This window comes from Capra hircus, chromosome 24, assembly GCF_001704415.2.
Source record: "Capra hircus breed San Clemente chromosome 24, ASM170441v1, whole genome shotgun sequence".
In the NCBI taxonomy this organism is placed as follows: Eukaryota; Metazoa; Chordata; class Mammalia; order Artiodactyla; family Bovidae; genus Capra; species Capra hircus.
In genome coordinates this window covers 41,953,278-42,021,615 of record NC_030831.1, presented here as the reverse complement: position 1 = coordinate 42,021,615, position 68,338 = coordinate 41,953,278, and the positions used below count along the sequence as shown (strand labels likewise).

Genomic DNA, 68,338 nt, shown 5'->3' with positions numbered 1-68,338 from the left:
TCCTGCACTTGTCATTACAGATGAGCCTCTGGTTCCTCCTCTCATTATAACTGGATGTTTGTGCTCTGGGAACGTGTGTGGACAGATTCACGGAGACGAACAAAAAAGTAAACACACAGGTAATGTGTGACACAGGTAATAAGGGCAGAGCCACAGAGTAAAAAGTGATGGGGGTGGTGGGCAGGCGTTAGGGGAACACGTCTGTGAGTCAGTGTAAGAGTAGAGACGGAAGGAGGTAGGGCCTCTTGATGTCAGCCTAGTTCTGAGATGCATGTTCTCTGCTATTAGGCTATAAAGAGATACTGTCCCTTCCCCCACATTTCAGTTCCGTAAATTAATTAGAATTCTACACTAGATCAAACTAGTCAGTCCTAAACGAAATCAACCCTGAATATTCATTGGAAGGACTGATGCTGAAACTGAATCTCCAATACATTGGCCACCTGATTCAAAGAACTGACTCATTAGAAAAGAACCTGATGCTGGGAAAGATGGAAGGCAGGAGGAGAAGGGGATGACAGAGGATGAGGTGGTTGGATGGCATCACCAACTCAATGGACATGAGTTTGAGCAAGCTCTGGGAGATGGTGAATCAGACTCGACTGAGCAACTGAACAACAGCTATACTAGTAGCTGCGTTTTTTTTTTTTAAGCAGTGGCAAGAATAACAGTCCGTTTTGGGGTGAAGAACCTGGATTTAGGGTCAGCTAGAGCATCAGCCAGCTCCTCCCGTGGCACTGGGCCATGTCCTCACCGTCGGGTCCTAAGCTGGATTCCAGGGGCCTCCACACAGCGGGCAGGGGAGGACGCCTGAGTGATGGTCAAGGCTTCTCGGCGTGGGCCACCTCCGGCAGAGCTCAAGAGAAGGTGAGGTTGGCCTGTCAGCTCCTGATCGCAGCTTTCTCTAGTCACCCTTAGGGGTGAACGGAGCGGCAGGTGGAGCCTCTGAGGATGGGAGGACACCGGCCCCCAGGGGCAGTGAAACCCAGCGGACTCAGACACTGACGCCTCCGTGCTTCTTCCAGGTCCCCCAGAGGCTAAAAGAGACCACAATCTGGTAAGTACCTAAAATGAACAGGATTTGTGCTGGTGGCATTTAGTGTTGGGCGGCTCCTCGCGGGAGTAATTCCGTGCTGCTGCGGGACTCTGAGTGACCTGAGTGAACAGGAAACTTTTTCCAGATTGGAGCCTCCTGCTTGGCCAGTGTCCTTGAATGTCGCCCCTCCTGCAGCCCCTTTGTCGCCTGCCTCCCTCCAGCCGGGCCTGCTCCCAGGTCCCCCGTGTCCCCAGTGGGGAGTCCCCCTTGAGCCTCTCCCAAGTACCTGAGTGTCCCTCCCTAACAAAACCCACCACCCAAGGCCACCAGCCCTCTGTGACTCCTAGAGGCTTGGGGGTTGCCTTTGTGCCTGTGAGCTTTCCCTTGAAGCCCCCAAGGCCCTTGTGGTGCCAGAACCCTGCAGTCTTTCTGCAACTCTCTGGAACCGTGAATTGGTGAGGGCTGAGTCCACAGCCGGCCTGATGATGCAGCCCACAGGGTCCCTCCCACCTCTGTGCGGCACTGGGTGGGCCTGCTCCTGGCAACCCGTCCCCAGCGGGTGGGCACTAGGACCCTGGGGGTGGCGAGGGGCAGTGTGTTGGAGGTAGGGAGCAGCCAATATGAAACTGACCCCAACAGGAAAAGCGCTGTGTCTCAGGCACCGGCTGCCAGCACTGCCATCTCTGAGGCTCCAGGAGATGGAAGCAGTGGGCAGCGGGAGGAAAAAGCAGAGGCGCCCAGGAGCCCAGAGTTAAGCCCCTGCCTCCAGAATGGTGGGAGTCCTCCAGCCCAGAGCAGGTGAGCCTGGGAGCAGACGTAGGGGAGCAGGCCTTTGAGGCTCCCCACCTTCGCCTTTGTGAATGCGTCGAGCCCCGCGGGGCGATGACCTGCCAGGGTCGGAGCTGGACGTGGGGTAGATGACTGTGGGGAGGGCAGTCCAGCTCTCGCCCTCCACCAGCAACTCCAAACTGGGGGTTTTGTGACCGCTTGAAAGTGAGGGTTTTGAGCCGGTGGAGATTTGACTTTGAGGACATTTTGACTATTTATAAAGAGTTCCTACTGTGACCCATTTTTGTTAAAGGCCTCTTCTGCTGTGAACCCTACAGTCAGTACTCTGCAATGTTTACGTAGGGGACTAACCGACTAGTTTTAGTCCGATCTTACGAAAGTTATTTTCCTTTTAAATTTTTTTCCTAGAAAACCTAAGTGATCAGATTTTAGTCCCTGGAATGTTTTATAGCACTATTATAGCTTGATTTCTGCTGAATCTTTTTGAGGACACATTTTGCTGGTTTAAATTTGACAAAATCAGACACAGTTTTAGCCTAACCACGTGACTCTTTCACCTTCGTCAGCTGTGTTTCATGTTCAGGAGTCAGCGGTGGTGGTTGATTGGCTGCAGACGTCTCCTGGGGGGACTGGTGTCTTCAGATGCTCCATGGCGCAGGCCATCAGCCACCCCTGCACTGGGCGACCGCTCATCCCAGGGTGTTCCAGCAAGAGCGGGTGGGCAAAGGGTGATATGAGGACGGCCTCACAGCGAGCAGTGCCAGGCCCGGCTGTGGCTCAGACAGAACAGATAGAGACAGTGGAGAGTACGTGCCTGTGCACGTGCAGGTGTGTGTGTGTATAAGTGTGTGGGTGTGTACATGCTCATGGTGAGGCTGCCACCTGTCTTTGATGGTCCTTCATTTGGAGATTTTTCTGGACTCTTAGTGTGTTTTGGCTTTCAAGTATCTTGAGTAGGTGATTTAGGACAGTGCTGCTCAAATATCGCTGTGCATTCAGTCACCCTGGAGCCCATGAAAATACAGCCAGTGACCCAGCAGGTCTAGGTGAGGCCTGAGGCCAGTGCTCCTACCAGAGCAGGGGGACCCTGTGGCTGTGGGGTCCTGCCTTGCCCAGATTAACACTCTTTCCATAACTTTCTTATCTTAAGCCTCATCAAAAACGACTGTTCCACACTCAGTATTTGCATTTTATTTCCTCAGTTGCAAGTCAGTGCTTTGAGACGCTCTGGGTGTCACGCCCACAGGCGACAGGTGGTCACAGCCTCAGCAGCTGCGATGGCAGTGCAGAGCTGAGCTGCACGTGGGTGAGCCCAGAGCCTGGGGTTCCCAGGGCTGCCCTCCTGCAGGCCCGGTGGGCACAGTGGGTGAGAGCAGAGGGGAAGGATGTCTCCTATTAAAGCAGCTTCTCTGGTGCCTGAATATAGCCCCCAGGTGGCAGCGTCAGCCCTGGTGCGCCTGCTCAGTGGGTGTCCCCACACTTTTACACGCAAGGCCAAGAGCCAAACCCGGTCAGTTGTAATCCGTTCTGCTCCTCCAGGCCCACCTGCTCGAGCCGTCAGCAGGCCGTGCATGTTCTGCAGTCACCACCCTGGGTCCCCTCACCTCCCCCCACCCGTCTCCCCCAAGTATCACCAGCTCTGACCTGCACACCGCTAGGGACCTATTTACCCTTTTGTATCAGGGTCATCAGCCCAGTTGATACTTGAGATGCTAAGGCAGCGCTAAGTTGCTTTCGTCTTGTCCTACTCTTTGCGACCATCCCCTGCCAGGCTCCCCTCTGCGTGGAATTCTCTAGGCAAGGATGCTGGGGTGGGCTGCCATTCCCTCCTCTAGAGCATCCTCCCAGCCCAGGGATCAAACCTGTCTCTTAATGTCTCCTGCATTGGCAGGCGGGCTCTTCACCATCAGTGCCATCTGGGCCCTTAAGGCAGGGCACACCAGACTGAAAATAAACAGAAAAGGAGAGGAAAGCCAGTATAGACAGCTTTTGAGGTCACTGCTTTAGGCAAAAAGTCTCAGGGAAAAAAAAAAAAAAAAAGATGCCCAATGAAGTGTGGAACAATCTTACATTCAACTACTAATCACGGTTGACCTGAAATTCCACTGTAACAGGGCGTCTGTGTACATGGCTGCCTCCTGGTAACGCCAACTGATGTCAACAGACAACTGGGAGCCACACCTCTGCTTGGGGCCTCTGTCCCCAGGGGGGTGGACTGGGTGTGCTGTGGGCGCCCCGCCACCGGCCAAGCTAATGTTTCATCCAGAGAACGCGCAGGCCCTTCCTCACTGCCGCCCCTGGTGTGAAGCCCCCAGCATCGAGTTAACCTTGCAGCAGTAGAGGACACACTTTTTTATCCCCACATGAGAAGCAGTGGAGTTTGGGGTGGGCCCTCCTTTGGAATGCTGCCAATACCCCCTCCACCCTGCAACCCCCAGAGGGCAGCCCTTGATTTCTCCAGTTGCAGCCGGGATGTGCAGTGCTGCCTGCAGCTGTGAGGCCTGGGACACTCGGCTCAGAAGAGCACCACGCTTGTCCGTTCCCCCCACGCCCAGCTGTTCGATCTTGTTGGAGGTTGGGGCCCAGGTTGTCGGTTGGTGCCAGCTCATCCCCTCAGACTAAGGGGATGTGCAGTATCGGCAGCTACACCCAGGGGCTCTGAGCCTCGGTCTTGACTCGGGCCCCAGATGGAGAGAGGTTTGTGCACAGCCCTGGCCTGAATTAACTACAGCTTCAGCTCTCCCAGAAATGAATCTTAAACCAGTCAATCAGGAAGCGCCTGACAATGCCCGACATCTCCTAAAGGCCTCATTTCACTGTGCTCAGCAAATTTTTTTTTCTTTAACAAATTGAAGGTTTGTAGCAACCTTGAGTCAAGCAAGTCTATCCAATAGCAACTTTTAAAGATTAAGGCATGTACGTTGTTTTATGCAAAATGCTATTGCACACTTAACAGACTACAGTGTAATATAAACGTAACTTTCATAAGCACTGGGAAACCAAAGCCTTCCTGTGACATGTTTCATTGCAATATTCTCCTTACTGGGGTGGCCTGGAACCAAACCTACCACGTCTCCGGGTCTGCTGGGATGACCTCACAATAACCCACCCAGCTTTAGCCCAAGGTGACTTCCTGTTCCTGCTCCTTGGAACTCCTTTTAGCTGCTAGAGTATGTGCTGCCTGATTCAAGTCACTTTTATTCAAATCAACTTGTAATGTTTTTCTAGGCCCCAATTCTTGATTAAGTTGCAGCATCAGACGTGGGGCCCAGAGGAGCCCCCGATGGTCCAGCGAGCAGCACGCTGCCAAGCGCAGGTACTCACTGGGCCCCACAGCTTCGTTATCCTGAGCCATCAGACTCTATCTGAACATCTCTTCTTCTGGTCTGGGTCCTGGAAATCGGCTGTGTCAGACTAGGTCGAACTGAGAAACGGGACTGGGCCCAGATTTGACTGGGTCTGACTTGTGAGCCAGCCACATCTGTGGTTAAACCAGGTCTGATTTCGGCTCAGCTGGGTCCTTGAGGCCTCACGTCTGAGGATGAACAAGCAGGTAATGGTACAAAGGTGATCCCGAATCAGTGTCTATAGAAGAGAGCTTTTAACCTAGAGGAGTTTCTGTCTCCTTCCTCCATAGCGTCCATTGACCAGGAAGACACCCCCGGACACAACTCGTCCCAGGGCCTGCAGAGGGAAGCCTGGGGAAACTGGAGAAGCCGGTAGAGGGCGAGAAGCCTGCCAAAGCCAGCTCTGCTAGCGTCCGCCATGGTGCCCGGTGGCGAGGGAGGGGAAATGTTCTGTTGCCACCTGCTTTCCAGATCCAGACCGGCAGGCAGAGTCCTTGTGAGAACTGAGTGGAGACTGTGCTATGTGTGCTTTCAGGCACCCACTGGTTGTTGGCCTTTTCTCTCCCGGGGACAGATGTTACCTTCTTACTGGTCTCATTTTGTGTCCTGAGAACTAGGCTTAGTTGCCATCAGGTTGGAGATGAGGCAGAACTGAGGGCCGCACCCCCTTTGCTGCTAGGGTCCTACTGACTCGCCAGCTCTCAGGGGAATCATCTAAAGAGCTCCTCCTGTGGGCCCTTTAGGGGTGGCTCTGGATTTTGGGGGCATCGGTTGCACCCTCTTTGGGGACACCCCTTGCATTCATGGGGCTGTTCACTGTCAGGAATACTGACCAAACCTGGACAAGATATGTGAAAGTGTTTTTTTTCTAGGTAGCTCTATGGTCAGAAGTTGGCCAAATTAGAAGCTGATATTCAGAGCCTAATATGAACTTTCTTTAAGCCTTCTCTCCAAAGCTGGAATGAAACTGTATACCCACAGAGAAAGAAAAACATTCTGAAGCCTTTAGAATGTTTTAGGAAGTCCTTCTGCAAAGACACACAGCTCTAAACCTAGGACAAGGGACCTTTTGACTTTCATCTTGACTGACTTCGCTGATATGAAGAAGCAAAAGGAAGATGATGTAGTCGGGAGGGTGGGCAGCACGCTGGTACCATGACTCATCTCTTGGAAGAATTTAACAACAGCACTTGTCTCATAAACCGTCTTTCCAAGAACAGTAATGCGGCTCTAGAAACAAACCAAACCTCCACCTGTGCTTTTTCTCCAGTCCTCAAACCTCCCTGTTCACCCCAGAAGGATTCAGTTCAGTTCAGTTGCTCAGTTGTGTCCGACTCTTTGAGACCCCATGAATCGCAGCACGCCAGGCTTCCCTGTCTATCACCAACTCCCGGAGATCACTCAGACTCACATCCAACGAGTCAATGATGCCATCCAGCCATCTCATCCTCTGTCGTCCCCTTCTCCTCCTGCCCCCAATCCCTCCCAGCATCAGAGTCTTTTCCAATGAGTCAACTCTTCTCATGAGGTGGCCAAAGTACTGGAGTTTCAGCTTTAGCATCATTCCTTCCAAAGAACACCCAGGACTGATCTCCTTTAGAATGGACTGGTTGGATCTCTTTGCAGTCCAAGGGACTCTCAAGAGTCTTCTCCAACACCACAGTTCAAAAGCATCAATTCTTCGGCACTCAGCTTTCTTCACAGTCCAACTCTTGCATCCATACATGACCACTGGGAAAACCATAGCCTTGACTAGACGGACCTTTGTTGGCAAAGTAATGTCTCTGCTTTTCAATATGCTATCTAGGTTGGTCATAACTTTTCTTCCAAGAAGTAAGCATCTTTTAATTTTATGGCTGCAGTCGCCATCTGCAGTGATTTTGGAGCCCCCAAAAATAAAGTCTGACACTGTTTCTACTGTTTCCCCATCTATTTCCCATGAAGTGATGGGACCAGATGCCATGATCTTCGTTTTCTGAATGTTGAGCTTTAAGCCAACATTTTCACTCTCCTCTCTCACTTTCATCAAGAGGCTTTTTAGTTCCTCTTCCCTTTCTGCCATAAAGGTGGTGTCATCTGAATATCTGAGGTTATTGATATTTCTCCCGGCAATCTTGATTCCAGCTTGTGCTTCTTCCAGCCCAGCGTTTCTCATGATGTACTCTGCATAGAAGTTAAATAAGCAGGGTGACAATATACAGCCTTGACATACTCCTTTTCCTATTTGGAACCAGTCTGTTGTTCCATGTCCAGTTCTAACTGTTGTTTCCTGACCTGCATACAGGTTTCTCAAGAGGCAGGTCAGGTGGTCTGGTATTCCCATCTCTTTCAGAATTTTCCAGTTTATTATGACCCACACAGTCAAAGGCTTTGGCATAGTCAGTAAAGCAGAAATAGATATTTTTCTGGAACTCTCTTGCTTTTTTGATGATCCAGCAGATGTTGGCAATTTGATCTCTGGTTCCTCTGCCTTTTCTAAATCCAGGTTCAACATCAGGAAGTTCACGGTTCATGTATCGCTGAAGCCTGGCTTGGAGAATTTTAAGCATTACCTTACTAGCGTGTGAGATGAGTGCAATTGTACGGTAGTTTGAGCATTCTTTGGCATTGCCTTTCTTTGGGATTGGAATGAAAACTGACCTTTTCCAGTCCTGTGGCCACTGCTGAGTTTTCCAAATTTGCTGGCATATTGAGTGCAGCACTTTCACAGCATCATCTTTCAGGATTTGAAATAGCTCAACTGGAATTCCATCACCTCCACTAGCTTTGTTTGTAGTGATGCTTTCTAAGGCCCACTTAACTTCAAATTCCAGGATGTCTGGCTCTAGGTGAGTGATCATACCATCATGATTATCTTGGTCGTGAAGATCTTATTTGCACAGTTCTTCTGTGTATTCTTGCCACCTCTTCTTAATATCTTCTGCTTCTGTTAGGTCCATACCGTTTCTGTCCTTTATCGAGCCCATCTTTGCATGAAATGTTCCCTTGGTATCTCTAATTTTCTTGAAGAGATCTCGAGTCTTTCCCATTCTGTTGTTTTCCTCTATTTCTTTGCATTGATCGCTGAGGAAGGCTTTCTTATCTCTCCTTGCTATTCTTTGGAACTCTGCATTCAGAGGTTATATCTTTCCTTTTCTCCTTTGCTTTTCGCTTCTCTTCTTTTCACAGCTATTTGTAAGGCCTCCCCAGACAGCCATTTTGCTTTTTTGCATTTCTTTTCCATGGGGATGGTCTTGATCCCTGCCTCCTGTACAATGTCATGAACCTCATTGCATAGTTCCTCAGGCACTCTATCAGATCTAGGCCCTTAAATCTATTTCTCACTTCTACTGTATAATCATAAGGGATTTGATTTAGGTCATACATGAATGGTCTAGCAGTTTTCCCTACTTTCTTCAATTTAAGTCTGAATTTGGCAACAAGGAGTTCATGATCTGAGCCACAATCAGCTCCTGGTTTTTTTTGTTGTTATTGACTGTTTAGAGCTTCTCCATCTTTGGCTGCAAAGAATATAATCAATCTGATTTCGGTGTTGACCATCTGGTGATGTCCATGTGTAGAGTCTTCTCTTGTGTTGTTGGAAGAGGGTATTTGCTATGACCAGTGTGTTCTCTTGGCAAGATTCTATTAGCCTTTGCCCTGCTTCATTCTGCATTCCAAGGCCAAATTTGCCTGTTATTCCAGGCGTTTCTTGACTTCCTACTTTGCATTCCAGTCCCCTATAATGAAAAGGACATCTTTTTGGGGTGTTAGTTCTAAAAGGTCTTGTAGGTCTTCATAGAACCGTTCAACATCAGCTGCTTCAGCGTTACTGGTTGGGGCATAGACTTGGACATTGGATAGTTTGCCTTGGAAACGAAATCATTCTGTCGTTTTTGAGATTGCATCCAAGTACTGCATTTCAGACTCTTGTTGACCATGATGGCTACTCCATTTTTTCTGAGGGATTCCTGCCCACAGTAGTAGATATAATGGTCACCCATTCCAGTCCATTTTAGTTTGCTGATTCCTAGAATGTCGATGTTCACTCTTGCCATCTCCTGTTTGACTACTTCCAATTTGCCTTGATTCATGGACCTGACATTCCAGGTTCCTATGCAGTATTGCTCTTTACAGCATCAGACCTTGGTTCTATCACCAGTCACATCCACAACTGGGTATTGTTTTTGCTTTGGCTCCATCCCTTCATTTTTTCTGGAGTTGTTTCTCCACTGATCTCCAGTAGCATATTGGGCACCTACTGACCTGGGGAGTTCCTCTTTCAGTATCCTATCATTTTGCCTTTTCATACTGTTCAGAAAGCTTGCAGACATCAAAAAGACAGGGATTTAGGGAGCGGAAGTCCTTCCCCGGTGGGACTTGCATTCTTTCTCTGTGCCTCTGGGCTGTAAGTGCTCTCCCTGTTTTCTCTAAGCAGTTCTCATCAGAGGAGAGGATTCTGAAGACTAGGGCTGTGTTACACTCTACTGTATAGCAGTGATTCAGTTATATATTCGTCTTTTAAATATTCTTTTCCACTGTGGTTTACCACATTGAATACAGGTCCCTGTGTTGTACACAGGACCTTGTTTATCTATCCTGTATGTAATATTTGCACCTGCTAATCCCAGCCTCCCAGTTGCTCCCTCCCCCTTGGAAACCACGTCTGTTCTCTGTTTCATAGATAAATTTATTTGTGTCATATTTTAGATTATAAGCGGTAACGTATTTGTCTTTTTCTTACTATAATAATCTCTAATTGCATCCACGTTGCTGCAAATGGCATTATTTTGTGTTTTAATGGGCTTCTCTCATAGCTCGGTAAAGAATCTGCCTGCAATGCGGGAGACCCCGGTTCGAGATCTGCTGGAGAAGGGATAGGTCTACCCACTCCAGTATTCTTGAGCTTTCCTTGTGGCTCAGGTGGTAAAGAATCCACCTGCAATGCGGGAGACCTGGGTTTGATCCCTGAGTTGGGAAGATCCCCTGAAGAAGGGAAAGGTTACCCACTCCAGTATTCTGGCCTGGAGAATTCCATGGACTCCATAGTCCATGGGGTTGCAAAGAGTTGGACACGACTGAGCGACTTCCACTTTTCATGGCTGAATAATCTTCTATTGTATATGTGTACCACATCTTTATCCATTCTTCTTGATGGGCATTTGGCTTGTCACCATGTCTTGGCTATTGTAAATAGTGCTGCTATGAACATAGAGGTGTATATATCTTTTTGAATCATAGTTTTGTCTGGATATATGCCAAGAGTGGACTGCTAGATCGTATGGTAATTATATTTTTAGTTTTTTAAGGAACCACCATACTGTTTTCCACTGTGCCTGGACCAGTTTATATTCCTACCAACAGTGTAGGAGGGTTCCCTTCTCTCCACACCTTCTCCAGCATTTTTAGACTTGTTAATGATGGCCATTCTGACTGCTGTGAGGTCGTACCTCATTGTAGTTTTGATTTCCGTTTCTCTAATAGTTAGCAATGATAAGCTATCTCCTCATGTGCCTAGGGGCCATCTGTGTTGCTTCTTTGGAGAAGTGTTTTTTAGATCTACCCATTGTTGGATAGGATTATTTGTGTTTTTTGGTTGAATTGTATGAGCTGATTATACACTTTTGGAAGTTGTGTTGACAACATCATTTGCAAATATTTTCTCCCATTTTGCAAGTTGTGTTTTCATTTTGTTTATTGGTTTCCTTTGCTGTGCAGAAGCTTATAAATTTGATTAAGTCCCATTTGTCTATTTTTGTTTTTATTTCTATTCCCTTGGAAGACTGACCTAAGAAAACATTGGTATGATTTATGTCACAGAATGTTTTCTCTCTGTTCTCTTCTAGAAATGCTAGTGTGTTTAAAATCATGGCTAAAATTTTAAAACAGACACTACAAGGTATCTCCTTATGTCTATCTTTATGTATGTCTACCTCCAAATGGTACTGCCGGAGTTAATTTGTAAAGAGCTCTATTTGATTAGGTTATATAGACAGGTGTGACATAAATCATATATTCTCAGAAATATGGAAATTAACCTTAATGTTTTTCAGGTTCATATGATCTAGGATAATATTCAGTAAATAAAAGCTAGTTTAAGTCTGTCGGTTTAAGTAAAACAGGCATGTCATTAAAGTTATTGACATAAAATATAATATTTTTATTCTACCTAGGTTTACTAAAAAATAAGCTGTTATCTGTTACAGAATTTGTCAGCAAGAAAGATAACTTAAGATGATTAGCTGTTTAACATCTTGTGAGATTTTCATGACTGAACATAACTGTTGAGAACAAGTGAATTAAATAGAGGTAAGATAAACGTTTATAAATCAACTTTCCAAACAACAGCTTTATACTTTACCGGTATGTCTACTTAAAAATAGTTTTCAAAATCTTTTTGGTAACTTGAAACCTTAAACTTATACTGAGAGAAGTTAAGTGATGGACATTCATTATCTAGATCATTTCCAAATAAAAGAAAAATTCTGACACGTTAATTACTGAACAAATTTTTATCCACTTTTGGTTTTAAAGATATTTGGGTCTCTCTGTAAACAAGTTTTGTGCCCCACTGGAAAATTTAACAAGGATAAATGTGCTTCTAGAAATTATAAAATTATTATTAATTTGCCAGTCCACAGAATGCTAAGTGCTAAGGTAGTGTTCACCAAAAATTAAGGATTCTAAGGGTTAAGAACTCTAATCACTAAGTCAGTGATAGTAACTACTCAGTATGAAAAGTAGATAAGGAAAGTAAAATGACAGTCCCAGGATAAGAAAGAGGAGAAAATCTGGGACAGAGCCTGGATGGACAGCACAGGATGCAGAATGTCTGTGGAAAAGGAAGTGTGTATGCGGTCAAGCAGGCTAAGATTGAAATGGATTAAAGCTTTTCTAAAAAATTAGTTTTATCATTAAAATACACTGGTGCAAAATTAAGAATTTGATTTTTCCCTCTGTTAAAAGGATAAAAAGTTCTCTTCGATTATTGTTCTGCTCTTTATATTATAAAGAAAGAGTTTGTGTTTACCTTTTAAGTAATCTGTGTGGACAGCAAAAATGTTCTGTTACAAGAATAACTGACTCTCTTTCACGTTATTTTTATCAGGTCTTCACTTAACAAAACCCAGTCTTCTAAACATTAAGAGCACTGACTTTTAAGGTAAACTTCTGTATTTCCCTTTAATATGTTACTGTCACCTTGCTTAAATAGATAATTAAGTATCACTGTATCAATGATCTGTGATCCTACTGAATTAAATGTTCAATCCTTTTGACATTTTCTCATCAAATTACTAAATAGAGGGACTTCCCTGGCGATCCAGTGGTTAAGACTTCATGCTTCCACTCCAAGGGGCGCAGGTTCCATCCCTGGTTGGGGAACTAAGATCCCTCATGCTGCAACAAAGAAATTTAAAAACAAAGAAAAAAAACTACTCAGAATCTTTTTACCTCAAAGTAAACTTGGGCTGGATGGCATCACTGACTCAATGGATGTGAATCTGAGTGAACTCCGGGAGGTGGTGATGGACAGGGAGGCCTGGCGTGCTGCGATTCATGGGGTCGCAAAGAGTCAGACACGACTGAGCGACTGAACTGAACTGAAACTCAGGTTTTCCAGGAGCCCTCTAGGAAATCAAAAGATTTGCCTCTCATCTTGTAAATGAGATGTTAAATACTTGGGAAGAATTGTCAAATAAGAAATGATAATGATAAACCTTAGGTTATATTTGTAGGGACATATGTTCCTAATATGTATTCCAGAAATTGTCTGAAGTTTCTAGAAATGTATCAGTACTTTAGGATAATCATTGGACAGTGAAAGTATTGTATGCCACAGAAATAACTGCATTTCCTTATCAAATGAAACCTCATCTGCTCTTTAATCACGGGCATTTTTAAGTCTTTTGTCCTTTACAGACAGTGACTGTTTCACACGTATGCTTTTGGAAAGAGCAGATTTATGGAAAGCATCCTACAAAAGGCTCTTGATCACTAACACCACTGCCAAGTTACAAGGTGTGGAACCTTGGCTGTGTATTTCACAACTGAAGAAGGCCCCACCAGATATCTGGTCCTGTGCAAATGCTGGAGATCACAAATCAAACCAACCAGGAAGAGAAGCGGCTGACATCATGGTAAGATGCCCCCTCCCAAGAGGACTGAGAACATTTCTCTCCACTCCTCCTTCCCTCTCTGACGCTCCTTTTCCCAACTGCTACCCCAGGAAGGCCTCTCTGGGTCTTCTCCTCACCTTCTGTGAACCTTCCTCCAGCCTGGAAAGAGAATGCTATTGTCTCAGGCTATCACACAACAGGGTCTGACACGCATCTGAAGATCCTGTAGTTCTGTCCATCACAAACTCTGCCCTGATGCCCAGAGCGACAGTTGCTCCGGAGCAAACTCAGCCTTCTCTCTATCATATCAAGACCCTGGGTCTATTTCTCCACCTCTGGTTGGCAACTCCGAAGCTGAGAGAATACTGCATCTAGGTGCTGGGCAGAGAAAGGGGCACCAGCACAAAACCACCCATGCAGCCTGCAGATCCTGGCATTTCCCCTCCTGAGCCTCAGACTAAGCCACAGTTAGCAGAAGGTATTCGTGATTCAAAAATCCCTTCCCTTGGCAGCTCTCCACTGCCCTGACTAGAAGGTGCAAGAGGCTGTGGTCACAGACCACTCCTAAACTCTTCCAGACACTGCAGATGCTGCAGATAAAGCAAGAGCTGCCCAACAAAACCCCAACTGGCCAGAGTTGTTCTTGACTCCAGAAAACTGTGCGATTACCTTTAGCTGAGCACTGAGGTGTCCGCTCTGGCCAACACTGCTTGCTGCGTCTGGATAACAGCCCTGGAGAAGCGGAAACTCAGCTCCCTGAGGTCACTGAACAAGCTGCTGGACTGCAGAAAGTAGTGTCTTCAGCAGGCTCTTTCCTGACTTACATGACTTTGGTGTAGGTCTCAGGGCCCCAGACACTCACTGGTGATGATCCTGCTGGGAAAGCCTTAATGTGTGTTTGTAGCACTCACCAGCAAGCAGACCAAGATCTCCCTAAGACTGGAGCAACAACAGAAAAGGAGCAGAAAGAACCACCAACTTAAAGGCTGCGAACCAAGGTCAGGACCTGTGAATGCCACAAATTCAGCAAATCTGTGCGAGTTCCAGTGCGGCAGCTGAGAGGAGCCCCAGTGCCTTAAATCTCAATCAGGATTCTCAGGCTGAGAGTCTGATTAAAAGGTAAGTTAGCAGGCCCAAAACAGAGTCGCCTAAGGGAAGCCTGGCTCTCACCAAACTTGAGACCATCAGTGTCGGCTCCCCCAGAACCCGAGCCTGAAACCATCAGCCTGGAATCACGTGACCTGCACCAAAGAGGTGACCCACTGGACAGACAGACCCCTGCCATCACCTACAAGACAGTAACCTGGCCAAACCCACCTTCCTGCCCAACTGGGCCAGCTGACCGGGCATCACTCACACAAGCCACTTCTCAGCACAAGACAGCTGCTCAGCACCAGCGGGGGTGGGGAGGGGACACAAAGTGAGTTAGCACAAAACGTCCTGCTCACAAGCAGACCTTGAAGGCACATCAGACCAGCTTCAGTGCACTCAGGTATTTCAAAGGAAGAACGGGCACAGAAAACAAGAAGCTTTTTTTCTCCCTCAAATGGCTGTTGAATTTATTTGCTTAATCAATAATGGTCCTGGCAAAAATTAGTTTACCAACGCTGAGACAACTGTAATGAAATACTGATTTTAAAAATTCATGACACCATGATAGAAATTAAGAGTTTACACAAACAAAAAAGAAACCTTCAGTATTGCCAGCAAATATGAAATAAATGTAACATGACCGACAGGACAGCAAGAAGGCTTTTATACATTTATATTTGACACCTGACCATATTTTCAGTCACCATAATATCTTCTCTCCAGGTTTAAAAAAATAGTATGCTGATTTCTATAACAAAGCTTTTTTTTCGTACAAAAATCAAATAATGGCCAACAAGTCACAACAGTGCAATAGGTAGAGAATAAAAAACCGCAGTTAACCAGGTGCTGAAATAAATACTAACCAGGAGAAGAGGATGTGCCCTCAGGGGGTGTTTCCATCACCGGGACATGTGGGTTTGTCTTCACAGCCCAGAGCCTCTCGGAGCCACTTACTTGGACCCAGCGGCACTGGACCCCGGTGCCTGTGAGCCAGACGCCACGGGTAACCAAGGTCGTGGGGGGAGGGGGTGGTCAGGACCACGGCTGACTCCCGAGGAAGTCCGATTCCTAGTACTCAGCCTGGCCCACCAGGCGTCCAGCAGCAGTTCACCGAGCCTGTGTAGACACCGACTGCAATCTTGTGTGAGCGCGCGGCTACCCATCGATATGGCTTATGCAGGCAAAGACACGCTTACATTCGGGCCCGAGCAAGCCAACCACGGCGCTCTGTCCTAATGGAAGGTCGAAGAAACATGCTGTGTGGACGCCCTGGTTCTCCCATGACCCAGGCCACCGGGGTGACTCGGGCGGGGCTGAGAGGGGAGGGTGGGGGGGCCGGCCGGTCAGGAAGGAGGCCCCCAGGACCCGCACCGCGGAGGTGTGAAGGCACGGGCGAGTGGCGGCAGCGAGATCCTGGGGACGTGGCGGGCAGGGCGGCCCCGTGTGGCTCCCCCATGAACGAGAGAAAAATCCTGATTCTGCCGTAATAAAAAAGCAAAGAAAGACGATTTTTGGTTTAAAAAGAAGCCACTCAAGGGTTAAAATAGTTATTTTAAGTTAACAAAGGAAATGACTCTTCCAAGAAGCCGACCGTCTGGGACTCCGGTGGCCAGCCGTCTCTGGAGGCCCGCGCGCCCTGGCCGGCTCTCAGATGGGCGTCTCCTTCCGCTCCCTGCCTGGCGACGGCCGCGCCTGCTCCTTGGTGGGCGGGGGCGGCTCTCGGGCGCCGGGCTCGGGCTCGGCCAGGGGTTCGGGGCGCGCGCGCTGCAGCTGGAGCAGGCGAAGCTGCACCCGCAGCTCGATGATGGCCTCGCGCTCCTCGTGTATGGCCTGGTTCAGGTGGTTGTTCTTGATCTGCAGGGACAGACGCAGCAGCCGGTCAAGGAGGAGTTGCGACCCCAAAAACACGCTGAGCCACTGCCCACCGCCAGCAGGCCTGCCTCCCTCTGGGCAGGGCCCCTCCCCCTCTGTGAACCCAGGGGGCTCCCTCCGTCCCGCAGGTGTTTTCCTGCTCAGCACTAACACGATCTGTAAACTGGGGCAGAGCGAGCTGCTGCCCGAGGCCTGTCTCCCGGACCCCCAAATGGCTCTGAGGCCAGCAACCCCGGGTGGGGCGTCCCGGGTAGGATTCTCTGTTGTGTTGGAGCCCCTGCCGGAAGGAGCGACAGCAGCCCAGGCCCACAGGCCCCGTGTGAGGTGAGGAGCGAGTCCGATAAGCACGACGTGGACCCCAGCGCTCCCGAGGGCAGCGGCCCGGCGCATGCGCACCTCCAGTTCCTCGTTCTGCCGCTGCAGGTCCTGCAGGATGAGCTGCAGTTCGTCCTCGTCCTCGCTCTCGCTCTCACTGTCCGACGAGTACTCCTCGGTCTCACTGCGGCCATGCTGCTGGCGGCTGTGCGGGGACAGGACAGGGCGGGGAGCGCGTGACCCACCCGCACAGACAGGCTGGTGGTCTGCTTCCAGGCTGCCCAGCTTTCTAGCGGGTCCACTCGGGACAAAGCCCACCTCAGAGGTAATACAGACGGTATGGAAGGGGGCGCTCTGCCTGGCCCCGTCACAGGAAGGGCTGAGGCTGGACTGTCCTGCTCTCCCCAGAGTCCAAGTTGAGCCCTGACCCCTGCCCTCACCTCTGGATCTCCGCGATCTCTGCCCGGAGGCGCTCGATCTCTTCCTTCTCCGAGGCAATCTGTCGGCGCAAGAACTGCTCCATGGCTAGGAGCTCCTCCTGCTCAGTCAGGATCTCATTCTCCTAAAGCAGTGACACTGGTGAGCACCTCTGAAAGTCTAAGAAAGGTCGCTCTTCTGGGGTCTCCTCTGTCACCCTGAACTGTTTACGCCCATACACACAACACTGGGGCTTCTCTGGTAGTAAAGAATCTGCCTGCAATGCAGGAGACCCGGGTTGCATCCCTAGAGAAGGAAATGGCAACCCACTACAGTATTCTTGCCTGGGAAATCCCATGGACAGAGGAGCCTGGCAGGCTACAGTCCATGGGATTGTAAGAGTTGGGAGTTGGACAGGACTGAGCAACTAACACTTCACACTTCATACACACACGTTAACACACACATTATAGGAAAGCTTGTAATGCACACCCCTAAAATACCCAGTTTCCCTAATTTCATGAAAAGCTTTGAGCAAAGGTAGACTAACTTGCTTGGGAGGAATGACTAGATTTTCCTCAAGACATAAAACGGTACTTAGGAATCCTTGTTATGCAAAGGATCCACAAGAGGCCAGCCAGCAGGCACACAGCAGAGTACTAGGGACTGTTTCTACCCCCGCCTTTCGAACACCTTCTCACAGAGAGTCTGTCTGAGGGCCACAGGGGCCTTCAACAGTGTCACCAGGCAAGAAAGGCCCCGGCAACGTGCAGCTTGTCAGTATCATTGAAAGCAGAGCTGGTGATGGAAAAGTGTTCACAGAAGAAATCTTTCCTCCTCAACACAAGCCACTGTCCTCATCCCATGTCCCCAGGGATAATATTTAAACAGTAAATATACATTTAACAGAATATGCATTTCTAAAACTGATGTCTGTCCAGGATCTAGCTAGCCCCTCCAAACCAAAGAAAAGAACCACAGCAGACAAAACTTAGGAGGAAACAGAGATGGAAAGCTATAGAAATGAGCTGGAAGCAGCCAAGGCCTACATTTCTTTCCAAACTAACAGGTGGCGGGAGGATAAGAACCTGTGATCAAACGTGAAAGGCGCTGCGGTCAAGTTCACTTTAAAGTCCAATGGCCCAGTCTCCAGTGTGCATAAGAAACCCACAGAAGTCTTCAGTGTGCATAAGAAACCTCTCTCAGAGCTGTGCTCCTCACAGTCCCCAGTGTTTCTAAACAGAGATGTTCATCCTTTTTATGAAAGCTAATGTTCCAAGAAACACCAGGATGAAAACTCTGAAATAAAGATGCATCTGGGACCTCACTCTCTCTTCAGGGGAGGAGAGTTACACATCCCTGACAGGCATGACAGAAAAGGAAGTGACAGAAAAGGACTGAAACGTGTAGGACTTTAGTTATCTCTGGGATACAAGGATGGTTCAACACAAATCAATGAATGTGATACAGCACACTAACAACATGAAGGATAAAAATCGTATCTCAAAAGATTCAAAGAAGCACTTGAAACAATTCAACATCCTTTCACAATAAAAACTCAACAAAGTGACTACAGAAGGAATACCTTAACATGATACAGCTGATATGACAGGCCTACTACAGATAACCTGGTACCCCAGTGAAAGGCTGCAAGTACTTCTTCTTAGATCAGAGAGAGGACAAGAGGCCCAGTCTCACCACTTCTGGTTATGCAGTACCGAAGTACCAGCCGGAGCAAAGGAGCAGGAACAAAGGTGTCCAAATTGTAAAGAAGTAAAATTGTCTGTTTACAGACAACATGATCTTATACACAGAAAACCATAGAGTCCATCAAATAACTGTTAGAAGTAATACATTTAGGAAAGTTGCAGGATACAAAATCAACATACAAAAATCAGTTGCATTTCTACACACTACTATCCAAAAAAGAAATTAAGAAAACAAATCCATTAAACAAAGAGGTAAAATATCTATATACTGAAAACTATAAACTACTGATGAAAGAAAATGAAGACACTAAAGATAAAATGAAAGGTAACTCATGTTCATAGATTAGAAGAAATAGTATTGTTAAAATTTCCATACTACCAAAGTGATCTATACATTCACTGGAATCTCTATCAAAATTCCAATGGGGTTTTGAGGTTTCCCACAGAAACAGAAAAAATAATCCTAAAATTCATTCAGAACCACAAAAGATTGTAAGAACCAAAGCAAACATCTTTTTTTTTTTTTTTTTTGCCAAAGCAATCTTAAACAAAAGAACAAAGTTGGAGGCATCACCCCACAACCGAAACAGTCCAGTACTGGCATAAAAACATACATATAGACCAATGGAGCAGAACAGAGTCCAGAAATAAATCCACACATTCACAGTCAACTGATCTTTGACAACGACGCTAATAAACAATGGAAAAGGAACAGTCTCTTTAACACATGATGTTGAGAAACTGGTTTTCCACAGGCAAAAACGTGAAACTGAACCCTTACCTTCTCTCACTACACACACATCAGTCACCTCAAAATGGACTAAAGACTTATAAGACCTGAAATCATAAAATTATTAGAAGAAAACACAGGGAGAGTTTCTTAAGACTGGTCTGAGCAAGAATTTTAGATATGACCTAAAAAGCACAGATATACAGCAGACAAAGGGGACTGCATCAAACTAAAAAGCTTCCACACAGCAAAGAAAATGGAGTGAAGAGACAGCCTACGGAAGGAAAGAAAATACTGCAAAGCTTACATCAGATGAGGGGTTAGTATATACAAGAAGAAGTCGGACAACTCTATAGCAAGAAAACAACCCAATTAAAAAATGGGCAAAATTGACATTTCTCAAAAGAAGACATTGAAATGGCCTACAGATCACTGTCACTCATCATCAGGGAAACACAAATGAAAACCACCATGAAATATCACCTCACACCTGTCAGAATGGCTTTTATCAAAAACACAAGAGGTAACAAGTGTTGGTGAGGATGTGGAGAAAAGGAACCCTTGTGCACTGTTAGTGGGAATGTAAACTGGTACAGCAACTGTGGAAGACAACACGGAGGTTCCTCAAAAATACAAAGCAGAGCTATCACAGTTCTGGCAACCCAGCTTCTGAATGTGTAACTGTAAACAGGACACTGAAGAGAGATGTTCCCTGCAGCATCATTCACATCAGTCAGTATATGAAAACAGCCCGATGGCTGATGGAGGAATGGGTAACAATGTGACAAGCACATACTCGTAATACATAAGTATACACATGCCCACATAAATACACAAACACAGAAAACATAAACACACACATATATGTAACGAATATATTCTGACATAAGGAGGAAATCCCGGCATTTAATAGCACAGATGAACCTGGCAGACATGATGATAAGTGAAATAAGCCAGACAGAAAAAGACAAATACCATACGATTTCACTGATTATTTGTGGAATCAAAGAAAAAGTTGAACTCACAGCAGTGGAGAATACAACAGTGGTTACCAGGCCTTGGAGGGTGAGTAAAATAGGGAGGTATTGGTAAAAAAAAAAAAATACAGCTGCATTTGCGTTGAAGGCCTGTCTAGAGAGGCAATGCTGATGACGACACTGTACTAAATGGTGGATTATGCCACGAGAGTATCTTTCAGGTGTTCTCATCACAGAAGGTAACTGAGAGGGTAACTGACTGTAGCAATCATTTCACTGGGTGGAGGTGCATCAAATCATGTTTATACCTTAAATATATATTTTTCTTTTTTTTTTAATATCTTGCAAAATACAGGAGTTACACTTACCTGGGCAAGAAGAATATTTATGACTTCCTCGTTTTCATTCATTTCTTCTTTGGAAACATCCTCTTTTGAAAGACTGGCTATTTCTTGTGCAATCTTGGTTTCACATTCCTATCCAACAAGAGAAATGAAAGCACTGGTCAGCCCACTGTAACACATTCAACAAACTCACACTGTCCTCGTTCCTGAAATTTCCTCCCCAGCTTCTAGAACTGAAAAACTAAGAGTGACACAGCCAGCAGAACCTCCAGACGGGGGCATCTGCTAACTGGGCCTTGACAGTAATGTGTGGATCTCACGCTATGGATGCACTGGAGGAAAATGTTCAGTTTTAGCTAACATGCTCAGCATTTCTGGAACCCTCCCATATAAACTGTCTTCCTTGATCCTTCCTTTTTGGAGGGGGTCTACTTTAAGCCTACAGTTAGTTGGTCTTGCCAATAGTACACAGTCAAGTAGCCACTGTCTATCACAACACTGAATGTCTCCAACACCACAAAGTACCCTTGGACTCCTCTGCCACCTGTTGCCCCTGGAAACCACTAACCTGCTTTCCAATGCTCTGGTCTCACCTTCTTTTATGTTTCATATAATCTGAATTAATCAGTAAGCAGTCTTTTTCCTGCCACGTTAAATTTCACAACTCATCTATGTTGTATCAGTAGTTTGCTGAGTAATATGCAAGGATATGAATGCACCCCAGTCTGTTTATCCGTTCACCACCTGGTGAACATTTCAGTCCTTTCTACTTTTGAGCTACTAATCAGACCTGTAAAAACCATTAAGTATCTGCTCTGTGAGGGAACATGCCTTCTTCTGTTAGATAAACACTTAGGAATGGGATTGCTGGGCCAGATGATAACCTGATGCTTAACTCTGAAACTGCCAAACTGTTTTCCAAAATGACTGAAACAGTCAAGATCAGTAAAGCAGAGCTCCAGCTGCTCTACGTTCCTGTCAACACTCGGTATTTTTAATACGAGTCATTCTGGCTGGTGTGCAGTGGTTTCGCACTGTGGCTGATCTGTACTTCCTCAATGACAAACGATCTTCACATATGCTTCTTTATCATCCATATATATGCTTTGGTAAAGATCTTCAGTAAAGTGCTGTTCAAACTTTTGCCTTTTTAAAATTGAATTTTTATTGTAATAATCAAACACTCTGGCGGGGGATATTAATAATGACGGAGGCTAAGCATATGGGGTAAAGGAGTATGAATTCTCTGTACCTTTCTCTCAGTTTGGCTGTCAACCTAAAACTACCCTAAAAAAATACAACTTAAAAAATTGGTTTGTCTTATTAAGTCTAAAGAGTTTTTAATATATTCTAGTTCAAGAACTTTATCAAGTATCTGTTTTTTGCAAATATGTCACAGCCTCTGGCCTGCATGTTCATCTTTTTAACAGTGTCTTTTGAAGAGTATGTTTTGATAAAATACAGTTTACTAAATTTTTCTTTTATAGTTCATGAATTTTTGTGTTCTATTTAAGAAATCACTCAAACAGCTCATACAACTCGATAACAAATTTTTTTTTAAAACCCAATCAAAAAATGGGCAAAAGACCCAAATAGACATTTCTCCAAAGAAGACATACAGATGGCCAACAAGCAAATGAAAAGATGAAATCATCATTGCTAATTATTAGAGAAATGCAAGTCAAAACTACAATGAGGTATCACCTCACACTGGTTAGCATGGCAATCATTAAAAAGTCTACAAATAATAAATGCTGGAGAGGGTGTGGAAAAAAGGGAAACATCTTACACGTTGGTAGGAATTTAAGTTGGTACAGCCACTATGGAAAACAGTACAGAGTTTCCTCAAAATACCAAAAAATAGAGTTGTCATACAATCCAGTAAGCCCACTCCTGGGCCTATATCCAGATAAAACTATAATTCAAAAAGATACCTGCACCCCTCATGTTCACAGCACACTATTCACAATAGCCAAGACATGCAAACAACCTAAATGTCCACTGACAGATGAATAAAGAAGATATATATACATATATCTATATATAAACACATACAATGGAACACTATTCAGCCATTTAAAAGCAATAATGCCATTTGCACCAACATAGATGCAACTAGAACTGATCATACTAAGCAAAGTTAGTCCCCTTATATGTGGGATCTAAAATGACTCAAAACTTATTTATGAAACAGCAAAAGACTCACAGACACAGAACAGACCTGTGGTTGCCAAGGGAATGGGAGCATGGGGGAGGAATAGACTGGGAGGCTGGGGTTAGCAGATGCCAACTACTATACACACGATGTATGAACAACAAGGCCCTACTGCACAGCACAGGGAACTCTATCCAATATCCTGTGAAAAACCATAATGTAGAAGAATATGAAGAAGAATGTGTATCTGCGTGTGCATGGCTGATTCACTTTGCTGTAATTAAAACAACATTGTAAATCAACTATACTTCAATTAAAAAAAATTACCGCCTACGCCAAAGTCAGTAAGATCTTCTCTGTTAGTCTTAGTCTACGATTCATTAGCACTTATTTCTATATATGTTGCATGGAAAGAGGGAAAAAAAGCTCTCTTTTTTGGCATGCTGCTGCTAAGTCGCTTCAGTCATGTCTGACTGTGTGTGGCTCCCCCGTCCCTGAGATTCTCCAGGCAAGAACACTGGAGTGGGTTGCCATTTCCTTCTCCAATGCATGAAAGTGAAAAGTGAAAGTGAAGTTGCTCAATCGTGTCCGACTCTTAACGACCCCATAGATGACAGCCCACCAGGCTCCCCCGTCCCCGGGATTCTCCAGTCAAGAACACTGGAGTGGGTTGCCATTTCCTTCTTCAATGCATGAAAGTGAAAAGTGAAAGTGAAGTCACTCAGTCGTGTCCAACTCCCAGCGACTCCATGGACTATAGCCCACAGGGCTCCTCCGTCCATGGGATCTTCCAGGCAAGAGTACTAGAGTGGGGTGCCAGTGCCTTCTCCGCATATAGATATCCAATTGTCACAGCACCATTTGTTGAAAAGAAAAAACTTCCCTAGTCAATTGTCTTAGCATCTTTGTTGAAAAGTAACCAGCCCACACACGTGTTTCTATTCTGTATGCCCATTCTTATCGAATACTGACTGTATTGATCACTGTAGCTTTACAGAAAATCTTCATCAGGTGATGTGAGTCTTCCAATGTAGTCCTTTTTCAAAACGGTTAGGTCATTTATATTTCCTCCTTTTTTTTTTTTTTACAGAGATTTTAGAAAAGCTTAATTTCTACCAAAATCACCTGTTTAAATTTTGAATGGAGTTGAATCCACAGATCAACTTGGGAAAACCTAACATCTTAACAATATTGTGATATAAACATATTTCTAATTTATTTATGTCTTCTTTTTTTAGGTGCACTATCCCATAGTTCACTATCCCCAAACAGCGTGGGCGGCTGCGACGGGGTACAAGCGCGGCAGAGAGGAGCTACCCCACGCCGAGATGAGGGGCAGAAGCCGGGAAGACCCCATGCCAGAGGGGCAGTGGCCAAGAAGAGCAACCCCACGTCCGAGGTCAGGGGCAGAAGCCAGGAGGACCCCATGCCCGAGGAGCGGTGGCCAGGAGGAGCTACCACATGCCTGAGGCCAGGGGCAGTGACCAGGAGGAGCAACCCCACATCTAAGGAGCAGTGGCTGCGCGGGCACAGGAGGGCCTAGAGGAGCTATTCCACGTTCACGGTCAGGAGGGGTGGTGGTGAGGAGATACCCCTAGCCCAAGGTAAGGAGCAGCAGCTACACTTTGCTGGAGCAGCCATGAAGAGATAACCCATGTCCAAGGTAAGAGAAACCCAAGTAAGACGGTAGGTGTTGCAAGAGGGTATCAGAGGGCAGACACACTGAAACCATAATCACAGAAAACTAGTCAATCTAATCACACTAGGACCACAGCCTTGTCTAACTCAATGAAACTAAGCCATGCCCATGGGGCAACCCAAGATAGGCGGGTCATGGTGGAGAGGTCTGACAGAATGTGGTCCACTGGAGAAGGGAATGGCAAACCACTTCAGTATTCTTGCCTTGAGAACCCCATGAACAGTATGAAAAGGCAAAATGATAGGATACTGAAAGAGGAACTCCCCAGGTCTGTAGGTGGAGAAATAACTCCAGAAAGAATGAAGGGATGGAGCCAAAGCAAAAACAATACCCAGTTGTGGATGTGACTGGTGATAGAACCAAGGTCTGATGCTGTAAAGAGCAATACTGCATAGGAACCTGGAATGTCAGGTCCATGAATCAAGGCAAATTGGAAGTGGTCAAACAGGAGATGGCAAGAGTGAACGTCGACATTCTAGGAATCAGCAAACTAAAATGGACTGGAATGGGTGAATTTAACTCAGATGACCATTATATCTACTACTGCGGGCAGGAATCCCTTAGAAGAAGAGGAGTAGCCATCATGGTCAACAAGAGTCCGAAATGCAGTACTTGGATGCAATCTCAAAAACGACAGAATGATCTCTGTTCGTTTCCAAGGCAAACCATTCAATATCACAGTAATCCAAGTATATGCCCCAACCAGTAACGCTGAAGCAGCTGATGTTGAACGGTTCTATGAAGACCTACAAGACCTTTTAGAACTAACACCCCAAAAAGATGTCCTTTTCATTATAGGGGACTGGAATGCAAAGTAGGAAGTCAAGAAACACCTGGAGGAACAGGCAAATTTGGCCTTGGAATGCGGAATGAAGCAGGGCAAAGGCTAATAGAATTTTGCCAAGAGAACACACTGGTCACAGCAAATACCCTCTTCCAACAACACAAGAGAAGACTCTCCACATGGACATCACCAGATGGTCAACAGATTGAAATATATTGATTATATATATTGATTGATTATATTCTTTGATTATATTGATTGATCAGATTGATTATATTCTTTGCAGCCAAAGATGGAGAAGCTCTATACAATCAACAAAAAACAAAACCAGGAGCTGACTGTGGCTCAGATCATGAGCTCCTTATTGCCAAATTCAGACTTAAATTGAAGAAAGCAGGGAAAACCACTAGACCATTCAGGTATGACCTAAATCAAGTCCCTTATGATTATACAGTAGAAGTGAGAAATAGATTTAAGGGACTAGATCTGATAGATAGAGTGCCTGATGAACTATGGACTAGGTTCATGACATTGTACAGGAGGCAGGGATCAAGACCATCCCCATGGAAAAGAAATGCAAAAAAGCAAAAAGCCTGTCTGGGGAGACCTTACAAATAGCTGTGAAAAGAAGAGAAGCAAAAAGCAAAGGAGAAAAGGAAAGATATAAGCATCTGAATGCAGAGTTCCAAAGAACAGCAAGGAGAAATAAGAAGCCTTCCTCAGCAATCAATGCAAAGAAATAGAGGAAAACAGAATAGGAAAGACTAGAGATCTCTTCAAGAAAATTAGAGATACCAAGGGAACATTTCATGCAAAGATGGGCTTGATAAAGGACAGAAAAGGTATGGACCTCACAGAAGCAGAAGATATTAAGAAGAGGTGGCAAGAATACGCAAGAACCGTACAAAAAAGATCTTCAAGACCAAGATAATCACAATGGTGTGATCACTCACCTAGAGCCAGACATCCTGGAATGTGAAGTCAAGTGGGCCTTAGAAAGCATCACTAAGAACAAAGCTAGTGGAGGTGATGGAATTCCAGTTGAGCTATTTCAAATCCTAAAAGATGCTGTGAAAGTGCTGCACTCAATATGACAGCAAATTTGGAAAGCTCAGCAGTGGCCACAGGACTGGAAAAGGTCAGTTTTCATTCCAATCCCAAGGAAAGGCAATGCCAAAGAATGCTCAAACTACCGCACAACTGCACTCATTTCACACGCTAGTAAAGTAATGCTCAAAATTCTCCAAGCCAGGCTTCAGCAATACGTGAACCGTGAACTTCCTGATGTTCAAGCTGGATTTAGAAAAGGCAGAGGAACCAGAGATCAAATTCCAACATCTGCTGGATCATCAAAAAAGCAAAAGAGTTCCAGAAAAACATCTATTTCTGCTTTATTGACTATGCCAAAGCCTTTGACTGTGTGGATCACAATAAACTGTGGAAAATTCTGAAAGAGATGGGAATACCAGACCACCTGACCTGCCTCTTGAGAAACCTATATGCAGATCAGGAAACAACAGTTAGAACTGGCCATGGAACAACAGACTGGTTCCAAATAGGAAAAGGAGTATGTCAAGGCTGTATATTGTCACCCTGCTTATTTAACTTCTATGCAGAGTACATCATGAGAAACACTGGGCTGGAAGAAGCACAAGCTGGAATCAAGATTGCCGGGAGAAATATCAATAGCCTCAGATATGCAGATGACACCACCCTTAAGGCAGAAAGTGAAGAGGAACTAAAAAGCCTCTTGATGAAAGTGAAAGAGGAGAGTGAAAAAGTTGGCTTAAAGCTCAACATTCAGAAAACGAAGATCATGGCATCTGGTCCCATCATTTCATGGGAAATAGATGGGGAAACAGTGTCAGACTTCATTTTTTGGTCTCCAAAATCACTGGAGATGGCCACTGCAGCCATGATATTAAAAGATGCTTACTTCTTGGAAGAAAAGTTATGACCAACCTAGATAGCATGTCGAAAAGCAGAGACATTACTTTGCCAACAAAGGTCCGTCTAGTCAAGGCTATGGTTTTCTCAGTGGTCATGTATGGATGTGAGAGCTGGACTGTGAAGAAAGCTGAGCGCTGAAGAATTGATGCTTTTGAACTGTGGTGTTAGAGAAGACTCTTGAGAGTCCCTTGGACTGCAAGGAGATCCAACCAGTCCATTCTAAAGGAGATCAGTCCTGGGTGTTCTTCGGAAGGAATGATGCTAAAGCTGAAACTCCAGTACTTTGGCCACCTCATGTGAGGAGTTGACTCATTGGAAAAGACTCTGATGCTGGGAGGGATTGGGGGCAGGAGGAGAAGGGGACGACAGAGCATAAGATGGCTGGATGGCATCACCAACTCAATGCATGTGAGTCTGAGTGAACTCCGGGAGTTGGTGATGGACAGGGAAGCCTGGTGTGCTGCGATCATGGGGTCGCAAAGAGTCAGACACGACTGAGTGACTGAACTGAACTGATCCCATAGTTCATTGCAAACATACAGGAATACAACAGACATGTATACCTGATCTTTATGTTACAGCATTGCTAAACTCACATATTCAATTTTGTATAGATTCCTTAAGATTTTATACAGAGATGATCCCATGATCTGTGTATAAAGACTAATTTCTCTCCAATGCGTATGCCTTTTTTTTCTTTTCCTTGTTTTGCCACACTGGCTAAAACACCTCTAGTACAATGTTGAACAGGAGCAGTAAAAGCAGAAATCCTTGCCTGTATACCCAATCAATTCCAGAAGAAAATATTCAGACTTTTACCATGACGTACAATGTAAATCACAGATTTTTTTCTGTAAATGCTGTTTATCAGGCTGAAAAGATAAGAGTTTTTAACAAGAAATAAATATCAAATTCCGCTACATACTTTTTCTGCATCTTTTGTTATGATCTTATCATCTTTCTTATTTTTAGTCTGTTAATAGAAAGAATCTTTAAAAGTCATTTATTCCTCAAAGTTGAAATCAACTTGATAGAACCTTTGGAGCATTCTGTGAATTAATAAGCAGACATGAAGACAGCTTCAAGAAACTAGCAAAGCAGAGGTAATCCATCCCATTCTGTCTTGGCTCTGGTTTGTTATGTCACAGTTCCTTTATCCAAGAGAGATGCAGAAGCAAGAGAAAGGAAGCCACACCCACCTGGGTCAAGACCCTGTGTTAAAGGCTGACGGGTGACACCACACAGTGGACAATGACCACACAAGGCCTGGTTGGTCTGTCACTAAAACCTGATTCCAGGCCAAGTCATGAAGGGAGTAATTAAAAACAGGCATTGTAAGCAAAAGATAGATAATCTGGTAGGCAGAGGAAAAGGAGAAAGGAAAATGCACAGAGGGCAACTGCAGGTCCTGGAGCGCAGGGCAGACACCTTGTCGCTGCCTCCTCTCTGACAAAGCCACCGCCACACCCATGCAGCCCGCCAGCCCTCGAGCCAGAGCACTGCACTGTCCGGTCTCTCAGCAGAAGCACAGCTTGACCACCACGAGGTCCATCAGACAGATGCCAACTTGTGTCCCTTGGAAGTGCTCTTGGACCCTGGCATAGAATCTGCACATGGGTGTAGGAGGGGCCAGAGATGTGGGACCTCAACCTCAGACTGGCCAGGACACTCACAGAGTCCAAGCGCCAAGCAACACACTGAGCCAGAGGGAGACCAACAGTCTGGCTTGCAAACCCCAAGCTCATCGAGCAGAACGTGTCACCTGCTTGTTTCCAGGGAAAGAAAACCCCTCCTGACCTTTGGTACCTCCATGTGTAAGGCCTCCAATTCCCCTGCAGCCTTTGAAATATATCACCACTGGACTGCTTCTCACCCTGGAAACCTGTTTACAGGTCCAACCAAGCCAGAAAACAACAAAACTGACATCTTTTTAGTCAAACAGTGTAATTAAAAAACTCAACTTCCTAAATTAAAGGAAATACTTCCCTGATACCAAGCTGAAGGATCAATAATCCAGAACTGGAAACATGTGAACAAATCTCCCATCAGGGAACTTCCCTTCAAAAAGGATTTGTTGTCATACTTAAAAAAAATAACTTAGAATAGCATGTAAAAGATTTTAATGCATTCTTTTTACACTTCATCATAAACATGATATACCAAAATAATAAATTTACTCACTTGTCTTTTAGCTTCTCTCAGTTTTCTCTTGAGGGCTGTCAGAATTCTTTGTACTTCCCATAATCTCTCCTCTTTCGATAAATCCTTTATCCCGCCCTGTAGATCTCGATGTAAACAATTCAAAAGAAACTCCTAGAAAGTAATACACCACACACTGAATAGGATTTCACATCCTATCATCTTAAAGCCACGTGCCATTTCTAAAGATGCAAAATCGACTACTTTTCAGTTATCATTAAAGAAATGACATAATGGCACAGATTGTGTTTTCAAGGCTATGACTGAAAAATCCTCTGTAGTTTTTCTGCCTGAGCACTAGGTTCTAATCCATCAGTACACATTGGTTCCCAGCAGTCAATTCACATCCCTTCCCCCAACAATATCAACTACTAAGAAACAGGAACTTGGAAAGGACAGGGAAGAAAAGCAAGCAGGGATCTGATGTGTTACATGTGAACAAAAGATGCAATAATAATCAAATATAAGTAAATGTCTTAGTCTTGAGTTTCTTACTGGGCTTGCCAAGCACACACAACTGACCAGCGCTATTTCAGGAAAGCACAGGATCCGGGGTTAAATCCTGGTTGTAATACTTGGTAATAAACCAGGTGACACAGAGTAAGTTATTTACCTCTGCCAACTTTCATTATTCTCATCTGTAAAATAAGGCCAATAAATGCAGCCTTGTTCAGATAAGGCAACATTTTTGGACTGCTTAAAACATACCTGGCACCTTGCTGAACATTTTTAAAGGTCATCTTCTGATCAAACCTAGGAGAGGACTTACTTTTAAATGCAATCCCCAAGCCTTAAGGAGGTTAAGCAATGTGCCTTATTTGGTCACTCAGGAGCAGAGCAAGAATTTCAAGCCAGGTCTTTTGATTTCCAAACCTGTGCTCTGTGTACCATGATATCCTGACTTAATGAGCATGAATCAGCATCACATGGGAAGTTCTGGCCTTGGTGTGCCATGAAGAACGTGCCCGAAAGCTACACACACACAGAAGTGCTCAACGGCCAGGGACTCATGGGCCGTCAGCACCCGTCTCCTGCAGGGTCAGCGCGAGGGCAGCTCGGGGGCCGGAGGGCGGCAGGCACACACCTGTCTCCGGATCTCCTCCTTGATGCTCTCCTGCGTCTCGGGCAGTGTGGGCATCGTGGCCATGTTAGACCATCGCAGGGGCTTCGTCACTTGCTTCAGTGTCACATTTCCAAAGAGCTCTTGCACGTGTGTGAAAAATACATAGAGAACACGATTGCTAATCTAAAAAAAAAAAGGATTTACAAGAAAAATATTAAAATCATTTCATTTCATTTGTGTCTATTGCCTAAGTACCTCTTTTAATCCTCAGGAGTCACAAGACATGCTTTGCTACTTAATGGCCAATTTAAAGAAGAGAATAAGAAAGTACAGATTAAGTGGTAGACTCAGCACTATGAGGGACTGGGGGAAAAGCCAAGAAAGGGATGCAGAGGCTGATTATCATTGATTTATTCTGTTTTAGCACTAGAGCCGGAGAAGGCAATGGCAACCCACTCCAGTACTCTTGCCTGGAAAATCCCACGGACAGAAGAGACTGGAAGGCTGCAGTCCATGGAGTCGCTGAGGGTCGGACACGACTGAGCGACTTCACTTTCACTTTTCACTTTCATGCACTGGAGAAGGCAATGGCAACCCACTCCAGTGCTCTTGCCTGGAGAATCCCAGGGACGGCAGAGCCTGGCGGGCTGCTGTCTATGGGTTCGCACAGAGTCGGACACGATTGAAGCAACTTAGCAGCAGCAGCAGCAGCAGCACTAGAGCATTAACTGATTTTTTAAATCCTACGTTCTTTATTTTCCAGTTACTATGAGGCATTCTAACACACGCGACTGGATCAACTGAGGAACAGGCGAGCCTGTGGCTACAGAGCTGGGCTGAGCATGGGAACCCCAACTCCAGGGACAAACACCTTCCAGGAAACTCCAAAGCTCAGATGCTAAGACACCAGGATGTTAGGTGGCTAAATAGCTAGTAAAAGAAACTGTTTCCTACCTAACTTACTCTGACAACACACCTGCATCTTCTGTGACACCACCATCCCTATTATAGAAATACTAAGTAATAATGTAACATTTACCAAATTCTGAAATTTAACTAACAGGAAATTTAAGGAACATCTTGTTTCCAAGCTATAAGCAATGAGCAATGAAGGAATCTTCAGTGAAAGAAAAAAAACTGTTATACGTCACAGTGTGCTGTAACAGTGACCAACAAATGACCTGGTGTATTCACCAAGAGGGCTTAAAACAAAAACTATAACCCCTCATTATTCTGCCCTCTATTTCTGGCCAGAGTGAAATATCAGTAACTCCAGTAAAGGAACTCACCACACATTCTATGCCAGCACCAAGTGAGCAGCAGGAAACGAAGACCAGGAATTTACGTTACAAAGAATCACCACCCACCTCCTTGAAATGCCTCCCCAGGTTAAGATTCTATAAAATACTTTATATAAGCTTCATGACTGAAATCTTCAGGTTAAGTTCCTGACCAAATGAATAACGTTAGGCCCCCTTGGGCCTGAGTCTGTATGTCTGTGTGACATGACTGAGCAGTAATGCTATTTGATGGAGTAACTGAAATCTTTAAAACTCTGCAGATGAACTGGGACTGCAGGTATCCAGGCTCCTCCTCCACTAAGGACAGGTCACTGTCATCAGGAGCTGCTTATAAGACCTACACCCAAACCTGAACAATACTCAGATTTCACAGGCACAGCTAAAAGGTCAACAGGCTTACCACCTTTCACGTCAACACCATCCACACTGTGAAAGAAAACAGCAACACTCAGGCCAGGCCCTTGCCCACTGTCCCTGGTCCACTGCTTGGTGTATGACTCAGCACAGGAAGCGCCCTCGCCCCAACCCCAAGGGCCCACATGTGTGCCAGGAAGGCCGTGTACCTGGACAGTGGGGCTGAGCACTATGGAAATGTTCTGGATGTTCATTTTTGTTTCCAGTTCCTTGGCAATAACATGGTCCATGTGCACGATGAGCCAAGAGATGAGAAGGCGGCTGCACTCGGGCAGCTCTTCCAGCAGGCGCTGGAACTCCTGCACCTTCTCGGCCTCCGAGCTCCGGCCACACGCCTCCTCGAAGCGAGGGAGGAGCTCCTTGGTCAGCAGGTTCTCAGGCAGGTCCCGCAGGTACTGCTTTAGCAAACTGGCCACCGTGTTCGGTTCATACTCTTCCAAGTTTGGAGACTCCTCTCTGTCGTAGGCTGCTTTCAGCTCATCCACCTTGGATTTAATTCCTGAGAACATTCAAATTCAGAACAAATAAAAGTGTCAAGGAAAAAAAAAATCAAATACACAGCTTTCTTCCGCAGCATGCCCACCATCACCCCTGGGGGAGATGGGAAAAGAGCCAACCTGGCATGTTAACTGTTTGTCTGCATATTGTTCACACAATTCCTCCGTAAATAAGAGAGAAGGCTACACTCTGAGGACGAATTTAGCCAAACGCTACATGATAATGGAAAAACAATATTCAGAACAAATATCACAGCAAACACAGAAACATTAAGCAAATATGCCAATCGATTAAGGGAAAATATGTTTTTAAAGATTACGTAGGCAAAAGTTAAACTATAATTCGAGCATAAGCCTTCCTCTACATGAGTGGCCAACTGCTTTTTCTAACCAGTCACAAAATTGACAATTTAAAATACAACCCAGTACACAAAAGCACACTGCAAAAAGGTGTGGGTGAGTACTTTTTTATAAATAAAAATTGTATCAAATGGAAAAGGTGAGCTCACCATCTAAACAAAGTGTCTGAAAATTATTCCCCAATAAATACCTAATTTCTAATAATACCTAATATCTAATTTCTACATTTAAATTCTTTACATGTTTTCTTAATCTAAAACAGGGCTAGAACCAAAAAAGAAGTGAAATCTGGGTTACTAAAATCAAATTGTCTTGCTTTTCTTACTGGTCAGAAAGAAATACACATAAATGTTTTTAAGACACTAAGTATGTAAGCCTTGACTCCAATCTGCATTTAAGACAGAATTCAGTGACACTGAGTGCTCACTCATGAGAGCACAAAGTAGCTTCAGCTGTCTTCAATACTTGAAACTTCAGGCCAAGGTGTGACGCTACACACAACAGAATGCCACTCAGCTACAAACAAGAACGAAATCCTGCCACTGGCAACAGCATGGCTCAACCTGGAGGGTGTTAAGCTACATGAAATAAGTCAGAGAAAGACAAGTACTTCCTTTCTGGAATCTAAACAAACAAAGCAGCGAATGTAACAAAAAAGGAACAGACTCAGACATAGAGAACAAGTCAGTGGTCACCAGAGGGGAGAGGAAGCCTGAGGGCTAAGTTAGAGGTGGGGAACTAAGAGGCACACACTCAATGTGCAAAGTAAACACACTCCACAGTACAGCACAGGGAACACGGCCAGTGTTTCACAACAACTACGACTGGAGTGTAACCTTTAAAAGTGGCGAACCACTGTTGTATCTCTGAAACTTAAAGAAACTGTACATCAACTATACTTCAATTAAAAAAAAACTTTAGGCCAGTTATTAAAAACAAGCCACGAATTGAGGCTGACATTGTAATGGTAAACATTACAAAACCTTTTAATGGCATCACAGTAATCAGTAACTTAATCCAGCACTGACAAAACCCCCCCCCCAGAAATTCCAAATAGGAAAATAATAATATGGATTTTATTTTGCTATAATCTTCATTTTGAGATGGAAAAGTTAGAAAATAATTCCTATTTTCTTACTTTTCTGAATAAAATATGGTGAGCGATAACTTTAATTGAAATTCCTGATGACCTCCTCTCTCATGAATACCTTGTAGATGTGTAACTTTGCCCCAGCAGTGCCTGCCCAGAAAATGGCACAAGTGAACAATGAGAATATGTGTTTAGTCTGTTACTCAGAAATTGTTACCAAAATGCTTTCCTTTTAAAAACTGAACACTTCAAAGTCTCAAGTACAGAAAGAGCAGATGACAAGAGATTCGTTCTAAAACTAGAACTTGGACATGAGTAAGTGTGAATCAAAGTTATCCATGAAAAAGCAATACTACTAGCATTCGAAAAGAAAAGTCACAGGCACGGTTCTGCAGTCCCGAATGCTGAGTGCAGTGTTCTGCCACAGCCTCACAGATAAACACAGAACTGATCAAAGCAGGTGCTCGCTCTCCAAGCAGCCAAGGACCAGGGGTGCAGCTCAGTGTCGAACAGAGCAGACATCCCACACCTCCAGCGGCAAAAGAATACAAACATAGAAAATCGGGACAAAGTCCAGAGAGCCCTCTGAACACGCTGTAGGAACCTTCAGAGAAGCTTTCACCTAAAATGAAATTTCCTCATGCCTATCAGAATCACGAGCGAGAAGCAGCTACGTTAGTCTTGTGTAGATCTTTAAAAATCCATCATTAATTTTTCTTAAAAGGCAAGTTTTACATTCAGTTAAATATGTTTATTTTATGTAACTAAGAAGTTATAAGTTAAAATTCAGTGCCTAATTTATTTTCTTATTTTCTATAAAATAGCAGCATATTAGCCAAAACACTCATTAAACGACATGTTTTCTGTGGGCTACATAACAGTCTCCCCAGTTATCAAACATGCCTGCTCTTTCTTAACAAAGAAAGGGCATATCAAATTACCTTCAAGAAATGTGCATGAACCAATTAAATGGAAAAACTAAATCTAGTCTCTTTATTCTAAATGTGTATGATCTAACTCATCATGAATATGCATGAGCAACAATGCATGTTACAGCCTCAGTCATGGGAAGGTGAGGAGCGACAGCACGGGTGTAGCACAGGTAGGAGCTGCATCCTGCACCAACACCTAAGCCACACCGCTTTGTAAGAACAGAGGCTCAATTTTGGACCACACGTGTCCAGTTCAACTTTAGACACCCAATAGGAATCACACTCCTGCCAAGTACGAGATGTTAGTTTTCACACACACGGAATGTAGGAAAATGGAACCTAGACTTCAATAACATTATGTCAGAGCCACAGCTGACCTGGAGGAATCCACCCCTGGGGTCTAAACACTTAGCAAGAACAGCCCATCCCTCAGCTGGACTGAGGAAAAACTCACACGACAGTGTCAGTCATGGTGTCTCGTGGCCAAGACACATCCTGGACGCAGACGCCAGATGCCCTTCCTCCCCGCTGACCTCCTCCCAGCACCCAGCCTCTCGGGGGCACCCAGGTGAAGGGTGCTGGCCACACGCGCCAGGCATTGCACAATCAACCCACTGTGAGCCCTCCTAATGGGGGTGTGGGGATCGAGTAAAAAGGCAGCATGCGCGCGCGTATACACACACACACACACACACACACACACGGACACAGTGTGGAGCCTTTGTTCACCTGGAAGGACCAAGGACATGAATGAGGCTTAGGACCCAGGTCACAATCTTGCTCCCAAGTATTCTGCTCCTTCCTGTGAAACACAGAGGCAAGCGGACCGGTAGCAAGCAGCGCGGCCCTCACCTGACACCCTGTAGATGCCCTCGCACTTCATGCCGTGCTTCTCCACGTAGTCCACGCACTCCCGGAAGACCGCGGGCAGCCGCACGCCGTCGTACATCATGGTCCTCTCCACCGCGTCCGCCAGCGGGACCCCGAAGATGGGCCTGAGGCTCGGGACATCCAGCTGAGGCACCTCTGTCTCCTGAATCGGCTTCTTCTTCTTCTTCTTCTCCTTCCACTGTTTAACCACGTCGGCTGCTGTCAAGTCTTTCGACTTCTTCTCTTTATGCTTCTCCTCTTTGTGCTTTTCTTCTTTATGTTTTTCCTCTTTGGGTTTCTCTTTTATTTTAAAATCCTTCTCTTTCTTTTTAGAAAAGCTGGGCTTCTTGAAGACATGGATCCCCTTGGACCTCTTCATTTTGGAAGGACTTTCGGCTTCTTCCCCCGAACTATCTTCCTGAAAGGCAGCATAGCCTTCAGCTGCCAAAGAAACGCAGGAAGCGTGAGTCACAGTCTGCTGAATGTCACACTGTCCGTTTTTTATGTTTAAAACAGGACCAAAGAAGAGTCACCTGGCCTTGGCGACTTAGCTTTCCACCTGTGGCCCAGCCCTCCTGTTTTCCCAGCCATTCATCTCGGCTGAATAGTGTTGCTATGACATCCCTCAACCACAAGAGGGCAACGTGACCAGAGCTAGTTACCCTTGCAACTGGTTTTATTTTACACATATGTGCAAGAGGAGCTTTTACAAACCAAATTACTGTAAATAATCATTTATTATTTCAAATTATTTGGAAAGAATCCCACCATCACACACAACATTCCTGCACACTCGGAAGAACATCCTCTAACCTCCACTTCTCTTAGCTTAGGTTTTTCTATTTGGTGCCTGGACTCTAAAGCCATCTCCAGTCACAACTGGAGATGCAGGACTGTGTAGGTGCTCTTTTCCTCCCCACCGCATCTGGCTCCCAGGTCTCTGGCTGGTAAGTTCCTTCTGGGGCAGCAGCAGGGATGGAGCTTCCTCTGGGGAAGACCAACCAGGAAACCCCTAACCTCGAGTGTCAGCCATGCCCCTGAGTCAGAAGCCTGGGTTTCACACTGCCAGCTACTCAATATCAGAGCTGCCCTAGTTTGGCTTCCTTGTTTTTTGGGTTTTTTTAAAAACATCTAAAACTCTCCTGTTCTTTTCTTTACCCTAATATCTTACAAGCTAAAATAGAAACTAATAATAGAGATTCTATAATAGAGATTAAAGGTACTGCATAAATTTCCCTCTAGTTAAAATACCACGAATTCCACACCAACCAGAATGGCAAAAGAACATGATATTGGGGTGGCCAAAAAGTTCATTTGAGTTTTTCTGTAACATTGTACAGGAAAACCTGAACTTTTCAGCCAACCCAGTAATAGAAAGCTATCATCCTCCCTACAGAACAGGAATCCCATATGGGCGTGTCGTGGTATCTGCTTAAGAAAACAAATACACTATCTCTTACCATGTGCCCCAACTGGCCTACACAACCTCACCAAGACAGTGAGACTCCATAAGCACAAAATTTCAACAATTATTTTTCATACATTATTTTAAAAAACCAACTTAAGAAACCTCCACCAGAAAACTTTACCACTTCTGGAAATTCAGTATTTTTACTTGCGACAGTAAGACCCTAAAATACAAAAACTGAGACCCTGAAAACAAAATATAAAGCAGGAGTCCCTGGATATAGGATGGCAGGTACACGTGACTAGAGCAGATATTTATCTAGAGTAAAGCCACAGCACAGAGGAAATGGCACTTACTCCTTTTTTCCTTTTTCTTGAACTTTCCTTTCTTCTTCCCATGGTCCTTCTCATCGTCAGACACTACATCGGGAGGCTCATGGAGGCTGTCGTGGGGGGGAGAGGGCTCGCCCGTGCGGTACAGCCCGGGAAACTTGGTGGGGCTGATCTCCTCGGAGCTGGGGGTGCGGGTGAGCCCGCCGCCATGCTCCACCCTGCGGTGCTCACTGGGGCTGCTGGTGGGGGGCAGGAAGCACTCGGTCATGCTGCCTCCCTGATGACAGCGAGCAGGGCTTCTCGGTCACCTATCCATCACACCTGCGGGAGACAGAGCATCACGATCACCTGGTGGCCACCAGCGCCCAGGGGCAGCAGACAGACGCACAGCTCGGCAAACCCCCCTCAAGAACCGTCGCTGGTTTTGTCATCTTGAGTTGCATTCGTGCCTCACACATGCACGTCAGTTCTCAAAAACCTGAAAGCGCTGGATCTTCAAGTGTGAGGAAAATTAACCAAATGAAAGGACACAGGACATCAAGGCAGGACAGAGTTTCTCCTAAAAAGAGCCCGCCGCTGTAAGAGGTTTCATTTCGATTGCTATCCAACAGAAACCTTAATTTTTCTTAAGTTATGAACAAACAACCATGAGTAACAAGACTCTTTATATAACTACACATGAACAGTTCAGTGTCATTAGTAAAATTTACAAAACAGTGATAGATGTAGTGACTCACACAGGTTCAGATCATTAGCTGCAGTTACATGCAGTAGGCAATCCATGTGTTGATACAGCTAACAGAGGGAGAACCTCACTTGCTCATTCCTAAACTGCACACAAAACAGTTTTGCTAGAATGGACACCACAAAGGACAAATGTGGATAAATACCAAGGTTCTACTGTGCAGCACAGGGAACTGTACTCAATATCATGTGATAAACCAGAACGGAAAGTATGAAAAAGAATATATATGCGTGGGTATATGTGTATAACTGAACCACGGTGCTGCACAGCAATAATTAACACAACTTTGTAATCCAGCTATATTTCAATAATAAAAATTTTTAAAGAAATAATAAAAAGGTACAAATATAAGAAAAGCTCAAGATCTGTTCACATTTTTCTTCTTCATTACACAACGGTACACAGTTTAAGTACCATGCTCAAAAGTGAACTGTGTTAGTTCTTACTCCTCTTTAATGTTTTTATAATATTCATCTGAAAAACTACCAGAATCACTTGTTTCTCTTTGCACTGGTTTAAGGCACAAAGTGAAGAGGAACTAAAAAGCCTCTTGATGAAAGTGAAAGAGGAGAGTGAAAAAGTTGGCTTAAAGCTCAGCATTCAGAAAATGAAGATCATGGCATCTGGTCCCATCACTTCATGGGAAATAGATGGGGAAACAGTGGACATAGTGTCAGACTTTATTTTTGGGGGGCTCCAAAATCACTGCAGACGGTGATTGCAGCCATGAAATTAAAAGACGCTTACTCCTTGAAAGGAAAGTTATGACCAACCTAGATAACATATTGGAAAGCAGAGACGTTACTTTGCCAACAAAGGTTCATCTAGTCAAGGCTATGGTTTTCCCAGTAGTCATGTATGGATGTGAGAGTTGGACTGTGAAGAAAGCTGAGTGCTGAAGAATTGATGCTTTTGAACTGTGGTGTTGGAGAAGACTCTTGCAAGTCCCTTGGACTGCAAGGAGATCCAACCAGTCCATTCTAAAGGAGATCAGTCCTGGGTGTTCTTTGGAAGGAATGATGCTAAAGCTGAAACTCCAGTACTTTGGCTACCTGATGCAAAGAGTGGACTCATTGGAAAAGACTGATGCTGGGAGGGATTGGGGGCAGGAGGAGAAGGGGACGACAGAGGATGAGATGGCATCACCGACTCGGTGGATGTGAGTTTGAGCGAACGCCGGGAGTTGGTGATGGATGGGGAGGCCTGGCATGCTGCGATTCATGGGGTCGCAAAGAGTCAGACACGACTGACCGACTGAACTGAACTGAAGGTGATTTTGAAATTTTAAAAACACACAAACACAAGTGATAACTGATAAATCTGACCATAAACAAAATCAAAAGACAAGCAAATGTGAAAAAAAAAGTGTAAAATATGAGAGCGAACTTTTCTAAAAAGCAGAGTTCTCACAAATCAATGAAAATTTCAACATAGCAAGAATGTGAAGCAGTTCACAGGAAAATGACTAATATCCACATGAAAATAACATTCAAGTACAATTGCAATTTTTAAGAACATAAGACGGTAAGTTAGAATTTTTATAACATCAGACTGGCAAAGAACAAAAAAGGTCTATAATATACCAAGTGCTGGTAAGGGTGTGAATATCCACTAAGGGAGAGTATCCACCAACAGCTGAAGTATAAACCAGCACGGTCTTTTCTGAAAAGCAACTTGGCAAAATCTATCAAAATTTTAAATGTGCTCTCTTTGATCTAAGAATTCCTCTTTTTAGGAACTTATCCTTCAGACATCCTTTTATAAGCATTCAAAGACGTGCACATGAAAATAATCATTTTAGCATTGTGAAAGCAAAGACAGCAAAATCTAAATGGCTATCAATGAAAGACACATTAAATTAGGCTTGATCCAAATAACGGAAGGTAAAGTCACACACAAGCCATCTCTGACACAGTAAACCATTGTTAAGTCTCCGAAGCTGTGAAAGAGGAGGGAGAGAAAGATCTCCTTTTATTTTGAGCCTTACCACGCCGTCTATCACTTTACTGCTATTATCACGCTTTTCTAATGAACAGGCCATGTTTTTTCAGTCTCATAAATATGTTTCTGACGATATTTAATAGTCTGAGGAAAGCAATTCACAGCACAGTATCGACTTTTAAATATACAAGCACACAGAAAATGTGAGAACAAGGGGACCTTAGGAACAATTATCTCTGAATGAAAAAGGTTATAAGTGATCTTTTCACTTGTTTACGTTTCATCAGTTTTCTGCCAGGACAGTATACACTACTACTTGCCTAAGCAGGAAAAACATTAAAGGAGAAATTTCATCAAAGGAACTGTGAGCCTCGCTGTCACTCCCAATTCTCTGGTTTTACTTCATGGGTCCTGACGGCTTTTTTTTTTTTTTTAATACATTCTTTTCTTAACTGAAGGAATGAGAGTTTAAAGGGAGCTAAGATGCCACCAGCCTATCGGTTATGTATCACAGGTGGGGAAACTGAGGTCTGAAGAGCGGAGAGCGAAACCATGGGAGCAGGCAGGAGCAGCTCGCCCTGGCCCGGGCTGCACGCCTCCCTGCGCTGTCTCCTCCGCGCTGGGACCCACCTTCCTCCCAGGAGTCCTGCTCGACCCGCTCATACCTGTCTTTCCGCATAAGGCCCACAGATGGGCACAAGGAATCTTTCTGGAGTGACGGCAACAGTCTAGATTTGGATTGTGGTGATGGTTACAAACTGTAAATTGACATTTTAAGTGGGTGAAATCTTATGGTATGCAAATTACACCTAAATAAAGCTGTTAAAAAAAGGATCAAGTACCAGCACCCCTTTCTCCAGGAATCCCCGCTCATGCCTCACACGGCCCAGGCTAAGCCATGCCCGCCTCCCGAGCTACAGAATCAAGGAGCACACCTGGGTGCCAAACTGGGCCTTAAGGACCTGTGCATGGGGCCATCTTGCCCAGTAATTAGCAAGCCCAACCTCATGCAAAGAGTAGACTCACTGGAAAAGACTGATGCTGGGAGGGACTGGGGGCAGGAGGAAAAGGGGACGACAGAGGATGAGATGGCTGGATGGCATCACGGACTCGATGGACGTGAGTCTGAGTGAACTCCGGGAGCTGGTGATAGACAGGGAGGCCTGGCGTGCTGCGATTCATGGGGTCGCAGAGTCAGACACGACTGAGCTGAACTGAACATTTAACACAGCACAGGCTGCACAGGAAGTAGCCAGACGTTTCCTTAACCAACTAAACCCACTAGCAAGTCTATTCCATGTTCTCAACATGCTGTGTCCCACTGATGACACAAAGATGAGGAGAAATGACCTGGCCCTCAGCCTCCAATTACAGAAACAAAGAAAGGAAACACATATTTTATTTGAGTTCTGTGGCTTCAGGAACTTTCACATCACCTGACACGTCCTGTGAGAAAAGTGTCTTTCCAGGTTTACAAACTGTAGAACTAAGGCTCAGAGAACTGAAGTCACTTATCCTACTCCACACAGCAAGAGGTAAAACTGGGACGGAAACACACGTTCCTTCTGCTGAAGTGCCCTCTGTGTACACGTGTACACACACACACACACGAGAGCACTTATGCCAGGAGGAGCAGCATATTAATGACACAAGCAGAAACGTGGGGCTTGTTATGAGAACAGCAAGAAGACGGGTCTGATGGGAGCAGATTCATGAAGAAGCAACAGAAAAGACATGGAAAGACAAGATGGTTCTGAACTGAAAGCCAGCTGGTGTGAGCTGAGAAGGGCACCACCAAGTTCAAGTCCAGAAGCGACAACGCTGGGGCTGAGAGGCATGAGGGCAGGACCACGAATCACAGAACGCAGGTGGGTCTGGACCGCCCCTTACTCTGTACTCTTGCTAATTACTGGGCAAGATGGCCCCATACACAGGTCCTGCACACTGGACTGACCAGGAAGAGTCCTGTTCCTGACACACTGAAGAGGTGATCTTGCGAAAACCACTCCAGAGGAACAGCTGCTGCCCTGACTCAGCCACGCATGGCTGGGAGGAGTGGCCGCTGGCGCACAGGATGGAGAGAGGCCGGAACGGAGATGCAGGGATGGTCCTGAGCTCAGGGAGCCACAGCACCCCTCAGCGTCCTGAGTAAGTGGGCAGAGAGACAGGCCTCGAAGGGCCCACAGGCACTTCAGCATAAACAGCCAAAGGTGAGGGGGGAAAAAGAAATTCCTACTTCTGAGGCAAAAGGAGAAGTGATGTAAACTTGTCAACATTTAAGAAAGATGTCAGCACAGCTAAGAAAAAGACCGCACACTGACAGGCAAAGAAGGAAGACAGGACGGGGCCTCGAGATACGAGAACCAACACTGATCCCGGAGGGCGCTTTCTGCCTCTTCATCACAGACTTGCAGCAAAAGATGCCAGAAACCCAGTGATGACAAAAGCCAGCCCTCTCAGCTGAAGGACCAGAAGGGGGCTGTCCTTCCAGACAGAAGCCTGGAACAGAGTCTACTCTGCGGTCTCCTCCAGCACAGAGACGTAACCATGACAGTATGGCGCTGGAGCAAGGGTGGACAGGTTAGTGAGCAAAACAGAAACTCCGCAGAGGCAGGCATATACACAGTCAACTGCCTGTCAACAAAGGCTCCAAAGGAATTCATGGACAATAAAAGTCTTCAGCAAGGGGTGCAGAGTAACCATGGGGGCAAGAGAGAAGGTCAGCCCTCCATCGCATCACCACGAAGTGTGTATGACAAACTACAGACACAAAACTTCACTGGTAACAACTTAAAACTTCTAAATAGAACACATTTGTGAGCCCTTGGAGGAAGAATTTCCCAGACAGGAACAGAAAGCAATTAACTACTGAATTAAAAGTCCACAAACTAGACTTTTTATCAAAAACAAAAACTTTCACTCATCAAAAGATAGTAAGAAGAAAATTAAGAGTCAAGGCCAAGACGTGGAGAATACACTTACAGTGTGTGTGCGTGTATGTGTGTCTCACAAAAGACTTAAACCGAGGATATATACAGAACTTCTACAGTTCAACAATAACCCAAAACAAAACTGGGCAAAATCAAGCAAACAATTTAGAAAAGAAAACCTATGACTCGTCAATAAGCCCATGAAAAAACCTCCACATCACTAAACATCAAAGAAATGGAAATCTTTGATGAGCTATCAACAGACACCATCCAGAATGGCTGAAGTGCAAACAGAATTATAATTCCTAATGCTGGTGAGGATGTGTGGCACTAGAAATTTAATACACTGCTGGTGGGAATGTAACATTTAACCACTTTGGAAAAGTATTACTATTTGGCAGTATCTAGTTAAACTTTTACCATATGACCCAGCAATTCCACTCCTGAGTATTTACCCCAGAGAAATGGAAACATTCACACATACTCACATGATCAGAGTAACTGTATTCGTAACAGATAAAAAACAGAAACACATTGCCATTAACAAGCCTGGATAAACAAGCTGAAATATATTCACACAATGGAATACTAGCATTTTTTGAAATGAACGAACTAGTCATCCATACAACAAAACAGATGAACTTCAAGATAGCACTGCAGACACCTGAGATTACACAGTGTATGACTATTCATATGAAGCTCTGGGAGAGGTAAGCTCATCTCCATCACAAGAATCTACAACTGTGGTCCTGGGGTTTGGGGAAGAGGTAGGGACAGAGTACAGAGCAGCTAGAGAGAACCCTCCAGGCTGATGGCTGTGTTCCATGTCCTGACAGGCATGAGGGCTACACACACACACACACATTTGCTAACACACACAATCGTGTTAGTCTCGGGTGTACTAGTGCTTTAATATTTACGTCCATTTTGAAATGAGGACCAGTGGTGAGCCTAGTAACCACCTGTCCCCACACAAAGTTGTTTCAACATTATTCCACATTCCTTACACTGCACGTTACATTTCGAGGCTTTTCTTTTAATAACCTGCACCTCCTGATCCCCTTCATCTATTCAACCCTCCACCTCCTTCCCTTCTGGCAACCACACATTTGCTCTCTGTATCTATGAGTCTATTTTCATTCTGTCTTATTTTTCAGATTCTACACATAAGTGAAATCATATGGTATCTGTTTTTCTCTGTCTGGCTTATCTTACTTAGCAAAATGCCCTCTAGATCTATCTACCCATGGGGTCACCAAAAAAAAAAAAAAAACATTAAACTGTGCCTATCACTGAATTATAAATTACACCTCAACAAAATCTCACAGATTAGGGGGAAAAAAAAAACACAGATGCTATGCAGAGATGATCATGAGCCATTAAAAATGTGAACTTTCCTCAAATGTTGCAACTCTCACCCTAATGGTTGACATCCCCTCCCAGCCCCCTACACCCAAAATCACTGCAATAGGAATTTCTATTTCCAGTCTTTCCCAAATGAAAGCCTTTGGCTATCTGGAAAAAATCTCTCTCCAGAGATAATTTAAGGGAAAAAATGTCACTTCTGTAATAACTAACAAAAACTATTAAAAGTATTTCCATACATCTAGAAATTTACTTTAGAATCCCCCCAAATTATACCTTTGAAATTAAATATTTCATGTAAAAAGAATAGTTATAACAGTTTTAACTGGGGTAAAGCCAAAAATAAGTTTCACAAAATCAGACTCAAACTTAATAAAGACTTAAAAAGCTTCACTCCTCTAAAGAACCAGGATACACACTGTTCCAACAGTCTCTGCTGCTCACGTACCAGTGTTAACCAGCACACGTAAGAGGAACCACTCACCCATGCCAAAGGACAAAGCAGTATCAGCAGGAAAGACTGACTGCTAAACTGAAGTCTCCTGAAATGAGGTTTTGAAAATAACTCCAGTGATTCATTAAACTTGATAATATCTACACAGACAAGGGCCTCTTCCAAAAAACTAACAGCTTGCTTAACTAGTTCACAAGTTATACAAGTCCAGTATTTATAAATGGATTTTTATTAAATACAGCCTAAAAGCCACTGGAAACAGCTTTTCCTTGTTTTTACGGTTTTTAAAAAAAATCTGTAAATTAAAAGTCTCTAACCTAAATCTCTATAAGGGAATCCAGATACTGGCTCATTAGAACACACTGAGCGCCGACCCCCATTAACCTACTGTCTGGGGATGGCCAACTCCATAAGCACATGCGCAAGCAAAACACATTCTTGTTCTTCAAATTTTCTCAGAATTAAAGAGCATCCAGATCACAAGCGGCCACTAAGCACCCAGCACCATACATGCAGAGACCCACCAGAGCACCCCATGAGGTCTCAGGGCGCAAGGGACAGAGAGATGATTCTGAAGGACTCCTAGCGGGCAGGAACAGGACAAGCAAATTACAAAAGATCACGACTGATTTGCCAATAGGACACTGGAAATTTACAGACAATAAACAAACATATTCAAAATTCTGATAAGAAAACCAGTTTCAACAACCACCCGAGTGTACAGGTAGAATAAAGATACTCCAGACACACAGCGCCAAGGACTGTATTCCCTGTACACTTGCCCAAGAGACTTGGCAGCCTGAGATGCGACCCAATGGGCAGCAAGGAGCCCAGGAAGAGCAGGCCAGTGGCCAGCTGGCGACACAGTCCCTGTGACCCAGGGGAAGAAGGGCTCCAAGACATCTGCCTGTGCAGAAAAGAAGAACAAGACTGGAGCTTTGGGAACAAATCCATCATAAGAACAGAGTAAAAAACAAATAACAGTAAGAGACGACCACTAACTTTAAGAAAAAAGGCAGATGGGAAAATGAAACTGTAGTCCTCTGCCTGGCTCAGGATTACACAATGCTTCTGTAATAATCACAATGAAAATAATCACAATGATGGATGCTGACTGATGGAACCAAACACTGCGCAGGGCATGACTATGCTGGAGGGCTGGGGGCAGCGAACCCGGGGGAGGGTCTCAGAGACCCAAATCCTCATCCACCTAACGCCTAGGTAACAGAGGACATTCAGAACTGCCATCTTCAAAAACAGCAGTTTAAGGGTATTACTTAGGTAAAGGAAATAAACACCAAAAGAAATAGGTGAAAGGAAAGCTTCAGCTATAAAACTCGGGGGCGGGGGGCGGGGGCAAGGTGGGGACCAGCATTTTGCCTGAGGTCCCCAAGGCCACCCCGGGGTCAGCGATTCACCAGGAGGACTCAAATCAGTAAGCACACAATCACACTCAGGCTAAGATTTATTATAGAGAAAGGATACAGAGCAAAAAAAGCAAAGGACAAGGGGCTGAATCCAGAGGAACCAGGCATATGCCAAGGGCCCCCTGGCAGGGGAGACACAGGGACACATATGAAGCACCAGGGGTTTCTGGCTGCTCCTCCGTCAGCCCAAGGTCCCTGAGGAGCCCGGTCATAGCGGCTTTCTCTATGGAGCGGGTACTGAAGTCCCAGACTTCCAGAAAGAAGGCAGGCACTCTGTGTCAATCAGGCTATTCTACAATCCGCTAAGGCCCAGTAACCACACTTCTCACTTACACAAAATTTTATTGGCCATAAGGAACTCTACTCATCAAAGGATTTCTCTTAAGACATGAATATTACTGTTCAAGAAAAAAAACAAAACCAAGTTTACAAGCTGAGATGAGGCAAATAATCCTTCAGACGAAGCAGATAACGCTTAGGGAGTTTCCCATTGTCCACAGCAAAGTCCCAGCCACGCTAAGACGCGCGAGGTTCACAGGCTGTGCCCGTGCCGCACAGCAGTATCCAGAGGTACAGAACCACGCACACCCCACAGACCAACTGTCAGCCCTCTGGATTGTTATCTAATTGGTCCTTTCCAAACTTCCAACTTTTGTTCAGGTCTGTGAGAACAGATGAGCCTGGTGGGGTCGCAAACAATCGGGCACGACTGAGTGACTAAACAACAAGTACTTTAATAGACATTTCACTCGAGTTACTGTTTCTTTTCTGTAGTTGTCTTATATATCAAACTTAAACTTTAATTTCTCCCCAACCCCCAGGGGCTTAGCCAAAAAACTTTTAATTAGTGTCCCATATGCCATAGAGAAATTCACTGAGACACAGTGATTTATGTTTTCCACTCAGCTTCTCAACATTCTCAGTGTCACTGATTAAAATATGCCTAAGAGGGCTTCCCTGGTAGTCCAGTGTCCAAAGCAGGGGACACGGGTTTGATCCCTGACCCGGAAGACTTAACATGCTGCAGAGCAACTAAGCCTGTGTGCCGTAACTCCTGAGCCTGGGCTCTAGAGCCCGGGAGCTGCGGTCTGTGCTCCACAACAGGAGAAGCCACCGCAATGAGAAGCGCAGGCACCACTGGCAGGCAGCCCCCATTTGCTGCAACTACAGAAAGTCCATGAACAGCAACGAAGACCAGCACAGCCAAAAGTAAATGAGTAACTAATAAAAATCTCTAAGATATATGTTATCAAAATCAGTTTAAAAGATGTGAAACTCCAAAGTTCATGATAATGAATACAAACGTGTGAATGTCTTTTTAAGGTTGACAATAACTATTACACGACTGTTAACAAGAAAACAGAAAAATTCACATTTTAGGAAACTGATATAATGCAATACTAAATCAACCTCTGGATGAAACACAAATCTGCAAAGCACAGACTGTGCCCATTATTTAGGTGAACATAAAAACTCTGATGTTCAGAACTCCAGGTGTCAGGAAATGAGCAGCCAGAACATACAGTATCTAGCAGCCAGAAATAATTCCACCTCTGCCTGGGCTGAAAGGCTGGGGAGGACACAGTTCAGCTCTGCACACAGCTGTCCAAATCAAAGGGCATGTATGTATAAGTATGGAGAGAAAAGTCCACTGCCTTTACACAAAATCCAAAGTGCTATATCATCAGCAGTCACAAACACCGAGGACCAAAAAGAAAATTTTCTTATAAAAAAACCCCTGTGACCTAAGTGGCAAGGAAATCCAAAAAAGAGGGGGTATGTGTATACGTAAAGCCAATTCCCTTCGCTGTACGGCAGAAATGCAACACTGTGAAGGAACTAGACTCCAATAAAAATTAAATTTTAAAAAACATAATAAATATCATTTGGAACTTAACAGTAAAACAGCACATTTTTAAAGTAACAGTATATCCTTTGGCTGGAAGACAGGTGGTATCTTTCCTGCCATATCTCATAATCACATGATCTAATCTCAAGTAAATCTTAAATCAGAACTTAGCTTGGAAACAGGGGAGCCCAATAAGCCTCATTTAATGATTTTTAAAATGCACACCATCGATTACAATAGAAAGTGGGTAAAAGCATCTAGTCCACTGTTGCCCGACAGTGCGCAGAGGGACCCAGGGCACTACGAGCAAACTCCACGGGTCTGGGGTAGCTCAAACTGAGGGAAGCACAGTGTTGCTCGACACCTGTCAGAAACTGCACAGCTACCAGAAAAGACAGTGGCTTTCACCACTCAACTGCACATTCCCTTCAACAGCATACCTTCATAGAGCAGAGTTTTCTAAGGGTTTTTAAAAAATCAACAGAGAACAAGAAATAAGGGTTGTGATGTTCAGTCTGATTGCAAAGTATCATAAGCGGCACAGTGCTCAATGGACACACACAGACCACTAATTTTAGTTATTTAAGATAAAAATTATTTTCTCTTTCAGCTTATGTGTATTTTTTTTTTTCAAATGGCTAAGTTGCCTGTCATGTGGGCCTTATGAAGTATCACTAGGAACAAAGCTAGTGGAGATGATGCAATCCCACTTGAGCTATTTCAAATCCTAAAAGGCAATGCTGTTAAAGTGCTGCACTCAATATGCCAGCAAATTTGGAAAACTCAGCAGTGGCCACAGGACTGGAAAAGGTCAATTTTCATTCCACTCCCAAAGAAAGGCAATGCCAAAGATATGTTCAAATTACCACACAATTGCACTCATCTCACACACTAGCAAAGTAATGCTCAAAATTCTCCAAGCCAGTCTTCAACAGTACATGAACCGTGATCTTCTAGATGTTCAACCTGAATTAGAAAAGGCAAAGGTCCGTCTAGTCAAAGCTATGGTTTCCCTGTAGTTATGTATGGATGTGAAAGTTGGATTATAAAGAAAGCTGAGTGCCGAAGAATTGATGCTTTTAAACTGTGGTATTGGAGAAGACTCTTGAGAGTCCCTTGAACTGCAAGGAGATCAAACCAGTCAATCCTAAAAGAAATCAACCCTGAATATTTACTGCAAGGACTGCTGCTGAAGTTGAAGCTCCAATACTTTGGCCACCTGATGCAAAGAAATGACTCACTGGAAAAGATGTGATGCTGGGAAAGTTGGAAGGCAGGAGCAAAAGGGGATGACAGAGGATGAGATGTTTGGACGGCATCACTGACTTGATGGACATGAGTTTGGGCAAGCTCTGGAGTTGGTAATGGACAGGGAAGCCTGGTGTGCTGCAGGCAATGGGGTCTCAAAGAGTTGGACATGACTGAGCAACTGAACCGAACTGAAAGTTGCTAAGACATAAATACGTATTTAGTTGTGCGAGCCTAACAATATAATTTAACATACTATTAAACATTTCCATTAGGCTGACGCCAGGTCAAATACATAAGTTATGTATGAGGCTGAAATATCAAGTCATAAAAGAAATGAAAGATGCTTGGAATCAAGACAAAAGGACTCAGAAGTCAACTAGAAGATGCTCCCACTGGTCAAAGAACCAATAAAATTAATAACTGCCATGAACTAAAGTATCAAGTATATTTAAATTCATGAGTTCATGAGGACATTTAAAAATAAAATTCACTGATCACTTTGGAGGATATGAGAACTAGAGAACCTTGTAACTGTTTGGAATAACTGGCAAGTAAAGGAGGGGGAGCATTTATTCTGAACCTCCTATACAAAGTATAGTTCAGCCAAGTTTCCTTTTATCAAAATCTTCCATGTAATAAACAAAGAAATAAAAGACTATCACCACTTAATAAGCAGTTTAAAAATAGATACTGGCAACGATCAATGGCTGTTAATATCACAGACAAAAAAGACACCAGCCTGGAAAAACTAAACTGATAAAACCTTATTCTGATTAAGCCTCAAAATATACAGACATACAATGTATTTTATTTAGCTAATACTAAAGAAAAAGAGAGGGGAAGGAGGAAGAGTAGGAGAATGAACATAAAAATTAAGAGACTTAGACCGAGAGAAGAAGGGGACGACAGAGGATTAGATGGCTGGATGGCATCACCGACTCAATGGACATGAAGTTGAGTGAACTCCGGGAGTTGGTGAAGGACAGGGAGGCCTGGCGTGCTGTGGTTCATGGGGTCGCAAAGAGTCAGACACGACTGAGAAACTAAACTGAACTGAAGACCGAGAATGAGAAGACTAGGAGAAAATATTTGTAGAAGACATACCTGATACAGGACCATTATCCAAAATACACAAAGAACTCTTAAAACTCAGCAATAAGAAAACAAAACAATTTAAAAATGGGTAAAAGACCAGACCAGAAACATCACCAAAAAAGATACAAATGACAAATAACCACGTGAAAAGATGTTCCATATCATATAGCATTGGGGAATTACAAATTAAAACAGCAATAAACGTGACAAAAATAAATCTAGATTTTAAAAAATTTTTTCTGTGTGTGGTGATGAATGCTAACTAGATTTACGGTGGTGATCATTTCATAATATATACAAATACCAAATCTGGCTCTCAATTTGCAGTGCTTTTGATTTAATTCAGCCTCCAACTGATTATGATCATGCTTCATTTTATCAAGGTATACTCTGAAAGCAACTCCAAACAAGTTCTCCTAGTATTTCTGTTGTTCAGCTAGTATTTTTGTTTTTCATTACTTTTAAGGCAAAAGCTTCACATTTAAATATCTATACAACCCTTTAAGGTGATCAGTTTGATGGACTTCATTCAAACTGATCAACTGCAAAGAAACAGACCTAGCGCCTGGTGTACAGTAAAATAAAAGCCTCATGCCACGATTTACACTAGGATCGTTTAGAACAGAGGGCATACACGTTTATACATTCTTTGCTCATATGCGTATAAAACGCCTCTGGAGGAATATACCAGAAAAGATTAAGTTGTGATCTCTTCAGCATTATCCTTAATGGCTCACCCAGGCCCCCAGTCCTCAGAAAAGAAATCGGGAGAGACCCTGATGGGGAGAGAGAATGTGGCACAGCTGCGGGTCTAAGTACCATCACCCTTCATAGACGGGGTTTCCTTTTCTGTCAATATTGACACCGACCTGCCACAGCACTGCCAAGATTAAACAAAGTAGTATTCGTGGTCTACAGCAGGTACTCAGTAAGCAGCAACAATAATAACTACATAAAAGCAACAATATTAAATTCCTGGACAAAACTTGAGGTTTTATAAACTATATCCTCCACCCATAAAAGCGAGAAAAGGAAGAGTTTCACTATTTTTTCTTTCCTTGACTCCCATTTTTAATACATTCAGAAAATCATAAGTGCACTGTTAAAAAAAAAATCATAAACAAATATAAGAAGCCAAGAAGAAACCTGGAGAAAAAGTACTGGCACTCGACACGACAATTACTTTGCAAACTAATAAACAAAAACAAAAAGCGATTGAGGATTTGAATCTGAAGCAAATAGTTTTAAAATGCAAAAACGGAATTTAAAGATTCTGTTTTTCACCCACCGATTTTCTAAAGAGGAACAGGTCTGATGCCCAACACTGGAGGGTGTGGTGAGACAGTCACATGCTGCTGGAAGAAGTGTAAACGGGCTCATTCAGAAGGCAACTCAGCAGCATCCACCAAAAATTAACACTCCGACCTAGCAAATCCACTGTTAAACCCTGTCCCCCAAATAGACAAAAGTAAGCAAAGCACCGTTTTTGATGGCCAAAAAACCTTTATTATGTTGCATCTCTACAAGCACCTCAAATTCTCTAGGAAAAAAGCAAAGAACAGAGAAAAATACTAACCCAACTATATGCTGTCTACAAAAGACTCAGGTGAACTCTAGTAACAGAGGCAGCCTAATAATGAATGGAGTGCTAAATAAACAGATGGAGGGAAGTTGGTAAAATGATAGCCTGAGTGCTCAGTTGCTAAATTGTATCCAACTCTGCAACTCTATGGACTGTAGCTCTCAAGGCTCCTCCGTCCACCGGATGTCCCAGGCAAGAATACTGAGGTGGGTTGCCATCTCCTTCTCCAAACATGATAGCTTAAGGAACTCCAAAAGTTCACCCTCCGAAGAGCCAACTAAAACCAGTTAGAATCCACGTTAACCCTGGAAACTAACCAGAAGCTTGCAGCAATTGAGGGAGAATTTATTCAGGAAAAACAGTTGAATCTTAGTGAGAACGTAGGATTCTGTGATATTTAACTCACTCTGATCCTATCCTAGGCTTCCCAGATCAGTGGCAGCCTTGAAAATAACAGCCCACATTGCCAGCACTGGCACAGCAGAACAAACCTCATTCACAAACAAACTGAAATTATTATTCCAGGCTCTCTGGAAGACCTACCTGCAGAAGCGCCCGCCTTATCTCACCTAAATGCAGTTACCTCAGAACTTCCCCCACGCCCTGGGCTACGCCTGCTAGGGGGCAGCCAGAGAGAGGTGTTAGCAGCGCTGCCCCCTGAAGCAACAGGCAACAGCTGGAGTGAACACTCCCTCCAAACCAAGAGAAGAAAGGCTGAGCAGGGAGATGTTCTGGGGAACAAAGACCTTGAACTGCTGCAACAAATTCCTGGAAATCAGGAGAAACGTGGATGCCCAGCGCCAGGCACATGCTCAGGACACAGAATTCCTGGCTGATCCTGTTTCCTTGCAGCAGTATGACTGTGTCATCCCACTGCCTTCTGGCTTCCATGGTTTCTGATGAGAAGTCAGCTGAGGATGACACTGAGGCTCCCTTGTATGTGACGAGCCACTTCTCTCACTACTTTCAAGATTCTCTCCTTGTCTTTAAACCAGTCGATTAAGAAGTGTCTTAGGTGGATCTCATTGAGCTCATCGCACCCGAGAAAGCCCTCCCCACTCACCTCTGGATGATCTTGACGTCTGCACAGACAGAAACAAAGGCCAAGACCAAAGCTGTCAGGTGGCTGAGTGCTGAAGCTACACCCAAGGGATACATAGCTGTTCTGGTAGCTTACTGGTCTGCTAATGACTGGACATTAGCAGCTAAGAGAATAAAACAGGAATAAATGTAACCAAGGAGGTAAAAGACTCATACACTGTAACTACAAAACACTGCTGAGAGAAATTAGAGTAGACCTAAATAAACTCCTTTTTAATGGGATAATTCAGTACTGTTAAGATGACAGAAATGGAAATCTGAGCCTCAGTATGGAATTGCAATGGGCCTCGAATACCCACACAAAAATAATGAAGAAACAAAGGGGGAAGACTCACACTTCATAATTTCAAAAGCAATTACAGAACTAGAGTAACCAAAACAATGTGGCACTGGCATCAGGATAAGCATACAGACCCGCAGAGTCGATCTGAAGAGTCCAGAATAAACCCAAACATCTATGGTCAACTGATTTTCAACAAATGCGTCCATTTTTACTCCATGGGGGAGAAATGGTCTCTTCAACAGACAGGAACGGGATAATTAGATTTCCACATACAAAAAACAGGCCCTATCTCAGACCACATACAAACATTCACTCAAAATGAACCAACGCCTACATATAAGAACGAAAACTATAAAACTCCTAGAGGAAAACAACAGTGTAAATCTTCACGCCTGTGGATTTGGCAATGGATTCACAGATACGATACCAAAATCACAAGCAACAAAAGAAAACACTGATAAATCCTACTTCATCAAAATTTAAAACTTCTGTAGATCAGAGGGCATTATCAAGAAAGTAAAAAAGACTACCCAGAGAATGGAAGAAAGGATTTGCAGGTCACACATACTGATAAGGGGCTTCCCAGATGGCTCAGCTCCTGGAATGCCGGAGGCACAGGAGATGTGGGTTCGATCACTGGGTTAGGAGGATCCCCTATAAGAGGAAATGGCAACCCACTCCAGGATTCTTGCCTGGGAAATTCCACAGACAGGAGTTTGGAGGGCTATGGTCCCCCGGGTCGCAAAACAGCAGTAAACAACTGAGCATATACTGATAAGGGTCTACCATCCAGAATACACAAAGGAACTCTCACAACTCAACAACAAGAAGACAGCCCAAAGCGAAGCTAGGAAAAGGACCTGGATAAAGATTTCTCCAGAGAAAATATACAAATGGCCAATAAGCACACGAAAAGAAGTTCAACATCATCAGCCACCAGGGAAATAAATGCAAATCAAACCCACAATAAGTTACCAATTCACATCTACCAGGATAGCTCAAATTTTCAAAAACCAGAAAATAACAAGTGTTGGTGAGGATATGGAGAAATGAGAATATTTACACTGGAGAGTGAAGTGGTGCAGCTGCTTTGGGAAGCAGTTTAGAAGTTCCTCAAACGGTTCCAACATAAAAGTCACTACATGATCTGGCCAATTCTACTCTTAGGTATGTACCCAGGAACAATGAAAACATGTATCTGCAAAAAATGCTGCACATGATTATTCACATCAGCGCTATTCAAAATGGCCGTAATGCAGCAAGAACATAAATGTTCAACAACTTATGAATAAACAAAATGTGGAATATTCCAGCCAGTGGAATATTCTCAGCGATGAAGAGGAATGGAGTTCTGACATCTGCTACAAAATGGACAGGTCTTGAAAACATGATGCTGAGTAAAACCTGGTCACAGATGATCACATATATGATTCCATGCACGTGAAATGCCCGAAACAGGCAAACCCACAGAGCAGAAGCAGATTAGCGGTTGCGAGTGGGAGCAGGAAGAATGGTGAGTGGCTGATAATGAAGAGCAGAAATGAAAGATTCTAAAATTGACTGTAGGAGTTACTGCACCCCTATACACACTAAAAACATTTTAAATTAAATTGTACACTTTAAAAGGATCAATTTTATGTTATATGGATATCTCAAGAAAGGCAGCATAAAGAAAAATCCAGCTATTTCACGCTCCTCTTTCACCCTCATCAAGAGGCTCTTTAGTTCCTCTTTGCTTTCTGCCATTAAAGTGGAATCATCTGCATATCTGAGGTTGTTGATATTTCTCCCGGCAATCTTGATTCCAGCTTGTGATGCATCCAGCCTGACATTTCGCATGATGTACTCTACATGTAAGTTAAATAAGCAGGATGACAATATATGGCCTTATGTACTCCTTTTCCAATTTTAAACCAGTCAGTTGTTCCAAGTGAGGTTCTAATTATTGCTTCTTGACCTGCATACAGTTTCTTAGAAGACAGGTGAGGTGGTCTGGCATTTCCATCTCTCTTTAAGAATTTTCCAGTTTCCTGTGATCTATACAATCAAAAACTTTCATGTAGTTGAGGAAGCAGATGTTTTTCTGGAATTCCCTTGCTTTCTCTACAATCCAACGAATGCTGGCAATGTGATCTTCTGCCTTTTCTAAACCTAGCTTGTATATCTGTAAGTCTCCATTCATGTACTGCTGAAGTCTACCTAGCTTGAAGGATTTTGAGCACAACCTTACTAGCATGTGAAATGAGCACACTTTTATAGTAGTTTGAACACTCTTTGGCACTGCCCTTCTTTGGGACTGGAATGAAAAGTTAAGATCATGGCATCTGGTCCCATCATTTCATAGCAAATAGAAAGGGAAAAAGTGGAAGCAGTGACAGATTTTATTTTCCTGGGCTCCCAAATCACTGCAGATGGTGACTGCAGCCATGAAATTAAAAGACGTTTGCTCCTTGGAAGAACAGCTATGGCAAACCTAAACAGAGTATTAAAAAGCAAATACATACTTTGCCGACAAATGTCCATATAGACAAAGCCATAGTTTTCCCATTAGTCATGTACGAATGTGAGTGTTAAACCACAAAGAAGGTTGAGTGCTGAAGAAGTGATGCTTTCGAACTGTGATGCTGGAGAAGACTTTTGAGAGTCCCTTGGACAGCAAGGAGATCAAACTAGTCAATCCTAAAGGAAATCAACCCTGAATATTCATTGGAAGAACTGACACTGAAGCTCCAATACTTTAGCCACCTGAAGAGAAGAGCCAATTCATTCAAAAAGACCCTGATACTCAGAAAGATTGAAGGCAAAAGAAGAGGGCAGCAGAGGAAGAGATAGTTAGCATCACTGACTCAACAGATATGAATTTGAGCAAATTCTGGGAAATAGTGAAGGACAGGGAAGCGTGGCATGTTGCAGTCCATGGGGTCACGAAGTAAGACACGACTTAGTGACTGAACAACAAGGAAAAAGCAGGCTCAGGTCTTTAAAAGCTCCTTCCTATCCCTTTATTAACCTCTGGTAACACTTTTTCTTTCTTCTCTTAACAGCTGAAAATTTGTTTATTCTTGAAATAACCTACATTGGCTTTCTCCACTCTGACTTTCCATTTACACCTCTCAATTCAATCGAACAGCTCCCTCCCCAGATGATAGCACTAAGTAGGATGCTATGAAAGTGCTCTCAGTTATCAAACTCAACAAACTCCCAACAACCCAGTTTTCCTCAAGTTCTCCAAGGCAACATATAGCTTCCTTTATTTTTTATTTTTTTTCTGGAGAGGCAGTTGTGAAGTACAGCTTCCTTCTGAAATGATCCCATTTGGGCTTTTAAACCATTTTCTCACAATTTCTCGACATTTCTAAACACACGGGAATTTCCCATTTCAGTTCTTCTTCAATTTGGCTTCAAATGCAACTATTCTCCATGCGGAAACTTTTCCTATGCCGTGTTACCTAATGAAAAGCTTCAGGTACCACCTATGATAGATCCTGATGACTCTATCAAGACCTCTCCCGTGTGCTCCAAACCCACACACCTGACCCTGTAGCATTTCTACCTGCATGTTCTATAGGTAACTCCTACTCAATGTATCCAAAAGCCAAAATACTGTTCCTCCACAGATCTGCGGATCTTCCTGAATTCCCTGTCTCAGTGTACTTTCCTGTTGTCTATTCAATCACCCAAATTAAAATCCAGTTATCTTGTCCTACTATTTCTCCCTCACTTCCTAAATCCAATTCTCACTGAATCCTGTTAATTCTACCTTGTTAATATTTGTGCTATTAACTTACTCCTCTGCATCTCCACCGGAGAAGGCGATGGCACCCCACTCCAATACTCTTGCCTGGAAAATCCCATGGACGGAGAAGCCTGGTAGGCTGTAGTCCATGGGATCGCTATAAGTCATACAAGACTGGGCCACTTCACTTTCACTTTTCACTTTCATGCTTTGGAGCAGGAAATGGCAACCCACTCCAGCATCCTTGCCTGGAGAATCCCAGGGACGGGGGAGCCTGGTGGGCTGCCATCTATGGGGTTGCACAGAGTTGGACACGACTGAAACGACTTAGCAGCAGCTGCATCTCCACTGACCCTACCTTAGTTTAGGCCCTTATCTGTCACCTCAAATATTAAAAAAACTGCTCACCATCCTCCTACATCCTGCCTTGTCCTCCCTCCATCCCTTCTGACATCTGTATGAGACCAGAGTGATTTTCCTAAAATGAAAACCTTATGACTCTTGCCTGGTTAAAATCCATATGCTCTATTATTACCAAGAGAAAAAGCCCTTGAGAACCCTTAGGATGGCATGGGGACCAATCTGTGCAGCCTCACCTGATCCCATAAGCCCAATGCTACAGCTGCAGAGAACAACTTTCCACCCTCACAGTCCTCTGGTTCAACTTTCCCTTGGCCTTCACCTGTCTACAAAACTTCCTAATTTGGCCTCTGCCTACCTCCTGGGTTTCACAGCTTGCCACCACCCTCCACCCTTGCGGGCCATACCTGCAGATCCCACACTCACTCTGTAAGTTTGGACTCCTGGCTTTTCTCAAACAGACCCTCCTACGGAAATACCCATCCTGTCTGAGCCTGTCTCCTCACTGTTCTCAGCCCTTCCCATAGTTTTCCCTACCACTGCCCCCTTCCACACTCTCCTCCCTGCCCCTTTAAAACCGACCACTACCTCCCTTGTATACCCACCGTGCTCCTGGCCTTCCTCCAGTCAAAGCAATCTCAAAAACAGTCTCCATGGAAGTTCAAGTAAGAAATAGTCTTAGCATCCTGAAGGCAGGGGCACTACCTTATCCATCTGTAAGTCTTCACAGTACCTGCTACACAGAAATTAAACTAAATGACCTGCACTTTTACTTATTTCCTCTACATATACTAACAAAAGCTTCTATTGGAGATTTTCTTCCAAAAAAGAACGAACATACTTTTGGGTTACATTTTGGGCCCAATCTCTCTTTGTAAAGGAAACACCATAGTTAAAGTTATTATGCACTTTCTGATATTACTTCCATTTTTCTAAATCAAGGGAGAAATGGTCCCTAGAAGACCTAAAAGGAGCAATACTATTTTAAAGAGATAATAAATTATCTCTCGCAGCTTCAAGATACTGTTTAAAAAATTACTTCCCATAGGCTCCTGTTTAGCTAGCCCACCTCGCTTCCTTTTATGGGTCACTCTGAAAAGTGGAAGCCCCTCTGCTAACTAACTTCCTTCCTGCCGGCACCATCTGCCGAAACAGCTGACAGCAATTAACTCGTCCTCAGGAAGACACTCAGAAAGGAGTTACCAAGTGGCCAAGCTAATTCGGAAGGCGGAAAATGGATTACCTTTCCCATTTCCAGACAAGACTCCGTGACCAGCGAACCGCCTGTGGCCGGCGGCTTCCGGAGAACGTGAGCGCTTCTCCGCCGAGCACCTGCACCACCACCGGGGCCGCAGGGCGGAGACCCGCCCGCTCCAGGCGCACAACCCGCGGTGACCGGCTCCCGACCCGGCGCGTCCACGTGAACGCGGCGTCCGAACCACAGCACTTTCTCCCGCACCGTCAAAACCGCTCGGGTTAACACTTGATCACCTTCGAGCACTCAACCAGGCCTTAGGAGAAGATGCTCTGCTTGCTCAGCGGGGAGGCTCTGGAGTCACGACTCCCAAACCCGAGGGGCGTGAGGAACTAAGGGAGGCTCGGGTGTGGGGTATGCGGGGAAACCTGTTTCACTCTCACAACGTTTAAAACAAGAAACAAAACCCGAAAGCCACCCCACAGTTGACCTCCACAAAAGCCTGTGGGCACAAGCCCACCTGACGAGGAGTTCTGATAAGAATTCCCAGCTCGGACTTGTCGGCGCCCCTGGAGCACCCCCGCGTCCACCAGCCTCCCTCCGCGCCGGGCGCGCACCGGAGACCCTCCAGCATCCCGGCCGCGGTTACGTAAAACCCCGAGTCCCTCTCCGCCATCCGAGGCCCGCGCCCCGGGGAAGGGCCCGGCTTCCACCCTCCTCGCCCGGACCCAAGAGCCCCGGCCGGCGAGCGGAGGAATGGGCTGCGCGGGCCGGAGCCGCCGACCAGCGCCCGGCCCCGCCGCCCCGGCAGCCACGCCCCCGCCTCGCCGCCCGGCCGCGAGAGCCCGGCCCGCTGCCTGACAGACGCCGCGGGGAGGCGCGCGGACGGCTGCAGGCACCGGGCCCCGACGCGACCGCCGCCCGCCACTGACCTGCGCCGCCGCCGCCGCGCGACCGCCAGCGCCGCAGCCGCCACCTCCTTGTTCTCACGCCGCTGCCGCCGCGGCCGCTTCCTGCGCTGCGCCCCCGGCCGGCCTCGGTCGCCCCATTCCCACCCCGCCCCAGCCTCCGCCTGTTTACAATGATTGGGACAGAACCGGGCGAGCCGGCCCACCGCGCATGCGCACTCCCTCCACCCGCCGCAGCCAGCTTCCCGGCTCCTCCTCCCAGCGCAGACGGCCGGGGCCGTGAGGGCAAGCGCCCCGTGACCCCCGCGCGGGGCACGCTGGGAATAGTATTCTTCGGAAACCTAGTGCCCAGTCCTCATGCGGCCCTCCGCGGGAGGCGCACTACAACATCCAGGAAGCATCACGCCTGCCGGGCCCAGGGGCCCGCGGGGGAGACCCGGAGCGCGCGAGAGAACGCGTCGCGCCAGAGCTCAGCCGGCGCCTGCGCAGTTCTCGGTGGTCTGGGACCGGGTGGTCGCGTACCTCTCCAGCGCGGGCTCCGGGAGGACTGCTGCGGGCAGAGTCAGCCGAACACCGGAGAAGGGCAGGAGTTGTCCTGTCCACTCTCCGCATAGCCTGTTCCCTAGCTCCCGAGGCGCAGACCGTCTTCACCGCGGGTTTCAGTCCCAACCAGTTAAACCGGCCCGGAGGCCAGCCCAGCAGCCGCGGGGTGGGGCTCATCCCGGGCTGGGTGGGGAGTCTGGCTTGGGGTGGGGACTTTTGCTGGGGATTTGGACAAAGGAAGCGCCCCGGGCTTCTAAAGAGGAACCTGCTAGAATTTCGTGTCGGCCTTGGCCTCAGCGTTCCTTAAACGGGGGTAAACGAGAGCCTCTCTAGATCCTTGCACCTTGTACCGAGGAGCTCTTGAGTCAGAGCTGCCCTTCGCACGGCAAGTGTGCACACAGAACTGGATCTGAAGAAGACGGAAATAACTGCATTTCCTCCAGAAACCCTTCACAAAGGCTTCAAGAATTGTCCTGCAAATGTTCTTGTCTTACAAAGTTTGGCAGTTGACTTGGGGGATGTCTCCTGTCCATCGAATTCCCCAGGGAAGAATGCTGGAGTGGGTTGTCAATTCCTTTCTCCAGGGGATCTTCCCGACCCGGGGATCCAGCCCCGGTCTCCCGCATTGCAGGCAGATTCTTTACCATGTGAGCCACCAGGGAAGCCCCAAGATTGGGTATAGATGGCCCTTCCCTATCACCTCCATTCCTGCCTGTGCACCTCTTCCTACAACTTCATTACATATTTAGACTGACCTCTGTGATCCACCGTATCCTGTTCCAAATCAGCCCGCCTCAAGTCTGACGGTAGATCCCTCCCTTGTACCCTGCATTTCCCACTCAAAACTTCAGCCCCCTTGGCTTGACGCCCAGGAAGGACCCACAACTGGCCCACAACAGACCAAGATGGTCTGCGGTAGCCATTGTATTCTGACTTTTTGAAAAGCTTTCTTACTGCCCTTCTGGCAACAGAACGGTGTCTTCTGTCCACTGGGATGGGCATTTTATCTTTCCAATTACAGTACTCTGCCTCTGGCAACATTGATTGAGCCAAGGGATGGGCACTGACCATATTGGCTATTGAATCGTTGTTGGAAGTTGCTACATGGACACACAAAAGGGAGGAAAGGTAGCATCTTATTGATGGTTATGTTATTCACAAAGAATATGACCTTTCTCAATTTCACTAGTAGTCCAGTGGCTAAGAACCTGCCTGCTAATGCAGGGGACACAGTTTCAATCCCTGGTTGGGAAAGATCCCACATGCCTCGAGGCAACCCCATGCACCAGAACTACACCTGTATGCCTAGAGCCTGTACTTTGCAGCAACAAGAGAAGCCAATGCAATGAGAAGCCTGTGAACCTCAGGGAAGACTAGTCTCCACTTGCTGCAACTAGAGGAAGCACACACATAGCAACGAAGACCCAGCACAGCCATAAGTAAATAGTTTTAAAAAGAGGCATTTTTGCAGTAGCAATGAAAGGCTAAAAAAAGTGGGGGGTTGGGGAACAGCGGGAGAGGAACCAGTAGCTGGCACTAGGCAGACTGGCTTCAGCTTCAGAAGCCATGGTTTGTATAGCTCATTTGAAGTGCTTTGAGTATATGAAGCTAGCTAAGTGAGCCAGTGCAATTACTCTGTGGTTATGGAACATATTTGTTGGTTGCCTCTTGAGAGTCATTCCTCCCATTTAAGCCATGCAGCGTAATCATCCCCTTTGGTAGCTGAGCCTTTCAGAGGTGGTAACCCAATCAGAACCTGATGAGACTCAATGGGACGTGGGTTGGGGCTTCTAGTAAACTGCAGCCTCCTTGCTCTTCTGGCAGGGTATACATTTGTGAAGTCTGGACAGGTGGCAGCTATTTTGCTCCTACAAAAAGAAAATCTGGAGGGAAAAAGTTTAGGTGAAGAGGCAACAGTTGAGCCTGAAAATGAGGTCAGTACTGTCAAATGTGCCCTGTTGCACCATTAGAGCTGCACTGTCAAACCTCACCCCTTTGACCTGTCTTGTAGACAGTCCTATAGACTGTTTAGAATTTCCTGTGTTGATTCAACAAGTTTACATTGGGGAGTTTTCTGTAACTCAAAATTCTAAAAGTCCTAACTGATTCTGTTGGATTTGTTTTACATGATGTTAAAAGGCCCTGACTAATACAGGTTCCTACTTGAAGAGAAACTGTGGAATAGACTTTCAGCTATGGTTATATGTTACGGTCAACAATTCCTCTGCACACAAAGCAAGTATAACTTTGACAAAATTGTCAAACACAACCATTTCAGGGCATTGGAAATCAAATACAGTCAATTTGAGAATCAGCTATTCTTGAAAAACTGCTAAAGATTCTAGTAGGAAGAGTAGATACCTGTAACCTTGCCCAAGGCTGCCCTGTTGGCCCAGAACTGAAATTTTACTTGTGTAGGTGGGGCTAGCCAAGAAAACTAGCAGCTTTGCTCCCAGAGGGGATGGATTCAATTTGCTGTGGGAGGTCAAAACCCATGGCTTTGATGGCTGAAGGGAATATATAATAGTGCATCTGCTATGGAAGACAGCATGATGGTTCCTCAAAATACTAAACATAGAACTACCACTTGATCCAGCAATTGCACTTCTGAGTACATACCCCAAAGAAATGAAACCAGAGAGAGAGATTTGTAAATCCATATTTGAGGTGTTATTTGCAATAGCCGAAAGGTTGAGGGCTTCCTTGGTGGCTCAGAGGGGGAAGTGTCTGCTTGCAATGCGGGAGACCCGGATTCAATCCCTGGGTCAGGAAGATTCCCTGGAGAAGGAAATGGCAACCCACTCCAGTACTCTTGGAAAGTACTGTAGTACTCTTCCAGTACTCCTGGAAAATCCCATGGACGGAGAAGCCTGGTAGGCAACAGTCCATGGGATTGCAAAGAGTTGGACATGACTGAGCGACTTCACTCAAAGGTGGAAGCAACTCAGGTGTCCGTTAATGGATGAATGGGTAAACAAAATGTGCTACATACATAAAGTGAAACACTATATAGCCTTTAAAAGGAAAGAAATGCTTAACAAATGTAAAACAAAAATCATGAGAGCTGAAAGGAGAAATTGACTGTTCATTTGCAGTTGAAGATTTAATCTTAGCCATTGATTGGACAAGATAAAAGCAACAAGGGTATAGAAAATCTGACTTACACCATCAAACATCAACCAACTTGTAATACTTGACAACTATAGAAAACCATCCAACAGTGTCGGAATACACATTCTTTTCAAGTGCAAATGACACTCCAGAATAGACCATATGGTAGTCACAAAACACGTGTCAACAAATTGAAAAGAATTAAGAACATACAGAATATGTTCTCCTTCTACAAGGAGAAATTAAATTAGAAAGCCACAGAAAAGAAATCCGAGAAATCTCCAAATAGTTAGAAATTAATATATTTCTAAATAAGATACGGGCCAAAGAAGAAATCACAGGGAAAATTAGAAAATACCTAATTTTAATTTAGTTAGAAAATATCTAATTAATTGAATTAAAAGAAAAACATCAAATCTAAGAGAATCAGATTTAATTGCCTCTATCAGTGTGTTTGGGCTTCCCTGGTGGCTTAGCAGTAAAGACTCCGCCTGCAGTGCTAGAGTCCCAGGAGACATGGGACAGGATCCTCTGGAGGAGGGCATGGCAATCCCACTCCAGTATTCTTGTTTGGAGAATCCCATGGACAGAGGCGTTTGGAGAGCTACAGTCCATAGGGTCACAAAGAGTTGGATACAACTGAAGTGACATGGCACACTAAAATGTGCTTAGAAGGAAATTAATAGTCTTTTAAAAACTTAAATTACCAGTTTATATTCCCACTAAGCTCCCCCTCAAGAAAATAGCAAAAAAAGGAATGAATCAAGCCTAAATTATAGAGAAGCAAGGAAATAGTGACGATCAGAATAGAAATCAATGAATTAAAAAAATAAGAAAACAGAGAAAAGGACCCAAATGCCGATTCTTTGAAAGATCAAACTGATAAACCATTAGCTACACTGATGGAAAAAAGGATAATACAAACACAAATTATAGAAATGAAAAGGATTATAAAGAAGTATTATGAGCATCATAATGCCAATAATTTTTAAAGTAGATGAAAATGAAGACATTCCTACAGAGAACTAATTACCAAACTTAAAAAAAAAATTGAAAATCTGAACAACTATATATTGAGGTAAAAAAAAATTAAGTCACTAAATACAAATATTGCCACAAAGAAAAAGAAAAGCAAAAGTGTTAGTCATTCAGCCGTGTCTGCCTCTTTGTGACCCCATGGACTATAGCCTTCCAGTCTCCTCTGTCCAGGGGATTTCCCAGACGAGAATAATGGAGTGGGTTGCCATGCCCTTCTCCTGTGGATCTTCCCAACCCAGGGATGTTCTAACCCACGTCTCCTACATCCCAGGCAGGTTCTTTACTGCTGAGCTACCAGGGAAGCCTACCACAAAGAAAAGCCCAGGTCCAAATGTCTTCACAGATGAATTCTATCAATATTTTAAGGGGGGAGGAATCCTCAACCTAATAATCAGTTCAGTTCAGTTCAGTCGCTCAGTCGTGTCCAAATCTTTGTGACCCCATGAGCTGCAGCATGCAAGGCCTCCCTCTCCAACACCAACTCCTAAACTCATGTCCAAACTCATGTCCATTGAGTCGGTGATGCCATCCAAACATCTCATCCTAATAATAACTTTCTAGAAAACAGAGAAATAAGGAATATTTCCCAGTTTATTTTAGGAAGCCAAATCACCCTGGTACCAAAACCAAGAACATCATTAAAAAATACAGAAGTACAGATGGAAATCCTTCATAAATTATACATCTTAAAGGGGTTGATTTTATGGTATGTGAACTGCATCTTAATAATGCCATTACATTTTTTTAAGATATGAGTGTTCAGTGAAATATCCTAAAGATAAACCCTACTTCTCAATGAACAGAGTGGAAGAATCTAGCACCTGTTGCCTGTATCCTCAGGAGTGGCACTAGGGTCTTGATTCCTAAACAGTTCACTGGGTCATAGCATTGTTACGTGATTGAAATGTTCTTTTTGTATATATTTAAAATGAATGGTAAAGCAGATACATTACTTTGCCAACAAAGGTCCGTCTAGTCAAAGCTATGGTTTTTCCAGTAGTCATGTATGGATGTGAGAGGTGGATTATAAAGAAAGCTGAGCACCGAAGAATTGATGCTTTTGAACTGTGGTGTTGGGAAGACTCTTGAGAGTCCCTTGGACTGCAAGGAGATCCAACCAGTCCATCCTAAAGGAGATTAGTCCTGGGTGTTCATTGGAAGGACTGATGTTGAAGCTGAAACTCCAATACTTTAGCCACTTGATGCGAAGAACTGACTGATTGGAAAAGACCCTGACGCTGGGAAAGATTGAAGGTGGGAGGAGAAGGGCACGATAGAGGATGAGATGGCTGGATGGCATCACCAACTCAATGGACATGAGACTGAGTAAACTCCGGAAGTTGGTGATGGACAGTGAAGCCTGGCGGTGCTGCAGTCCATGGGGTCGCAAAGAGTTGGACACGACTGAGCAACTGAACTGAACTGGATAAAATAAGCGTCAGAACTGTATGAGTTCATTTTTGCTCTTTGCAGCAATCTGCCCCACAACTTAATGGCTTTAAAGTTTTCTGCTCTTGTGACTGTAGTCAGCGTTAAGTGGAGGTGGGCTCGCTTGGAGCAGCTACAATGGTGAGCCTCTCTTATGGGCTCTCAGCTTCCCACTGAAGCTGCATTCTCAATGCACGAGCACTTTTCAAATATTTGCATGTCGTCTACTAATGGGATACTGGCCAAACCAAGTCACATACCAAGTCACATACCAAGGGATGGAGAATAGACTCCACCTCCAGATGGGAGGCAATGGAAAGAATTTGTGCCATTTATTTGCAAACTATGACAAGAACTCTTGAATCTCCTTGGCTTCTAAGGAATGATTTTATATCCTCCAACAATCTGTGATAAGTCACTCTGATTGATACCTTTGCTAAACCAGCTGGATCTCAGGTTTGGCTAACACTGTGGAAGTAAGTACAGGAGCAAAAATTAAGCATGTTCACCATTCTACTTCTGATGACTGGTAGAGTGCCTGGCACATAATAGATGCTTAATAAATTTTTCTGCAATGAGGCTGTTAAACTCTTTTTGGTGGCAAGTGATAGAAATCCAATTCAGATTTGCTTAAACAAAAAAGGAGAATTTATTCACACACATAAGCAAGAAGTCCAAGATACTGACTCTCTGCACTGTTGGCTTTAGGGCTTTAAATGCATCTTGAGGACTGTCCCTTACCATCTTTTGGTTCTCCTTTGTGTTGGATTCATTTTCTGACAGCCTCTCTCCATGTGATAGCAGACACACCACTAAGCTAATATTCTTGGATAGTGTCTATCCTGTAACTGTATACAGCTTCTGTGTATGGATAATTGATACAAGTGAAAGTGAAATTTTAGAAAATGTCATAGAAGGTTATCACATACTTTTAGATGCTAGGATTTCTCTAAGAGTCAATGCAATCATTTGGGTCTGACCCAGTATTTATATGACTGAGTCTGGCTGTTGCTGCTAAGTCGTTTCAGTCGTGTCCGACTCTGTGCGACCCCATAGACGGCAGTCCACCAGGCTCCTCCGTCCCTGGGATTCTCCAGGCAAGAACACTGGAGTGGGTTGCCATTTCCTTCTCCAATGCATGAAAGTGAAAAGTGAAAGTGAAGTCGCTCAGTCGTGCCAGACTCTAGTGACCCCGTGGACTGCAGCCCACCAGGCTCCTCCATCCATGGGATTACTGAGTCTAGCCCAGGGCTAATCACAAGTGTGCCATGTAATGAGCCAGGACTGCCTTGCCTTTATTGAACCTTCTATTTTCTGAAGAATTGGTGATTGCTTTTTTGCTTTTGATTATTTAGTTTTCAAGGTACTTACAGGTAATTTCCTCTGAGTTGTGTGTTCTGTGTATGTAAACACCCAGATGTCTGTTGCTTCTTGAGATGTCTCTCCAGGAACTTGTGAGCTGCTCGTCTCCGTGACTTGCTCTCTGTAGGCCTCTGCCGTCCTCTTCAGGCATTCCTTCACCAGCATCCTGGGCTTTCCCTTTGTCTTGCTATGTTGGATCCTTCAGTAGTTTCTAGGGCTGCTATGACAAAGCACCACAGACTGGGTGGCATGAACAGCAGCACATTAGTTTCGCACGGTCGTGAAGGCTAGAGGTCAGACATCAGGGTATGGGCAGGGTAGTTCTCCTGAGATGTGTAGACACCTGTCTCCTCCCCGTGTCCTCGATTGTCCCTCTGTACGTGTCTGTCCCCTCCTCTAATCAGGACACCAATCATGCTGGATTAGGTCCCACCCATGTGACCTCATTTTCCTTTGATTACCTCCTTAGAGGCCCTACTTCCAGATACAACCATATTCTGAGCTTCTGGGGGTTAGGAGGTCAACATGTGAATTCAGCCCACAACAAACCCTTCTTTCCTGGTCTTACTCTTTCTTAGTTTACTCTTTCCTTTCCACAGAGCACATCTTCCAGTAGCCTTTAGAGAATGGATGTGTGGAGATTCACTTTTTGGAGACCTTGCGTATCTTAAAGTTATCTTTTTTTCTGTGCTGACAATTAATTGACTTGGTTGGACCAGGTCTAACCTCAGATATTGACAAGTTAGCTGCTGTCTTCCCACCGTCTAGTGTTACTATGAAAAAGCCAATGCTTTTTTGATTTCTGATCCTTGTTAAAAAAAAAAAAAAAAACAAAAACTTCAACTTCCCCCTTCTC

At 44.7% G+C, this 68,338-nt stretch overlaps 1 protein-coding gene across 2 annotated transcripts; it reads right to left on the bottom strand.

Moving 5' to 3' along the window:
* RALBP1 (ralA binding protein 1) lies at positions 14,799-60,675 on the bottom strand. Of its 2 annotated transcripts, none has more exons than XM_018039437.1 (10): positions 60,523-60,675; positions 37,803-38,099; positions 36,021-36,479; positions 32,439-32,788; positions 30,596-30,757; positions 29,494-29,625; positions 20,749-20,856; positions 16,988-17,109; positions 16,629-16,752; positions 14,799-16,214 (listed from the first exon to the last, which is right to left on the bottom strand). In XM_018039437.1, the coding sequence occupies exons 2-10, from the start codon at positions 38,044-38,046 to the stop codon at positions 16,008-16,010; spliced, it is 1,908 nt and encodes a 635-aa protein (XP_017894926.1). In that variant the 5' UTR covers positions 38,047-38,099; positions 60,523-60,675; the 3' UTR covers positions 14,799-16,007. The 2 variants fall into 2 exon arrangements, with proteins under 2 accessions (XP_017894926.1, XP_017894925.1); XM_018039436.1 differs by lacking the exon at positions 60,523-60,675 and adding an exon at positions 60,025-60,196.

What these genes read in the sequence shown, in the direction of transcription:
- RALBP1 (XM_018039437.1), bottom strand. Translation starts at nt 38,046, where the DNA reads ATGACCGAGTGCTTCCTGCCCCCCACCAGCAGCCCCAGTGAGCACCGC. An exon ending in GGGCATCTACAGGGTGTCAG is followed by an intron (nt 32,789 to 36,020) that starts GTGAGGGCCGCG and finishes GAATGTTCTCAG; the next exon opens with GAATTAAATCCAAGGTGGAT. An exon ending in TAAATATTCTTCTTGCCCAG is followed by an intron (nt 17,110 to 20,748) that starts GTAAGTGTAACT and finishes TCACTGCTTTAG; the next exon opens with GAGAATGAGATCCTGACTGA.